The 72089-nt window shown below is 39.9% G+C and overlaps 2 protein-coding genes across 3 annotated transcripts; one reads left to right on the forward strand and one right to left on the reverse strand.

The window, feature by feature from the left end:
• Nucleotides 1-1792: 1792 nt before the first annotated feature.
• On the forward strand, nucleotides 1793-56228 carry CD47 (CD47 molecule). Of its 2 annotated transcripts, XM_082655552.1 has the most exons (10): nucleotides 1793-1958; nucleotides 14582-14929; nucleotides 25255-25344; nucleotides 42506-42613; nucleotides 43804-43896; nucleotides 44935-45027; nucleotides 46378-46470; nucleotides 52025-52056; nucleotides 53430-53454; nucleotides 55998-56228. In XM_082655552.1, exons 1-10 carry the CDS (start codon nucleotides 1913-1915, stop codon nucleotides 56000-56002), a joined length of 933 nt encoding a protein of 310 aa, XP_082511678.1. In that variant the 5' UTR covers nucleotides 1793-1912; the 3' UTR covers nucleotides 56003-56228. The 2 variants fall into 2 exon arrangements, with proteins under 2 accessions (XP_082511678.1, XP_082511679.1); XM_082655553.1 differs by lacking the exon at nucleotides 53430-53454.
• Nucleotides 21582-21980, reverse strand: LOC309823344 (mitochondrial intermembrane space import and assembly protein 40-like; the record flags this gene model as incomplete). The annotated part of the gene is made up of 1 exon (XM_082655554.1): nucleotides 21582-21980. The coding sequence occupies one exon, from the start codon at nucleotides 21978-21980 to the stop codon at nucleotides 21582-21584; it is 399 nt and encodes a 132-aa protein (XP_082511680.1).
• Nucleotides 56229-72089: the final 15861 nt, after the last annotated feature.

The raw sequence follows: 72089 nt of genomic DNA on the forward strand, positions 1-72089 counted from the left end.
ATGGGAGGAGAATCCATCAGTCTCTTTGGTAGCCTCAGGGTGTCAAGGCTGCCATTTAAATCATTACTACCATAATTATTAACCATTGTTCTAATAAGATATCTGCCAGGCAATTCTTTTTCTTTCTTTCTTTCTTTCTTTCTTTCTTTCTTTCTTTCTTTCTTTCTTTCTTTCTTTCTTTCTTTCTTTCTTTCTTTCTTCTTTCTCTCTCTCTCTCTCTCTTCCTTTTTTTTCTTTAATCATTAAAAAACTATCAAATTTCACTGGAGCAACACTTGCCTCAAGTCACATCAACAAGTTGTTTAAAACCCCTTCTGTCTTCCCAGTTCAACAGAAAGTCATGGAGAAGGGAATACTTAAAATACTCTCTCTGATTTTAAAGAATTGATAACGCTGCGGGGAAAAGGTCTACACAAAAAATAATCATAGGGAAGAGTTACACAGTATATTATACAGTACACTGCTACAGAGGGTCAGAGTGGTAATTTTATTTCCTGGATGTTATTACTATGGGGATGCAATGGAGGAAGTGCCATGGGTAGAGGATTTGGAGGAGTGGAATATTGCGGTGGGGAATTGCTTTGCTTTGCACGGCGTAAGAGAAAAACAACCAAGGGAGCGGACAGGATATGCACGCCATCAGAGTAGTCACCAGAGCATGACTTTTTGACAAGAGTTTTCATCGTTTAGGGTAAATGTTAAAGGTAGTTCTAAAAGGGCTTTTGCTTTAGCATGAATGATGTGGCCTGTGTGATTCGGTGAGCTATTCAAAGGGCTTGTCCATACTGTGGCTTGGAGCCACACTTCGAACCCATTTTTCAAGCAAGCTAAACCCAAACTGAGCAGAGGAGTGCACAGGGCGAGATCACTAACCAGGCCCAGTGACTGTGCAGGAAGGGACATCTTGGATACTTCTGCTAACGTTTGTGACCATGCCTGATCGCCCCTAGGGTTCCAGAATTAACCACATCTCAAAGTGTTTACCACCGCGAGCGGAACTTGTTTGAGTAATCCCGTTCAAAGGTTGAACACACTATAGAACAAGGCGAGAAAAAGAGCTGAGAACCCGAGAGCCGCTAGGAAAACAAAAGCAGTTGGGGGCAGGTGAACCGAGGAGCGCCCACGACGGGCGAGGGGAAGTTCCCTGCAGACAGGCGCCCGCCACCTGTCTGCCCTCGGAGCGGTGCCCCCCGGCTCGCTGCCCGCTGGGGGAAGCGTAGGGACGCCCCCACGCGGTGTGAGCTCCTGCGGCAGGCGGCGGAGCTTCGGGGGAAACGGGCAGAAGTGAGAGGCGTGGAGGCGTCAAGGTCCAAGCGCGCAGGAGAACGTCGGACCCCGGGAGAGGCGAGTGATCCTGGGCTCGAGAGGGGCCGGGACTCCGCGGTCCGGCTGAGCAGCGCCTGGGGCGGTAGTTCCTGAAGCGTGAGGATGGGAGTGAAAGCAGGAGAGGACGAGTGGAGGGAGGACAGTGGGGCCCACGGCGGTGCGGGAGGCAAAAAGGGAACAGCAGACAGGGACAGGGGTAATGAGGCCCCGGTGACCGTGGGAATACGCGCTCAGTCTCGGGGACACTGACAGGAGGGCGGGGGACTGGGGCGGCAGGGCGTGACCGGGAAGCCCGCCGCGCGCCACCGCTGGGGAGCTGGCGGGAGTGGGAACTCGAGGCCGCGAGTCGTGAGGGCGACGCGTCAACAGCAGTCGCGGCGGGGCGGGGGCGAGGCCGAGCGCGCGTGCGCGGCCCGCGCGGGAGGGGGAGCGGGTGTGGGGCGGCGGGAGCGCGCCTGCGCGCGGCCAAGCCGCCTGGGCGCCCGGTCCTGACTGTGACGGGAGGCGGCGGTTGGTCCTCTCTGTGACGGCGGCGGCGCCTGCTCCAGACACCTGCGGCGGCGGCGACCCCGCGGCGGGGGCGGAGATGTGGCCCCTGGTGGTGTTGCTGCTGCTGGGCTCGGCGCGCTGCGGTGAGTGGTCACTCGCTCTTGGCTCTGCGGCTAGTGTCTCGCCGCCCCCGCGGGTGTGTGGGCTGCGCCCCCTCTGGCCCGGCGGCTCCCTGGAGAGGGTGGCCAGGGCGCGGGGCACGCGGGCCCTGCACGCCCGGGGTGCGGACGTGGGAGGGCCCCGCGGGTAATCTGCTCCCCCTTCTTTGCTTCCTTTGCCTCCTCTTCCTCTTCCCCTGGGTGAGAGCGGGGCTTATCTTCCCCTGTTCTCCACCTCCAGATGCACACACTGAGGAAGACTCCAAACCGTGCACCTCGCGCAAAAATTAGCTGTAGAGAGAAAGGGCGCGATCAGAGGAGAGGGGTTGGCAGCTGTTAGGGTCCCCCCTCTTTCGCACCCTCCTCAGTGCTTTAAACGCATTTGGGGTTGAAGGAGGGAGAGTGGGAGGGCCCGAGCCTCATGCGATGCAAGTGCGCATTTTGGCGAAGTCTGAAAGAAGGGATTTCTCCTGTTTGTCCTCCCACCTGAACATAGGAGTTAAGGGGACGTAAAGGACACAGTTAAGTTTCATTTCCAGCCCAGCGTTTAATCAGAAGATTCTTCTGGCTGCCTTTTTTTTTTTTTTTAATACCCTAGATATAAGCTTCCTGGATGGAAACTCTTTCTCGCTACTCCCACGCCCCATCAACCACTTTAATACAGTCCGAATTGCACGTTCAAGTTTTCCTACTTTTTTTAGGGGAACCATTTTAAAAGTAATCCAGATTTCGCTTGAAGTATGAAGACAGTAACCTCTAGTCAAAGCATATTTGCGGCAGAGTGAGATTTAGTGTCTTTCGACGCCAAAGGCGTTTTGGCCCCCCAAGCTTTTGGAATCCATTTCTCTTTTTTAAAACGTGTGCTTCGTCTATAACAACTGAGGAAGGAATGGGAATTTTCGTGGCTGTACAGTGCCTGTCACACTTCACATTATAGAGCCTCCTGTGAACTTTTTGTAAAATTCAGAATTGAGTTGGAGTAACAGTAACAAGCAGTTGTTACATTTTATTCTAGAATGCTAAGTTAATTACATTTTAAACGGGTTATTCGCCTCACTGTGCCATTCATAAAGGCTTGTGACTTCAAGCTATTTCCAAAATGCCCTTAAGTCCCGGCTTAGCTCTCTTTCCTCACTCTGAAGCCGCCTGGAATGTTGGAGCTGCTAATAATCAATCTCTGTTACCTGAAGGGTTGATATTAGGTAAGGTAGTGTTTTCTGTTATCATTCTTAACGGCTTACTGCCCATTACTATCATTATAGCTCAAATAATACTGCTATCAGAAACCTGTTGTATGATCAGAAAGCCTTATATTGAACCCGATTATGAATTTGTAATAAAATATTACTAATTCAGACCGTTGGTCTCAAAGCTAGTTTGAAGCGTAAAAAGTGTAAATCATGTACTGTTTTAAAAACGGGGTCCTATTTTCAAGTAGATTAGAAAGAAGCGCTAGATTGGTACTTTTGGGGATAGAAATGGTTAGGCCTCTTTTAGTAATAGGTATGATCACATATAATTAGCACTCATTTACATACAATAGTAGTGTGCTCAAGTCCCTACAGAGTCTTAGAATTCAGAATTTATGGTATTTCATTGTACTTAGTTAATAATAACCTGAAAAAAAAACAAAACAGAGGCATTATGCATTTGATGAATATAAAACAGGAAGGGATAGTGTTTGTCATAGGATACAATGGATTTTTATGCATGTGTGTTTAATATGTAGTTTTAAAAGAACATGTATGAAGAGATGTTAACAGTCTCAGAACACAAGTAGTTATAAACCAAAGTATTTGGGAGACTGAAATTAGATTCTAAAATGAGTAAGGAAGTCATGGATTTGTATGTTTATTTGTACTCAGGTTTGATTTGCTTTCCTTTTCATTTATAAATGATTGTTAATCAAATGCTACTTCCTGGTAACCACTACAGTTTCCACTGATCTTTGTAGTAAAGGAAATTGTCTAAAATGCCCATTCCTTCTAATTACAGGAAAAATACAACCTCCTTTATTGGTTTACAAGATGTAGAATGAGTTACTATTCTCCTTTCCTCCCCCCTCCCCCATATGTCCAATTATACATTGTTTAAAAGCACATCAGCAGTTTCAGTGGTATTCACTAACTGGTAAATAAAACGCTACTCACATAAGGACAGTGATGTGAACTGTCTTATCAGTGGTTGAATGATTTTTCTTTGTTCAAAGTGAGTTTTTAAAATCAAAGGTACACATGATTAAAAAAACATTTTTATTGCATAAGTCTAGTAGTCATTTGGCTTGCTTAAACAAAAATGTTTTCTTCTCTCCTCAAGAATATATTACTTTTAACCACAATTTGCCATTTTGAGGAAGTAAATGCCTATTTAAAAGTACTTATTTCCGGGTCCGCCCAGCAGTCTAGAGGCAGTATGCTAAAGCATTACACTAAATGCCTACCATTAGGACATTTGCTCATGCTGTCATCTGTATTTTGGCAGATGTTTTATCTTTGCCACTGAATTGTTAATGGAAATTTGAAAGGCCAGGTTCTAAAGAGGAAAAATAGGTGGTTTTCCCAAAATTGATAAACATTCTAAATCCAAAATGCATTATTAAAACTAAGTTTGCATTCCTTGATGTTAATTCAACTCTAGCTACTATACATTTATGTTCTTTTCGTGATGTAATTTTCATATAACCATTTTACCCATCTTTTAGGTTTTTGCTGTCATACCTTTTTATACAAGAGAAAATTTTTTTCTCTTTTTATACAGGAGAAAAATTTCTATATTTTTATATCTTGTGCCTCAGCATAATATAATGCACTCTTGGGTTGTGATAAAGCAACTTTCACTTTATGTACTAGTGCCGATATTTCTTCTATGATAAAAGAACAAGAATGATAGTGTAGGATCAATTTTGCTAAACTCATTGTAGTAATAAAGTAAAAAAAATATAGAGCACCCAGGAAATTTGATTCTGATATACCTAGACTAAGACAGTAGAACCTGAATTTTCCCTCTTTGTGGTTACATGGAGTTGCAACAGGAATTAGAAGTTACACCCTGCTCTGAATATTTTATTCCATCTCCATGGAGCAGTTGTATAAGACTCAGAATCTGGTCAATCCCAGGGTTTAAGATTTAGATTAGGAGAATAAGTGCATATTTGAATGCATGTCACACTCATAGGTTAAAAAGCAAGGCAAGGGATTTGGCAAGTGCAGGGTCTATCAAAATTGCTTTTCCTGTTTCAAGCAAGTGTGAGCCCACGTTATGCTCTAAGCATTTTGCAAGGCCCTCTTGGACATACAGACAAATTTCGGACTGTATGCCTCTTAATAACTCAAAGTGTAGTTTATGAAGAGAAGGGATTTTTTGTTTTTATACCGCAGTAATACTTAATATATTTTAAGTGCTTGATAAGGCTGTAATTCTGGATGTTACTGACTTTAAACTGCCCCGGGCCTTATAATTCTAGGTTGACCATTTCCGTTCCTATGAGGCCACTTTGAAATCGAGTGGGAGATTAGTTTGAGTTAGAACTAAACAGGTGTGGACACCTCCATTTTACCCCAGACTTTATTTAGTTTCTGTTGAGGAGAGATCTGACTAAATCCTCCTTTTGACTCTAATTCTAACCCAGTTCAGTTTGAGACTCCAGTTCTTCCTACCAGAGACCAAGCCTGATGACAAATATTAGTAGGATTCATTTCTTGCAGGCGTCTTTACTCAACAAGCGTTGCTTCATTCACCTTAGTGACTGCTGGGGCTTCTTACCCCAATCCTGAACATCCATTCCAAGCAAATAATTAACTTCCTACTCTACTGCAAAAAATAGTGATGTGTGGTGTGGACTCTCTCAACTTCCCGCCCACCATTACTAAACTTGTCCATAATATCTTAGGCAACGTTCGTCTCATTCTCCTCCTTCACCCAGTGTCAGAAGTGTTCCTATTCACTTTCCAAGGAAAGGATCCCCTGTCTACAGCTCTTTCACTTCCACCATCTCGGAGACCTGCCTAATCACCTTAATCCTTAAGCTTTGAACCTTAGATCTTTCCTTCTTCATTGATTCCTTCGTCTTAGCTAGCAGACATGCTCAAGTTTCACCCCATATTAAAAACAAACAAGAAGAACAACCAAAAAAACCTTGGCCTTGTCCCAGGCTCCACGCTCTTTCCATTACTGCCTTCTTTCTCTGCTTTCTTATACTGCCGAGTCCCTAGTCTGCTGACATTGCTGCAGGTAAAGAAGCTAATGGTGAATTTTTAACTCTCTAGAGGCTGTTTTTACTCATCCTGCTTGACATCTGTTTTGTCCATATTAAGACCCTTGGTGTCTGCAGTGGCATTCTTTGCTGCCTCACCTACTTCTATCACTTCTTTTTCCCACATCGTTGGTTTGCTCCTCTTTAACTATTTGCTCCATAAATATTGGTATTCGCCAACACTTTATTCTCTGGTACCTGCTCTGTTTGCTTTGCAAGGACTCTCTGGGTGATCCTGTTTATGCTCACAGTTTCAATTACCACCTATATTCTTGGTATTTCCCAAGTCTTTGTAGCTCAGACTTTTCTTCTTAAATCCAAATTGATATATCCTGGGATCTACTGGACATCTCCATTTCATTGCACCACAGGTACCTTTAATACTCAGCCTATTAAATATTGAAAGAACATTCACCCCTAAATCTCTTTTCTCTATAGTTAATCCACAATCTAACTAGTTATGCATACTATTGATATTTTAGCTAGCAACTTTATTTTTATTTTATTTTACTTTTTAATTTTTTTAACAACTATATTGGAGTATAATTGCTTTACAATGGTGTGTTAGTTTCTGCTGTATAACAAAGTGAATCAGCTGTACATATACATAATCCCCATATCCCCTCCCTCTTGTGTCTCCCTCCCACCCTCCCTATCACACCCCTCTAGGTGGTCACAAAGCACGGAGCTGATCTCCCTGTGCTATGTGGCTGCTTCCCACCCACTATCTATTTTACGTTTGGTAGTGTATATATGTGCATGCCACTCTCTCACTTCGTCCCAGCTTACCCGTCCCCCTTCCTGTGTCCTCAAGTCCATTCTCTACGTCTGCGTCTTTATTCCTGTCCTGCCCCTAGGTTCTTCAGAACCATTTTTTTTTTTTTTAGATTCCATATATATGTGTTAGCATACAGTATTTGTTTTTTCCTCTCTGACTTACTTCACTCTGTATGACAGACTGTAGGTCCATCCATCTCACTACAAATAACTCAGTTTCGTTTCTTTTTATGGCTGAGTAATATTCCATTGTATATATGTGCCACATCTTCTGTATCCATTCATCTGTCAGTGGACACTTAGGTTGCTTCCATGTCCTGGCTATTGTAAATAGAGCTGCAATGAACATTGTGGTACATGACTCTTTTTGAATTATGGTTTTCTCAGGATATATGCCCAGTAGTGGGATTGCTGGGTCATATGGTATTTTTTTTAGTTTTTTAAGGAACCTCCATACAGTTCTCCATAGTGGCTGTATCAATTTACGTTCCCACCAACAGTGCAAGAGGGTTCCCTTTTCTCCACACCCTCTCCAGCATTTATTGTTTGTAGATTTTTTGATGATGGCCATTCTGACTGGTGTGAGGTGATACCTCATTGTAGTATTGGTTTGCATTTCTGTAATGATTAGTGATGTTGAGCATCCTTTCATGTGTTTGTTGGCAGTCTGTATATCTTCTTTGGAGAAATGTCTATTTAGGTCTTCTGCCCATTTTTGTATTGGGTTGTTTGTTTTTTAGTTAACAACTTTACAATTCTTCTTTCTTCTTCTCCTTTACCTCCCACATCTGACTTATGTCGATTTTCCTTTTTTGTTTTTTTACTGTAATTTTTTGCCTTCTTTTCAGTTGTCATTTGCCTGGATTCCTGCAGTGATCTCTTAATGTATCTTCTTTCCCATCTCCTTTCCTGCCGCAATTCACCCTTCATACTGCTGTATTATTTTTTTTTAATGTAAATAAGTCTGAGTGGTTTGCTACTGCTTGTGTTTTCAACTCCACACTCCTCAGCATGACATTCAAGGAAGCCTTTACAATACTTCCTAACCATCTTTTCCAGCCCCCTTTCCTAGAGCTCACCTGAATAATCACCAGCCTGCGGTTATTCTCTTTCTTCATTCCTCTGTACTCATTGTGTACTCTGCCTAGAAAGCTCTTACTTTTCTATAACATTCCTACTTCTCCTTCCAGACCCAGTTTAAAGACCACCTGGTAGGAAGAGCATTCTTAGACACTACAAGTAATTTTAAAGGAACTGTTCCATCCAATCTGCAACTGACTTGATTTAGATTTTTCATTAAAATATGTAGCTTCACGATACTGTAATCAGGTCTATAGAAGTAAGAAACAGTGGAGGATTCTTCTGAAATATGGAACAAGAGTGAATCTTCCCTGATATGATGTTTAGATTTTCCTTTCTCGGGATTCATACTTTAAATTTTTACATTCAGAAGAAATGTATTAAGTCCTACTTGCTGGACCCTGGGTTAGATCCATAGGATACCAAATGAAGACATGGTTCTTGCATTACTATCTTTTGATCCTAAAGGAGGGATCAGTAAAATAAAACAGTAGTTACAAGATTTGATAGTAAATGCAGTGACAGCACTTGAAGAGGGGGCAGTGGGAGCAATAAGAAGGGATGAATACAGTTGAGTAGTAGCAACGAAGGGGACAGGATTGAACATCTCAACCGTGCTTTCAGGAAGAGCCAAAGTTAGTGAACTGTAGCTGCCATTTATTGAACATTTGCTGTGTACGTGAAAGGCACTGAAATGAGAACTCCATGTTCTTTATCTGATTAAATCTTAACAAAATCTCTATGAGGTGTACACTATCAATATTCACGTTTTATAGATGAGGAAACTGAGATACAGAAATTAAGTAACTTGCCTAAGGTTATACACTTAGAAAGTGCTAAGTCACCATCCAAGGTCTGACTCCAAAGTTTGTGCTCTTACCTGAACACCCAGTGAAAGGTACAGGCCTCCTTAGGCTGGGGAACAGCTTGTGTGTGGGGGGAAAGGCATGGAGAAGAGAGTGCATTTGCATATCCATGGAATTGCAAGGTCATTATGATTGGAGCTTAGTTTGGAAATGAGGGAGTACAGGAAGTGGAGCTGGACAGGATCTTGAAGGACCTAGTTTGTATTCCATGCTAATACCCTTAGAATTTAGCCTGAAAGTCGGGGGGCGGCGGGTGCTTTAAAGTATATTAGGCAAAAGAGTGTATATTTGCATTTGGAACAGTTATTTCGGGAACTGTGGAAAATACATGGCTGGGATGGGGAAACATTGAGGCTGAAGGCAGGGAGCTAGTTAGGAGGGTATGGCAATAGTTCAAGGCAGAAATGATGAATGTCTAATTAATTCATACAACAGACATTGGATTTAGGAACTGTTAAATAGGCTGAGCCTAACAAGAACTCTCCATGGCTAAGGAGAGGCCAGAATCCAGCGTGATTCGTAGGTCCAGGTCTGGTTGACTGGTGGATAATAGAAAATACTTTAGGGAAGTGAGGATTTGGAATGAAGATAGGCAGAGGGTAAATAGATTTTTGGACATGTTGACTCTGAAGTAACTGTAGTGCATCCAAGTGGAAACACATAGCAGCCCGTTGGCTTTCCAAGGTCTACAGTTAAGGAGAAAGGTGAGGCCTAGTTAAATAAAATGAGTGGGTAGTTAAAACCTGGAGTGAGGGAGAATACTGGGGCGGGGAGGGGTGGGGGGCAGCGTTGGACAGGAAGTCCTTAGGAACCTAATATTTATTATGAGTCAAGGAATAGATTTCAATAAAGAAAAAATGCTGCCACGAGGTGGTGAAGGCTCTAGGAGGAAATCCAGAGACGTAGAAGCCAAGAGACAAGAGCAAGAAAGGAGCTGCCCACTGGCTCAAGAACTGTAGAGAAGTCAAGATAGAGAGTGAACCATGTGCATTCCGTTTTCACAGGGGATGATTGGTGACTTTGGCAAGAGCTGTTGTAGTGAAAAAGGCCAGGGTGGAGGCCAGGTGGCAGAGATTTAAGAAGTGAATAAGAGGTGAAGAAATGCATGTAGGTTATCTTTCTAGGATGCTAGGAAACAGAGACAAGTACAAGGGATTTTGTTTTTCAGTTGGCTAATATTCAAGCATTTACAAAAGTTTTTTTAAACCTACTGTAAATGAACTTGAGGGATGTCGGAGGATGATAGTCAACGAGGGAAAGTTCTCGAGGAGATTGATGAGCGTGGGGCAGAAATGTAAACTAGCTCTCAGGTGACAGGGTTCATTTCTGAAGAGGAGGAAATGAGGGGAAGAGAGGTGTGGATAGTTGGGGTAGCAGGAAAATTTATAGGTGGAAGTATTGGAAGCTTCTGGTTTCTTATCTGGAGGACTCAACTTGAAATAGGAAGAGAGGGCTCCTTCAGAGAGTATAAGATAACCTATTCCAAAAGGAGAGTGATTTCAGGGTTGTTACACAGGAGAGAACTTTTATGTGGAACATGTGAAACGATAAAAGATTGAAGGCCTAAATGGTCAGGGTCTATGGCAATCTTCTGTTGTTCCCCTAGTAGCAGCAAACATTTTCTTTTATTTTTTTAATAAATTTATTTATTTTATTTTATTTTTGGCTGTGTTGGGTCTTCGCTGCTGTGCGTGGGCTTTCTCTAGTTGTGGTGAGCGGGGGCTACTTTTTGTTGCAATGAGCGGGCTTCTCATTGTGGTGGCTTCTCTTGTTGTGGAGCACGGGCTCTAGGCACATGGGCTTCAGTAGCTGTGGCACACGGGCTCAGTAGTTGTGGCTCAAGGGCCCTAGAGCACAGGTTCTGTAGTTGTGGCACATGGGCTTAGTTGCTCCGCGGCATGTAGGATCCTCCCCGACCAGGGCTCAAACCCGTGTCCCCTGCATTGTCAGGCAGATTGTTAACCACTGTGCCACCAGGGAAGACCCAACAAATATTTTCCTTGAAATCCGTAAGACTGATTACTTTCCTGCCCATCCATAGCACTTCATTCAGGAAGGACAGCCCTTATGACCTTGGGTTATAAAAAGTATGTGTCAGTCCCCCAAGTGAGAATTCTAAGCTTCTTAAAGATAATTCATACATTTTTTTCCATTAATGTATCCCCACATCCTGTCACAGTGTTTCAGATCAGGTGATTCTCAATAAACATTTGCTGCATGTTAGCATTTCTGACCTAGACCTGTGTACTGTGAGTATCATGTATTAAGCCTTTTCTGAAAGTGTATAGCAGCTGTTTTGAGGACTGTGTTATGAGATGGTTTGAGTTGGTGGTCTGTATTCACAGAGGTTGTAAGGTCCAATATTTTTGGCATTTGATATAAGTTAATTTTCTCATTTCATTTGTTAATTTATCTGTAACTCTAGCATGGCTGATGGTTATACTTATCAATTTCTATCTGATTTAGACTGCTGTAGGCATTTCTTGATTATTCAGAACTTACTTATTCATGATAATTATCTATATGATCCTTTATTTGCTCTATTTTAGATCATTTCTTCACTCTGCTGTTTCATCAAAAGGCAGTAGGCAAAGTAGAGAAAAACCAAATCAGATAATTTTACTGCTTAATAGCTTTTTAACAAATGTTTATAGAGGATGAAGTTGTAGTTAACAGCTGATGGAGCAACATTTTTGGACTATATTTATTAATTATTAGTGCAAGGATTATTCAAATTATAGTTTATCCAGGTCAATTTCACTTTGAAGTTTATTGACAGCATTTATTCTACTTAAATTGCTTCAGCTATAAAAATGTTTGCATTAATATGACAACAAATAACAGTGTAATCAGTGCTTTCTGTATTCTTTCGAAAATTCGTTTTCTAAACATAAGTTATGAAATCGTGGAGTGCTTGCTGACTGCTTCTTACTTACTTAGAAGCGGTCTTACCACTTCTAAAAAAGATCGCTGGGATAACTTAGCTCTTCACTTGTATCTCTTTAATTAAAGGATAATTTTTAGAAGGTAAAATCTTGACTCAAACAAATATAAAATGAACATGTGTCAAAGTTTTTATTTCACATTAATAAGCAAACCAGCAAAACGGTACAACCATCTTGGTTTTAAAAGAGAATTCGAAGAATAGACACATGTACATATGGGAAATCAGGAATGGTGAAATGAATTTGTGAGCAAATGCAAAATTGGTCAGTGTCCTCAGCACAGTAAAATGTAATTTAAAAAAAAAATTTTTTTTTAAATTTTTGGCCGCGCTGCAAGGCATGCAGCATCTTAGTTCTCCAACCAGGGATCAAACCCGTGCCCCCTGAAGTGGAAGCACTGAGTCTTAAGCACTAGACTTCCAGGGAAGCCCCTAAAATGTAATTGTTTAAATTCCTCTCTTCCACCAGGTGGAAATCAATGGCAGAACAAAGTTTATTTGTATCTCTATGGATCTGAATCATTCGCATTACCATCAGTTTTCTACAACTTACAAAGTTGTAAAAGCAGCCCAGTCTTAGCAAAATGCACAGGCCCCTATAGAATCAGATATTCCAAAAGCATCTCTCAGACAGTGCCCAGCACTCGCATCTCTCAGACAGTGCCCAGCACTCCGCTGAAAGGACTCCCGGTAATCTTTTTGTCCATTTCAAAATCGTTGACCATATTTTCTGACACTTTCTTTCCTTTCTAATTCCAACATCATAGCCACTTTTCTTCTCTCCTTGTACACTGTAGTCTCCCACTAATGCTTATTTCTCAGGGGAAATAATTTACAACTCCAAGGTTTTGAAGAATGCAGTTGGAAGTCCAGGTTTTGCCTGGGGCTTCCTGATATTTGGGTGGCTAGAAATATAAAGAACTAGGGAGAGGTGAGCTATGGAGGCCCACGGGATTGATTCAGACTGCAGATTCCCAGAAATGTAACAGTTTAGACCTGCCAGTCAGAGAAGGTCTGGAACATTACATTAAAATGCTGTATAGTGCTTAGTTTTTATAGTATCATCCTACATATTTATAGCACAGTATTGTTTAGAGAGCACTTGCCAATATATTTTCTCCTGTGTTGCTGACCACAATTCTGTGAAGCAGCCCAGTGTTCGTTTTTGTTTGTTTGTTTTTGCGGTACGCGGGCCTCTCACTGTTGTGGAGCACAGGCTCCGGACGCGCAGGCTCAGCGGCCATGGCCCACGGGCCCACGGGCCCAGCCGCTCCGCTCCGTGGCATGTGGGATCCTCCCGGACCAGGGCACGAACCCGCGTCCCCTGCATCGGCAGGCGGACTCTCAACCACTGCGCCACCAGGGAAGCCCTTTTTGATCCTCTTACTTACAGAGAGTAAACCAAGGCATAGAGAAGTTAAGTGAATTGCTTAAGGTCGCATACTGAAAATTGACAGAGATGGCATTTGTTCTCAGACTTCTTGAACATTGTTCAGTTCATATTCCACTTTGCATCCTAGCATTCAATTCAGTGGGCATTTATTGAATAGTAATTATGTTCCTAGAGTAATACCATCCTATGCCCCGATGAAGGAAAAAATCTTAAAGATGAATGATTAAACTTGAGGTTTTATTTATATTTGTTAGTGCTTTTTTTGAGAGAAACACCAAGGAACTACTTAGATGAAAGAGTTGATAAATGGCTGAAGAATATGGAAGACAACTACAATTTCTCCACAGTTTTACACATTCTAGATGAAAGGTGATGCATTTCTCAATCCCTCTTTTATAAGGCAACAACCAATAGTTTATCCTATTGAAAAGAGTTGATGGAATATATGCTACTTATTAGCAGTATCTGCTCTTGGTTTCAACTTGCATCTTAGCTTTATTTTGGGTGGTTTTTGGTTTCTAGAAGGAAGGGATACCTGTAATATACATTTGGAAGTTGTTCCTTAGTTTCAATGAAATGTGGGAGTGGGAAAATACCATTCAATTGTGTATAATCTTTTATAATACTTGCATACAAAATGTCTGTTGCTGTCTGTATTTTGCAATGGGAAAATAGCCATAGAGAATGTTTTTTTTCTCCTTAGCATTCTAAGACTTTCCATCCTAGTGGAAAGATGTGATGTGACTCATGTGATTTACTTTTTATATTTAAGTACAGTAGAGCCTGACACCATTTTCGGAAGTGCAACATAGGGATAGAGATAAACTTCATATCAGTTTAGCAAGTTCTATTTGGAGGAGTGTATAGAAGTTAAGACTGAATATAATATTTGGTTTTATTTTCTGTTTAAAATTTTCTCATAGTAAGGATAGTATTTTTCTACATATATCAGAAGACAGTAATGATTACTTCAAAGCTTCCAAAGCCAGATACTACACCTGCATGTTCTAACACAGTTGCTGAATTTATTCCCAAGATGTGTGAGAATGTATATTTTGTTTTACTGGGAATGAATAAGCAAGAAGTGTACAGTATTGTCTATCAGCTGTGCATGTTAATATTAAAATAATTTGTTTCTTTTTTTAACCTTGCCCATCTTCTCTTCTCTATAGCTGCTTGCTTGCTTAAGTGAACAATAGAAGTATTTCTCTTTATCTTAAGGATTTGTAACATACGTAAAATCTCATAGTATAGAATTCTGTAATGAAATGAAACCATTTTATTTCTCTTTTCCAGGTTCAGCTCAGCTAATATTCAATACAACCAAATCTGTAGAATACACCGTTTGCAATCAAACTGTTGTCATCCCATGTTTTGTTAATAACATAGAGGCGAAGAGCATCGCTGAATTGTATGTCAGGTGGAAATTTAAAGGAAAAGACATTTTCATCTTTGATGGAGTTCAGCAAAGGTCCAATTCCAGCGATATCTTTACTAGTGCAAAAATCTCACCATCAGAATTACTAAATGGCATTGCCTCTTTGACGATGGATAAACGTGAAGCCGTCTTAGGAAACTACACTTGTGAAGTAACAGAATTAAGCAGAGAAGGCGAAACCATCGTAGAACTAAAATATCGTGTTGGTAAGACTTCTATAAAGTTTCCCTTTTATTTCTCCTGAAGCAACATGATCCTGTTAGAAAGCGGGGGGGGGGGGGGGTAACATGGGGCCACCAACTCATTTGAATCAAAAAGCAGACTATTAATAATAAATGTTGATGGAATGTTTAGCAGCTTTAAGATCACGAGTTTTATCTTATATGCTCTTCTGCTTTTCACAGTAAATCTCCTTTGTTGTTGGTTAATTTGTACATTGTGTGGTTCTCAAACTTTTTGTCTGAGGACTGTTATATTGCGGTGAGCAGTCCGGGGGGTCATCTCCTCTGCATTTCTGTTTGCTGCCATCAAAAGTACTTTCTTTCATGTGATTAATTTTCAAGGCTTTTTCCAATTATTTTGCCTTTTTTTTAACCTTACACTTTGATCAATGGTTGACAAGTCCCAGCCATGCTTCCTCTGGAAAGAACAGATTAGGAGGAGAATCAGAATATTAAAAATCAGGTTATCATAGATGATTCCTTGAGGTTTCCTGTGCTTAGCCTTGCTTTGTTATTTTTTCCCTTGGCCAAGATGTGGGAGAGCTAGGGATCCAATTTAATTTATTTATTTATAATTATTTAAATTATAGCACCGTTATTCTGCCCTTTCTTCACAAACTTGAGTTGGTGAGTTGCATAAAGCAGTAGTTACCTGGAGTAAATTTAAAGTCTCCTTTGTTTCTATTCTTTGCTGTGCCAGCTGAGTTCTTCAACCACATAGAAGTACATTTCAACCTCCTATTTTGAAAGCTGTATTTAGAATCACTAGACATATTACCGATCTCAGGATTAGATCATACTTTAAGAACCTCTGCTTTCAATGGGATCAGATCAGTTCAATTGGATCCGCTGTTTGCCTCTGTTCTTCTCGCATTTACTGTTACTAAATATCTGTTACCACGTTGGGAATGGGGTGCTTAGGTTGATAGAATATTTTGACATTGCTTAGGATTAGGAATCAACAGATCTGAGTTATATCCCCTATTCTGCAACTTAACTGTTCACCTTTATGGTATGGAGAAGTTACTTTGCCAAGTCAAGTTACCTCATCTCTAAAATGGGAATGAAAATAGATACTTGCTTTTATGTATTCTACAGTCTAATGAGCACCAGATGAGATCCCTTGTGTACAAGTGCTTTGTGAACCAAAGTGCTTTGCAGATGTAAATTGTGTTTTGGGGGTGTTTGTTTTATGAAGGAAGGCATCAGGTTGCTGAAGCTGGCCTGGGGTGTTGTGAGAGGGAGGGCAGGAGATGGCTTAGAGCAGGCTAGCAGAATCTGGAAAGCTTTTCTGCTCAGAAATCTCTCTTACACTGTAACTTTTATTTATTTGATATTAATTTGGACTGAAGAGCTTTTTTTCTTTATTTTAGAGTATACCTTTCATCAGGAGTCTAATCTGGAGTTGGATAACCTAATATCTAGTTGAAATTTCTGAAGGAATGTACAGCTTCATTGGAATGAAAAAACAAGGCATAGGGACCAGTAATTTTTTAGTGTAGTGTAGGTCACTGAGTGGTAAACTCAAGATATGAGACTTGAAAGGCCAGAAGATGGAATGAAGATGGATGAGAAAGTAATACCAACATCTGAGATGAAGAGAAAGTTTATAATTTTGTGTGTGATTGTTTCATCTTTCTTTGTTTTCAAAGTACCCTATAAAAATATGAACTGTGTTTACTCTGGGACCATTCAAATGAGGAAGTACTGTTTCACTGTAGAGAACGTAGAAAATTCTACCAGAGGTCTCAGACATTGGGCTTTGCATTCATTTTTATTTTTTGAAATACTTACAGATTCACAGGAAGTTGCAAAGATAGAACAGAGTGGTGCTTAGGGGTGCTGGGTACTCTTCACTCAGTTACCCCAGTGGTTGGTTACCTCTTATATAATGATACTAAAATATCAAAACCTGGGGCTTCCCTGGTGGCGCAGTGGTTAAGAGTCCGCCTGCCGATGGAGGGGACACGGGTTCGTGCCCGGGTCCGGGAAGATTCCACATGCCGCGGAGCAGCTAGGCCCATGAGCCATGGCTGCTGAGCCTGTGCGTCCAGAGCCTGTGCTCCGCAACGGGAGAGGCCAAAACAGTGAGAGGCCCACGTATTGCACAAAAAAAAAAAAAAAAAAAATCAAAACTTGGAAGTTGACAATGGTACAATGTACGTATATTCTTTGTCATTTTATGATATGTATATTTATGTAACTACCACCATAATCATATAAAACTATTTCATTTGCACAAAGCTCTCCCTCATGCTAACCTGACAAGCACTAATTTGTTCTCCATGTCTATACTTTGGTCATTTCAACAGTGTAATGTAAATGGAATCATATAGTATGTAATCTTTTGAGATTGGCTTTTTACACTCAGCACAGTACCCTTGAGATCTATCCAGGTTGTGCCTGTATCAATAGTTTGTTCTCTTTCTCTCTCTTTTTTGGCTGAGTAGTATCCCATGGTATGGGTATATCACAGCTTGTTTAACTGTTCACCTATCGTAGGACATTTTGGGTGTTTCCAGTTTTTGGCTGTTACAAATGGAGTTGCTGTGAACTACCATATAGTGGTTTTTAGGTGCACATAATCTTCATTCCTCTGAACAAATGCCCAGAAGTACAATTACTCAGCTGTATGCAAGTGTATGCTTAGTTGTTTGTTTGTTTGTTTTAACATCTCCATTGGAGTATAATTGCTTTACAATGGTGTGTTAGTGTCTGCTGTATAACAAAGTGAAGGAAACTGCCAAACTGTTTTGCAGAGTGGTTGTACCATTTTACATTCCCATCAGCAACATATGAGTGATCTAGTTTCTTCACATCCTTGCCAGCATCTCCTGTTGTCATGTCATTATTTTGTACCCAGTTTTTACTGGAAAAAAAAAAAAAAACCTTCTCTCTGCACAAAAAGTTAATTGGAGCAGGACTCCTGTAGTGGAATACAAATGTATTGTGATAATGAGACTTACCCATCATGGGGACTTTGGGGATTTAGGCAATAGAAACCATTTTTACAATGTGGTACTTTTTCACAAATATAGGCATAAGTGAGGAGTAGAAATTGTGTAATAGAGAATTCCACTTAGTAGAATGTGAATTAAGAGTGGCCATTCTTTGTGCCCTTTTTTTGGAGCACAGTATTTTAGAAATACTACCTATGAGATAAGTATACCTCTCTATGAGATTTTATATACCTCTGGTGCCTACATATAGTATAGTACCATGGACAGAGCACAGGACTTGAATTTAGAAAGCTTTTTCAATACATTACCATTTTCTAGTTTAAGAAAATTTGGATAAAAAAACTCAACCTGTCTGGTCCTCTGTTTTTTATCTGTAAGATGGGAATACCATTTCCATCACAGGCTTGTTCAAAATATCTTGCTTACTTAACAAAGATTTATTGAGCACCTACTATGTGTCAGGTGCTATGTTAGGCACTATGGATTCATTGATGATGAAGACATAATCCCTACTTTCAAGGAAGTGATAGTACAAAAGAACAGTAAAATAATCTTACATTTATTAGGGTACAGATAGTTTATGTATATGTGCCAGACAGTTTATGTATATTGTGTCCTGAACTCAAGAACTCTAGGAGGTAGATATAGGTCTTACCATTTAACAGATGAGGAAGCATGAGAGATTTAGGGTAGTTGTTCAAGACCAGAGTCATAGCCAGGATTTTAACCTAGATCTGTCTGTCTTTAAAACCAGTATGTTTACCACCCCTGTATATAGTTTCTGTGGAAACACCTTGTAAACAACAAGATTACTAAATGTAAATAATAATAGTTATAAAATGTGTTATTAACATTTATACTTATAGTATTAATGATACAAAAACTTGGAGGCTTAAAATTTTACTTTTTTCTGAGTAAGCTATTAGGGTTTTGTTTTAAAAGGTCTGTTCAAGTTTAGCAAAGTTGCCATTTCCATTACCATCATCATGAGATACGTTATGTTCATAATGTTGACATGAAGGCATTTTGAGATCCTCGTGTTAGTTTTCAAGTGCATGTACAAACAACCACAAATGTAGCAGCTTTAAACAGCACCCATTTATTAGCTCACCACTTTGTAGATCACAGTTCTGGTCATGGTATGACTGGGTTCTCCAATCCTACGAGGCTAAAATCAAGATATTAGCAGGCTGTGTTCTCATCAGGAGCTCTGGGTCTTGTTCCAAGCACACATGGTTTTGGCAGAATTCAATTCCATGTGATTGTAGGACTGAGGTCCCTGTTTCTCTGCTGGATGTCTGATGGGGGCTTCTCTTAGCTCCTAGAGGTTGCTCCCATTCCTTGCCACACAGCCTCTTCCATATTTAAAGCCAGCTAAGGAGAATCCTCCTCTTGTTGAATCCCTCTCGAACATGTTGAATTTCTTTTGCTAGAACAATCCCAAACCCTTTTAAGTTCTTATTTGGTCTGCCCCCTCTCCCTCAAGAATAATCACTCTTTCAAAGTCAACTGATTGGGGGCCTTAATTACATTTAGCAAAATCTCTTTGCCATATGAAACAATATAATCACGGGAATGAAATCCATCATATTCACAGTTCCATCCCTCCCTCCAGGGGAGGGAATTTAAAAAGGCTGCTTTCAGGGGGCAGGGTGTTTGGGGGCTACCTTAGAATTCTGGCTTTGATTAAATAACTGGGGACTATACCCTAGCCAAGTCAATACATCAAAAAAAAAAAAAAAAAAAAAAAAAAAAACCCATCACAGTCCTGAAGCATCAAGTAAAAATTTGGCTTGAATTTTAGTGTCAGAAATTTTATCGTGATCATTCTCTGTGGAAACGTGTTCTCTGTGCATGGAGGTATAGCTTGTATATATTTGAAGGAGAGGCACGCTTAATGGATGAGAGTGATTCCTTGGCTCTTTCAGGTCATTCCATTTTGTATACAATGATAAGAGAAATGAGGTCCTAGGTTTTTATAATGTTTAAACTTGGAAGCAAAATGTAAGCACTTATCCACAGACCACATCCTCTTAGTATCATTTCATTGCCTTTCCACTAGTAAGTTTATTTTCCTGCGAGCCACTCTACCTGACCAGGAATTGGAGAATAATGGGCATAGTTGTCAGACGTAGCTTGGGTGGAGTAAGAGTTTGGCTGACTTTGGATCGTCTTTCTTAATCCTGGACTGGAAAAATATCTAATATTGTTCTTAGTCCATTTTAAGCTTAATTTATTTTCTTAGTGCCATAGAAACTCAAAACTGAAAGGGACCTTAGAGAAGTATCTTGTCTCCCTCTCCCCTCGGGAGACAAAGAGTTAGTCGTCTGACAGTACTAATTACTCTAGCAAATCAGTAGCTTAATGGGCATATACATAGTTTTATATAAAACATTGGGTTTTTCCCTAGCATCTCATTTGCTACTCAAACATCCAATTCAGTGATCCTCAAACTTTTCCCACCGTAACAAATTAGAGAGAGGTAACATGTTCATGTCAGTGAGAGAAGACAAATTACAGCAGGGAGATGGAGCAGTGATTTTAAATTGAGAGACTCGTGGGTCACCCCACGCCTGCCCCCCCCACACACACACACAGTTATTGGGGTAGAAGCTGAAAGGGCAGAGTATGTGGCATTTGGATAAACTCCAGGTAATTCTGATAAGCTCCAGTTAAGAATCACTTAGACAATAATATTTTTTGTTCTATAATCCCACCCTCTGTCTTTGAAATAGCTATTATTATTATTTCTGCATAGGGGTATAGAGTCAGCTATTAGTCATCTAGTCTATCTGCCCATGTAATTTCTGAATTACTTCTATCACAGCCCAGGTAGTTGGTCATTCAAAAAAATTTTTCTTTCAGGTAAAAATCATGCTTTCCTTTTAATTGACACCGTTTCGTCTCTCGGGTGCTACTTTGGCAATGATTAGGTTCCCACCTCTCAAGAACATTGTATCTGAACAGGCCGAGACAGAGCCAATGTGAACACAGACCCCAAACCAGGGCTTTGGGAATAACAAGAACAGAAATAAACAGCCTTTCTCTTCACTTACAAAGGGAGTCACTCAGAGGGTACAAAGCTCTGTTTTCCAAATGTAGAAAACCTGGAGCTCAATGCAAACTGGAAACCAAAATATATCAGAAATGAAGCATAGCGCTTGGTCAAATACTCAAGGGCTGATCATCCTGCCTCTTCTACAAGGAATGGCCCCGCTCCAGCATCTTTAAAGGAAGATGTTTCTCTTTCGCTTTCCAACTAGGTATAAAGTCTACTAAAAGGGATACGAGGAATCACAATAAATCTGCTCACTCACAAGAGACACTCCCAGATAATGAGTTTGGGTTGCTGAGATTATTCAGCACGTTATTTCAAAGAGGCAAAATTCAGGACAATATGAGAAGAGAATTCAAAAGTGGCAGCTACATTCGCTGATAGGTTATGTGAGACACACATACTCACAACCCATTTTTCAGTGTATATGTCAAGGGGCCAAGACCCCTGATCAGCACAGTACGTTATTTTGTAGAGTACAGTGCACAGAACAACAGAGGGAGAGACACTTTCTTGGAGAGGTTCATCCTCTCTGAAGGAGTCTGGAGCCCAGCACGCCCCGGGGCCTTCATCAGCTGGACCCCTCCTCTTTTTTGGTTGTGATGGCCTCAGAGGCAGCCATTTACTCTAATCGATCCGCTGGCTTCTCCTTCTCCTCCTCCTGGGGATAGAGGTCCGGGTACTTCTGCATGCACTCCTGCATGGCCCGGAACTGGACTACACAGTCCGACCCCTTGACATCCTCTGTGCTGCAGTGGAAGCAGGAAAAGGCCTCCTTGAACTGTTCCCCACACGCCCCGCTGGCCATGCCCCCAAGGCACGGGCAGTTCCAGCTGAGGTCTCCGTGGGGCAGGATCAGTCCGTGCTCCTCGTACGGATCATTGGGGTCCTCGGACGCCAGCTCCACGTTGCTTGGAGTTTCATGGTCTTCTTTGGTCACAAATATGATTCGATCCTTCCCTTCCTGCCAGCAGTAGGCCACGGTGCAGCCCGGCGCTCCGACCTCCGGCGATTGAAGCATTGGGGGGCGGCCTCTCGCTGCGACCTCTCGCTGTGACCTCTCTGCTGCGGCCTCTCTGCTGAGGGGCGGGCGGCTTGGAGGCCCGCGCGGACCCGCCCCCTCCCAGTCAAATATTTACCTAAGCGCATGACAGGAAGAGACTTTTACTGCCCAGAGGATTTTAGTCTATTATCAGGCAGTTCCAGTTCTTCCTGAAGTCAAGCTAAAACTTGCAACCTTGCAATTTCTCACTCACTAGGAGGTATGGTATTTCTCTTCCAAGTTTATTCTTCTCTAAGGTAAAAATCCCCAGTTCCTTCAGCCATTGCTCATGGTTTCAGCATCCCTATTCTAGTCATTTTCCTTTGGGACGATTCCCTACTATGTCTTTAAATTTGATGAGTAAAACTGAGCTCAGGACTGCATTTGTGGGCCGTGTCCTACCTTCCTGCTACTACCTGATGGCTGCATTAACTTTCTGGTAGGTCCTGCTTCTCTATAATCCATTCCCTTCAAGGCTGCCAAAGAAGATTTTAAATAAATCAGGTCACATTTCTTCCCTACTTGAAGGTTTCCGATCACTTTTCATTGCTTATAGAATAAAATCCAAACTTTCTTAACAAGCTGAGAAGACTTTCCCCACCTTAACAAATTAGAGAGAGGTAACAGGTAATTAGAGAGTTCTTAATCCCAGCAATCTCGTTCCATCTTATCTTGTATCATTAAATTCTAGTTACACTGGCCATCATTCAGTTGCTCCAACTTGCTGTTCCTTTGGCATATCTTCTCCCCTGTCCTCACATGGCAGGCTCTTTCCAGTCCAAGGCTCAGAGCCAGTTCCTCTCCCCATGAGGCCTTACTACCCACAAGAGTCTTTTCTTCAGCCCCTCCCCCTCCTCAAGCCGGTAGCCCCACCTGGCTTATTCACTGCTAGATCTCAGGTACCTAGAAGAGTACCCTACCCATGGTGGGCTTTTAATAAATGTTTGTGTAGTAAGTGAAAAATGAGTGGTCAGACCAGGTCAAACACACTTCTTATTTTCACTGGTAGATTTCTATTAATATATGCTAAGACTGTTGAAGATTGTTCTGTTGTGTAAGGAGGGAGGCCAGTGAAGAAAGAACATTTCATTGTCAGCCCATGTTGAACATGAGATCAGATTCTGGCTGTATCTTGAAGGTAGCAACCACAGGATTTAGTGTCAGGCCAGAAGTGAGATGTGAGAGAAGTCAAGGAGTCAAGGATGACCCCAAGGTTTTTAGCTTGAGCAACTGGAGAAATGGGGTCACCACTACTGAAATGGGGAAAACTGAGAGGGTAGGTTTGCTGAAGGAGTAGGGGGAGGAGTTTCAGGAGTCAGTTTGGGACATGAAGATTTAAGATACTTAAGACCCTTAATTCTCTAGGCCTCAGTTTCCTCAATGATAGGAGGCATGTAATAGTTGTGAGGATTTGAGGAGTTAATGTACACAACTCAAAAAAAATAATAAAGCACGTAGAGAAAAATAGGTTAAGAATAGTCGTTATATCATTGAGCTTTTACCAAATCCTCTGGGCATTAGATACGAAAAACTAAAGATGATTCATGAAGGTTTTTCCTGGTAGGATTTTAGACTGAATTGAAATGGGTTTTCTTTGGTATGGGAAGATGCTCAGTAATTCAGTTGGAAATTAAGATATGAATTCAGAGTATCTGAAGACATCTGTCTCTTGGTAGAGATCTGCAACCATGAGAGCATCCACCCCCCAACCCCAAAAAACTCTCTTTCATTCACTCACTATTTTTTGACTATCGGAACCTTCAGCAACAAACCAATTGAGTCTGTACTATGTGAAGTGCAAAATGCTAGATTATGGAAAGTCAATATCTGTGAGATAGAATTCATAATATTATATTCTGTGGATTGTTGTGAACATTTACCAGAGCTTAACATTATAAGCTAACACAAGAAATGCATGGCTAGTATTACTGTATGAAATCCCACAAGTCTTCTTGCATGCTGATACAGAGGCAGAGCAGTGGAAGATTTGAAAATGTGCACAGCGCATTCCCTCTTCACAGGCAAACTTTGAAATGCTTTCAGTGCATTTACTTGGCTTTATTGTTAGAGAAGAAATTTCACAGGTAAAATTATCGTCTTAAGAGTTGATAAGATGCAATTAAACTTAATTTTTCAAAAGTTCTCAACAAATCTTTCTGAAGACTTAAAATCACAATTTCCTTTATATAGAACATATCATTTCATATTATCATTCTCTAGGTAACTTGTAAACCACTTAATACCTAAAGCCCCTCATGTTACTTTATATCTAAACAATCATTTGAAGCCTGATTATTCATAAATACGTCTTCTATTCCAGAGTAAGTTTGAGAAAAGCCAGCGCTCACATCTGTCTTGGTTTTAGTCAGAGTAAGGTGAAGGTACCCAGTTGTACAACTTCCACACTTTGATACCCTGAGTAAGTCTTTACAGAAAGACTTCATTGTTGGTTTAAGGTAAATTCTTGGCATGTTACACATACAGGTGTTCACTGTAGGAGCACATAATAATAATTGAAGTTAATGTTTACTGAGTACTTCGTAAGTGCCAAGATTTGTTTTAGGCCCTTTTCATGTATTAACTTCGTTAACAATCACAACAGTCCAGTTATCCCAGTGTAACAATGAGGACACTGAAGAACAGAGAGGTGTTAAGACTTTGTCCAAGATCACATAGATTGTAAGTTAGGGTTGGGTTTCAAAGCCAGGCGCTATAGCTACAGAACCTTGTTCTAAGCTCCTGTACCATATTACCTCCTTCCAGAAGTCATAGGTTAGGGAAAATGTGGTGAAAAGCACTTAAAGAACTAGTTTCTTGTTTCATAAGTAAAATTTGCTGTATAAGTTAAATTATATATATAATTTGTTACTTAATTATTTTAAGACCAAGGTTTTTTTTTTGGTTTTTCTTTTTTGGTTTTTTTTTTTTGGTGTTACGCGGGCCTCTCACTGTTGTGGCCTCTCCCGTTGCGGAGCACAGGCTCCGGACATGCAGGCTCAGCGGCCATGGCTCACGGGCCCAGCCGCTCCGCGGCATGTGGGATCCTCCCGGACCGGGGCACAAACCCCTGTCTCCTGCATCGGCAGGCAGACTCTGAACCACTGCGCCACCAGGGAAGCCCTAAGACCAAAGTTTCAATTAATTGTTTTTATTTTCCATCTCCACAATAAAATATATTGTTCACTATTCATGGGCAGGAGCTACAGTGATTTTAGTAAATGTTAATTGTGATTTTTGTTTTCTCTTTTCCCAGTTTCATGGTTTTCTCCAAATGAAAATATCCTCACTGTTATTTTCCCAATTTTGGCTATACTTCTATTCTGGGGACAGTTTGGTGTTGTGAGTAAGTACTTACTTCTATTTTTCATTTATGTTATACTGGTTAAATTGTTATTTCTGGCAGACAATGCTGGTGAAATATTTTATTTAACCAAATTGTATTAGCAAGCATGATAACATGGTAAATAAGAATATACAGTCAATATTAATATTCTCCTTGAAGTCTATATTGTTCCTCATACTTTGCTTCAGTTCACTTTTAATTCCTAAGAAGGTTTTTTTTTCCTTAGCTTCTTAAGAATGAACATCGGGAATCCTGATAATAACAATACCTTTGACTCAACTGGTTTTAATATTTATAGAGCATTTACACATACATTATTTTCTTTGGTAAAGAGATGGTTACAGCCTACATTGGTGTTGACAAGATAGGATGACGTAGAAGGAGCGATCAAGATGGCGGAGTAGGAAGCCCCTGAGCTTACCTGCTCCCACGGCACACCAAAGTTACAACTATTTACAGAGTAACTGTCTCTGAGAACGACCTAAAGACTAACAGAGAAGGTACTCTACAATTAAAGATATAAAGAAGAAACCACAACAAGATGAGTAGGAGGGGCAGAGGTGTGGTCTTGTCAGGACCCACACTTAAGGGTCCTTAAGTAGGAGGAAAATCACAACAATGGAAATCCTCCCCGAGGACTGAGGGGTCAAGCCCCACATCCACCTCCCCATCCTGGGGGTCCTAAACCATGAATACAAGTGCCCAAAATGTCTGACTGAATACCCGTGGAACTTATGTTTGGGAGAGCCAGAGAGCTGTAGGATACCAAGACTTTGCTCTTAAAGGTGTGCACAGAAACTTACTTGCTCCAAGTCCCAGCACAGAGACAGCAGTTTGACAGGTGTCTGAGTCAGACCCACTTGCTTATCTTGGAGAGCCTCACTGAGAGACAGGAGGCAGCTGGAATTCCCCCCGGAAGTGAGATGCTGGCGGCAGCCATTTTTGTGATCTCGTTCTACCACTCCAACACCTTCACTGGAGGGCACCATATTGGAATCCTCCCTCTAGCATATTAGCTCTGGGGACCGGCACAGCCCACCAGCAATCATGCAACTTGTAGCATTTGCATGCTGACAGGTTGCACAGCCAACAGTGCTGGGGAGCCTATCATGCCCACCAGTGTGCCCACAGGAGTTGGCCTCACACACAATAAAAGGGCACAAAGAGTCCACATAGGGGACACCCCTGGAGCATCTGGCTCTGGTAGCCATAGGGAAGCTTGCTGCTGGGCCCCATAGGACATCTACATAAGGCCACTTTTCTAAGATTGGGAGATGTAATGGACCTACCTAATACATAGAAATAAACAGAGAATTAGGCAGTATGAGAGACAGAGGAATATGTTTCAAATGAAAGAACAAGAAAAACTCTCAGAAAAAGAGCTAAATGAAACAGAGATAAGCAATCTACCTGATAAAGAGTTTAAGGTAATGATCATAAAGATGCTTACTGAACTCTGGAGAAGAGTGGATGAACACAGTGAGAACTTCAACAAAGAGTTAGAAAATAGAAAAAAGAATCCATCAGAACTGAAGAATACAATAACTGAAGTGAAAAATACATTAGAGGGGATCAACAGTAGATTAGATGATACAGAAGGACAGATCAGTGATCTAGAATACAGAGTACTATAAATCACTCAAACTGAACAGAAAAAAAGAAAAAAAGAATTTTTAAAATGAGGATAGTTTGAGGGACTTTTGAGACAACATCAAGTATACTAACATTCACATTATAGGGGTCCCAGAAGGAGGAGAGAGAGAGAAAGGGGCAGAAAATATATTTGAAGAAATAATGGCTAAAACTTCCCTAATCTGGGGGATGAAAGAGATATTCAGTTCCAGGAAGCATAGAGAGTCCCAAGAAAGATGAACTCAAAGAGATCCACACCAAGACATATCACGATTAAAATGACATAACTTAAAGATAAGAGAGTTTTAAAGGCAGCAAAAGAAAAGCAACACTAGTCACAATCGTGGGAATTCCCATAACGTTATCAGCCAATTTTTCAGCAGGAATTTTACAGGCCAGAAGAGAATGACATGCTGTATTTAAAATGCTGAAAGGAAAAATCTTACTACCAAAAATATTCTACCTGGCAACATTGTCATTCATAAATGAAGGAGAGAGAAAGAATTTCCCAGACAAGCAAAAACTAAGAGTTCATCACCACCTTACAAGCTGGTTCATAAACCAGCCTTACAATAAATGTTAAAGGGTCTTCTTTAAGTGGAGAAGACAAGGTCATATCTGGAGATAAGAAAGTATATGAAAGGAAAACTCTCACTGCTAAGGCAAATATATAGTAAAGGCAGTGGATTGTCACTTAAAAAGTGAATGTTAAATGACAAAAGTTGTAAAATCAAGTATAACTACAGTAAGTGTTATTTGTGTATACAAAATAGAAAGATGTAAGTATGACATCAAAAACATAAAACAGGGTTGGGGGGAGTAAAAACATAGTTTTCAGAATGTGTTTGAACTTAAGTGACTATCAGGTTAAAGCAATCTGCTGTGTATATAGGTTCATGTATATAAACCTCATGGTAACCACAAACCAAAAACCTATAATAGCTACACAAAAAGTAAAGGGGAAGGAACTGAAACACAAAGCTAAAGAAAATCATCAAACCATGAGGGAAGAGACTAAAAGACGAAAGGAACAGACAAGAACTACAAAAGCAACCAGAAAACAATTAACAAAATGACAATAAAAGTGCATACCTATCAATAACCACTTTCAATGTAAATGGACTAAATGCTCCAATCAAAAGACACGGGATGGCTGAATGGACACAAGAACAAGACCCTTCTATATATGCTGCCTACAAAAGATTCACTTCAAACCTAAAGACATACATGCACTGAAAGTGAAAGGATGGAAAAATATGTTCCTTACAAATGGAAACAAAAAGAAAGCTGAGGTAGCAGTTCTCATATCAAGGAAAATAGACTTTAAAACAAAGACTTTAAGAGAAGACAAAAAAAAAAAAAAAAGGTGTTACATAAGGATAAAGGGATCAATCCAAGAAGAGGATATAACATTCATAAGTATTTATGCACTCAACAAAGGAGCACCTAAATATATAAAGCAAGTAGTATAGGAAAATTGACAATAATACAATAGCTGGGGACTTTGATACTCCACTTACGTCAGTGGATAGATCATCTACACAGAAAATTAATAAGAAAATATTGGCCTTAAATGACACATCAGACTTGATAGAATTAATAGACATTTATAGAACATTCCATTCAAAACCAACAGAATACACACTCTTTTCAAGTGCACGTGAAATACTCTCCAAGATAGATCACATGCTAAGCCACAAAACCAGTCTCAGTAAATTTAAAAAGATTGAAATCATATCAAGCATCTTTTCCTATCACAACAGTATGAAACTAGAAATCAGTTACAAGAAGAAAAATGGAAAAAACACAAACAAGTGGAGGCTAAACAACATGCTACTAAACAACCATTGGGTCACTGAAGAAATCAAAGAGGAAATTAAAAAATACCTGGGACAAATGAAAATGGAAACACAATGATCCAAAATCTTTGCATTGCAGCAAAAACAGTTCTAAGAGGGGAGTTTATGGTGATACAGGCCTACATCAAGAAATAAGAAAAATCTCAAATAAACAATAGAACCTTATACCTAAAGGAACTAGAAAAGAGGAACCAACAAAGCCCGAAAGTAGTAGAAAGAAGGAAATAGTAAGGATCAGAGCAAAAATAAATGAAAAAAAAGACTTTAAAAAAAAACAGTAAAAAAAGATCAGTGAAACTAAGAGCTGGCTTTTTGAAAAGATAAAATTTTATGAACCTTTAAGCCATACTCATCAAGAAAAAAAGAGAAAGGGCCCAAGTAAATGGAATAAGAAATGAAAGAGAAGTTACAATTGACACCTCAAAAATACAAAGGATCATAAGAGATTATTACTAACAGTTATACACCAGCAAATTAGACAACCTAGAAGAGATACATAAATTCTTAAAAACACACAATCTTCCAAGACTGAATCAGGAAGAGATAGAAAATCTGAGCAGTCCAATTACTGGAAGTGAAATTGAATTAGTAATCAAAAAACTCTGAACAGACAAAAGTCTGGGAGCAGATAGTTTCACAGGTGAATCTACTAAACATTTAAAGAAGAGTTATTACCTATCCTTCTCAAGCTATTCCAAAAAAATAGAAGAAGGAATACCCTCAAATTTGTTCTGTGAGGCCAGATTTACCCTGATACTAAAACCCGTCAAAGACACTAGAAAAAAAAAAAAAATACAGGACAATATCCCTGATGAACATAGATGCAAAAATCCTTGACAAAATACTAGCAAAATGAATTCAGCAGTACATTAAAAGGATCATAGGCCACAATCACATGGGATTTATCCCAGGAACGCAAGGATGTTTCAATATCCACAAATTAATTTAACATGATACGTCACATTAGCAAGACAAAAGAAAAATATCATTTGATTACCTCAATTGATGCAGAAAGAGCAGTTGACAAAATCCAACATCCATTTATGATAAACACTCAACAAAGTAGGTGTACCCAAGATAATAAAACCACGTATAACAAACCCACAGCTAACATCATATTCAATGGAGAAAAACTGAAGGCTTTTCCTCTAAGGTTAGAAACAAGACAGGATGCCCACTCTCACCACTTTTATTCAACATTGTATAGGAAGTCCTAGCCACAGCAATCAGACAAGAAAAGAGGTAAAAGGCATCCAAATTGGAAAGGCAAAAGTAAAACTGTCATATTTATGTATAACATGATGCTACATATAGAAAAGCCTAAAGACTCCATGGAAAAAATGTTAGAACTGGTAAATGAATTCAGTAAGTGGTAGCATACAAAATCAATATACAGAAATCTGTTGTATATCTATATATTAAGAATGAACTATCAGAAAGAGAAATTAAGAAAGCAATCCCATTTACAATTGCATCAAAAAAAATAAATTTAACCAAGGAGGTGAAAGACCTATAATCTGAAAACTATAAGACACTGATGAAAGAAATTGAAGACAACACAGACAAATGGAAATATATTCTGTGCTCATAGATTGAAAGAATTAATATCGTTAAATTGTCCATACTACCCAAAGCAATCTACAGATTTAATGAATCCCTATCAAAATACCAATGGCATTTTTTAAAGAACTGGAACACATAATCTTAAAATTTTCATGGAAACACAAAAGACCCTGTATAAACAATCTTAAGAAAGAAGAACACAAAAAAAAAAAAAAGAAAGAAAGAAAAACAAAGCTGCAGGTTATCACTCTCTTTGATTTCAAACTATACCACAAAGCTTTAGTAATCAAAACTGTATGTTACTGGCACAAAAACAGACACAAAGATCAATGGAACAGAATAGAGAGCCCAGAAAGAAACCCACACACTTATGGTCAACTAATTTACAATAAAGGAGCCAAGACTATACAGTGGGGGAAAGACAGTCTCTCTTCAATAAATGGTTTTGGTAAAACTGGACAGGTATGTGGAAAAGCATGAAACTGGACTACTTTTAGTAGTCTAAACTTTTAAACTTCATTTATTTATTTATTTGTTTGTTTGTTTATTGGCTGTGTTGGGTCTTCGTTGCTGCGTGCGGGCTTTCTCTAGTTGCAGTGAGTGGGGGCTACTCTTCGTTGTGGTGCGCAGGCTTCTCATTGCGGTGGCTTCTCTTGTTGTGGAGCATGGGCTCTAGGTGCACAGGCTTCAGTAGTTGTGGCACATGGGCTCAGTAGTTGTGGCTCACGGGCTCTAAAGCGCAGGCTCAGTAGTTGTGGCGCATGGGTTAGTTGCTCCACGGCATGTGGGATCTTCCCAGACCAGGGCTTAAACCCGTGTCCCATGCATTGGCAGGCAGATTCTTAACCATGGTACCAGGGAAGTCCCAAAACTTTTAAAATGTAAGATTTATTTCTCATCTCCCTATAGCACACTGAAATAGTCATTGAAGGCTGGTAAACATTTATATAAGGCAAGGAGTAATTAATGGCTGATTTCATTTATTTATTTTATTCACTAGTGCAACCCTTATAAAATGAAAGCTAGTAAAATATTGTAGTGGATTGACCTATTATATATTTCATGAATTTTACTCAGAAGTTTAAGTCATGTGTATCTAAAGTGATACATAAAAATGGAAGGGAAATGACTGATTATGTATTCTAAGGATTCTTTTCAATGTATGGCACTCTGGAAATGCTTTGTGATTTCAAATCTGTTCTCAACTTTTGTATAAAAGGGCAAAAAAGAGGGAGAAAGGGCTAAGGGAGAAAACTGTCAAGATATTTCACAACTCTTACTTTCAAAACAGTGTCTAAAATTCTTATGGAAATTTTCTTAGAATTTCAGTAAGTCTTTTATATCAAGAAAAAGACCGGTATAGCACGAAGACCTTGTCCACTGATGTTAGGGAAAGCCTTTATCCCTATTGGCAGACTCAGGCCTTAAGGCCTATGTCATATGATTTAAACAGGCAATAGCTTTTTTCTAAGATCATGAAATCATTTCGCTGAAGTGTGATTTGTTGCATTTGGATTGATTGAACTGTGCTGATCGTGACATTACCATTAGTAACATATTATTTTTAGTGGACTGAACCGGGAGTGTATTCACTATCAGCCGTATTCTTACAAAATAAGCTTTACCATTGTTTTTCTGACTTAAAAAAAAGTAATACATATCACTTTAGGATACCTTATACAACATAGGAAGTCTAGAGAAAAAACAAAAATCATCTAGAGTCTCACAGCCTGGAAATAAACTATTGAGGTATTCTAGTGAATTTCTCCTTCCCTTTCTGTCTTCTTTCTTGAAAAAGGAAAAACCATAAATGGACTCATATAGCTTACATACTTGTAAATGCTGATTTGCCTCCCGTGTTTTCAGAAATCTTTTTGTAGTTGCCTGTGCTCTACTTTTATGGATGTACTATAATTTACTTAACTCTCATCTTGATGGATATTAAGGGTATTTCCAAATTTTCTTGATACTATGAAAGTATCTAGTGTTACATACCTTTAGTACATACTAAAGGTATGTAACACTAGAAATGGCAGAGATAGTATTTTAAGCCTCATGATACATGTTGCCAACATGTTTTCCAGCACCATTGTATCAATTACTACTGCAGGTGAGAATACCTGTCTTTTACCTCACAAGCTTGACATCATTATAATTCTAAAATCTTTGGTAATTCGATGGTTAAAAAACATCATCTTAATTTTCATTTTTGTGTTAGGGTAAATGTTCTTTTTTATATGTATTCTATTGGTCATATTTTTTGGGGGGCCATGCCTTGTGGGATCTTGGTTCCCTGACCTGGGATCAAACCCGTGCCCCCTGCAGTGGAAGCACGGAGTCCTAAACACTGGACCAGCAGGGAACTCCCTTCTATTGATCATATTTTAAGGAATGTGATCATAAACCTAAAAAAATATTTTAGTGGCAATTTTTTTTTGTAAATAATTTTTTAACATCTTTATTGGAGTATAATTGCTTTACAATGGTGTGATAGTTTCTGCTGTATAACAAACTGAATCAGCTATACCTAAACATATATCCCTTTATCCCCTCCCTCTTGCGTCTCCCTCCCACCCTCCCTATCCCACCCCTCTAGGTGGTCACAAAGCACCGAGCTAATCTCCCTGTGCTGTGCCGCTGCTTCCCACTAGCTATCTATTTTACATTTGGTAGTGTATATATGTCCACATAGTGGCAATTTTTTAATTAGGCTCATCTTAGAACAAGTAAATGTAGTGTGTGTGTGTGTGTGTGTGTGTGTGTGTGTGTGTGTAGGAGGTACCTATATACTTGATTCACCCAGCCTGCGCTCACATTTAAAGGTGTTTTTGATAATAGTACCTAAATATTTGTAGAGCTCTTGCTTTGTGTGATAAGCACTGTGCAAAGTACTCTACATCTGAAATCACATTTACTTCTTTCAGGAACTCTATGGGGATAGATACTGTTGTTATCATTCCCATTTTATAGACAAGAGACAGAGGCACAGATTGGTTAGGCAATTTGCCCACCATCACCCAACTGTTTCTTGGTAGTACTGGGATTTGAAACAGTGCTATTTACCACTACATTATAGTGCCTCCCTGTCTTGAAATTATTTGGAATGTGTTTTTGTTTTCTTTTCCCAAGAAGGGTGAACCTATATCTGGATATACACACTGAGTAAAAGAAACTGTTATTTATAGAGTAGAATGTGGACCCACTTTATTTATTCAATAAATGTCTTTTGACAGGGTACCCTCTGATTACTAGGCACTGGGCGGTATGCTAGAGATGTAGAAGTGAAATGTAAATTGCCCCTGGCTTTGTAGCACTGCTCTGTGCCTTCTGTCACATCTTCAGGATAGATATGAATCTAAATCTACTTCTCCCTTGGTACGCTTTGTAGGAGGCCTCCTGTTTATGGCCTGGGGATTCCACCAACAGGAAAGCCCCCTTTTTCCCCACTTGCTGCTTGGTTTTGCATTTTTTATATCAAGAAAAAGACTTGGGGCTTCCCTGGTGGCGCAGTGGTTGAGAGTCCGCCTGCCGATGCAGGGGACACGGGTTCGTGACCCGGTCGGATCCCACATGCCGCGGAGCGGCTGGGCCCATGAGCCATGGCCGCTGAGCCTGCGCATCCAGAGCCTGTGCTCCGCAACGGGAGAGGCCACAACAGTGAGAGGCCCGCATACCGCAAAAAGAAAAAAAAAAGACTTGAATCAAGTCTTTACATGCTCTAAAGTATTAATAGTAACTCAGACCCATGACTTTCTAAGTTTCTAGTTCCTTTTAACTTTTTCTGTACTTGACCTCAGGGGGTTTCTCTCTGGTTTTTCTAGCTCAGAGTGTCATTCTTTTTGGTGATCCAAGATAAAACCTAAACCCTGTGTCAGCTAAACATCCAGTTATGACAGCAGATTATGCTTTCACTTTGAGGAGAAAGAGTTTCTTTATACCAGAACTGTATCTTGAACTGTATCTCAGGATGCCATTGATCCTACTGAGAAAGAAGCCTTGAGAAGACTTCTAAACTCTGGAAGCCAAGCCAAGGGGTCCCAAACGTGGTGAGCCTTAGACCACATTTTGAAGACAAAGGTCTCTCACGGGAAAATGTTCCTAAATACCTTTGCCTTTAGCTTTAACTTACAAGCTTTTAAGCAGAATCTTACGCTTAGCACACAGCTCAGAGAATCCTCGAATCAAACACTGAGCCTTAACCAAAGTAACAATTTTCTTAATAGTATTGCATTTCAGGTATTTTGTTTTTGTTCTGAAAACTGTACCAACTCAGTTTTCCACTGCACTGACAATTATGTTTCTGGCTGATTTTCAGGGTTGTCCTTCCTTACTCTTTGACAATATAACAGGTATTTTCTACCATTTAGATGTTTGATGAATGATTTCAATTGCTGCCCATCGAGACCTGTAGTTTTTATAGGATTAAGGTTCAACTTCATATCAAGAACTGGATAACATCGGGGAAGGGGAAGGGGAAGCTGGGACGAAGTGAGAGAGTGGCATGGACATATATACACTACCAAATATAAGACAGATAGCTAGTGGGAAGCAGCTGTATAGCACAGGGAGATCAGCTCGGTGCTTTGAGACCACCTAGAGGGGTGGGATAGGGAGGGTGGGAGGGAGACGCAAGAGGGAGGGGATATGGGGATATATGTATATATATAGCTGATTCACTTCATTATAAAGCAGAAACTAACACAACATTGTAAAGCAATTATACTCCAATAAAGATGTTAAAAAAAATAACTGGATAACATGTTGAAATTCTTTGAGATAGGAGTATCTATTCTTATTTTTTCTTCTTTAGAACTGTTGTATTATTCAGTGAATCCCTGCTTTACACAGAACTGCGGGACTATAAATATGACCATATAAGCTGAAACTCTGCAGAACAATCTAATAATAAATGCCAAAGTTTACTATAGTTCCGTGACCTTTAAACTTTTTGTCAAAACATTAAAACCTCTCTTACTGTCAGTAATAAATGTATTAGGAAATGAAGAAAATAGTAAAACTAATATTTAGTACATGATAAAACATAAAAAACATTGAGAATTGAAGAATTTTATCAAGGGTAGTTTGAAAAATGCTTGCCTCCTCTTCTCATATAACTGAATACAGAGCAAGCATCTTGTCTATGCCTTGGTGAATTGTCATACTCCTTTCTAAGATCGGATCAGCTTCCATCACTTTCAATGTCATGAACTATCCATCGCAAAGAATTCCTTTCATGTGAAGTTTTTCTGCCAGAGTCACGTCCTCTGGGACATCTTCATTCTTTGTCACAGCTGCCTCATTGTCCTCATGTATGCCAATAAGTTCACTTTTACTAAGTTCTTCTGGCTGCGTATCTAGACTCTCTTGAACGGCAGTAGTGTTGACATTCCACAGTCAGCTATTCTGTAACCGCAGTTACTTTCTATTCGAATTTCGCTTCCAGCATTATCACATCTCGTTTCTTTGCTCCCTCACCTTTATTGCCCTGTTTCCTCTTTTGATTATCCATTGTAAAATGTTGCAGTGGCTTATGACTGGGAGACAGGAGGTAACACAACATATGCTTTGCTGTCTGTGCGTGAATTGAATAACAGATGTGCAGTGACCAGTCACCAGCAGTCTTTGAAAAGGGTAACATGAGTGGTCACTGATCATGATGCATATCTGTTATTTATGCAGTGATTTGTGAATTGAAGAGATATCAGAGAAGTTTACAATTTATGCAATTACTCAGTTAATATATTGTGAACTCTGTTTTGGGGGAACTTGTGTTATTTAACTAAATGATGGTAACTGAAATTCATGCATGTCAGAACCGGGCAAAGAGAGAACAGCTGTAATTTATTTCAAATTTGTGCATTCTAGGCATCTTTCATTTCGTTTTCTAACTTTCTAGTCCCTGCTCAAGATTATTCCTTCCACAAGGATTTTGGTTACTGCTCAAGGGTCTCTACAGAAATTGGTTAGGGGTATCTATAGAAATCATTGTTGGAAAATTCAAGGAAAAAAATTCTCCATCACAACAGCCTTGAGATCCTATTAAGTCCTTGAGTGCAATCTTGAGGAGTAGCTTAATATTGAACGTGATTAGGCCATGAAAACACATTTAAAAGAAGTAATGGAACAGAATTTCTTTGTAGATTAGAAAAATCATTCCGACCGAAGTAAAGACGTATACTAACTGCACCAGGAAATTTCTGTCCACAAAGGTAAAGTATCATCATGATAGATATTATTACAAAGAATTCTATTAAATAATCTTGGACTCCCATTGCTTTCCCTTGGTCCTGTCCACATAATTATCAAATTCTGTTATTAAATCGTGTTTTTATACACTGATTTTATTGTGGAAGGAACTGAACAAAACTATAGTTTAGCAGTATACTCTTTTGTAGAAATACAGTTGCTATTCCTTTGACCCTTTCCCAATTCAAACGTCCCAACTTCCTGCATATATTCTGAAGGTGTGGCACCATCCACAAGACCAGGAATGTTTGGAACCAAGGAAAGGAAGTTAGTGTGTTAGACATCATCTTCTTTTATCTTTTATATTCAAAGTGCTTCAAAGCCCAGGCTTCATAAAGATTGGGCTCTTTTATTGCCGGGCCCTGTAGACTGGGAATGTGATTTCTAGTCAGTCTTCATTTTGACAAAATTATTTCATCGAAACAAGTTGGATAGTGTATGGAGTCCATTATAAAATTATTTTACTCTCCTTCTGGCAAGTAATCAGTTTATTATTGGCATTAATATTCATTTTTATCCAGCACCAGTTTCACAAAGCCTTCACTGTTTTTTTAATGTGTGTTAAATATTTTTAAAATAGTAGTTTTAATTTAATTTAATAAAAAATTTGAAATTGTAATTTTATTTTAAAACTTATGAGATGTGCTTTATCCTGCATTGGAGACAATATTGATGTGCAGCTCAACAGAAACCAAAAACATTCTAAAATTACTTTCCGAGAGTTATCAGAAGATAGCACTGTAATAATAAAATCAAACGTGTCTCCCTTTATGATTTTTTCCTTTTTTTTTTTTTTTTTTTTTTGTGGTAGGCGGGCCTCTCACTGTTGTGGCCTCTCCCGTTGCGGAGCACAGGCTCCAGACGTGCAGGCTCAGCGGCCATGGCTCACCGGCCCAGCCGCTCTGCGGCATGTGGGATTCTCCCGGACCGGGGCACGAACCCGTGTCCCCTGCATCGGCAGGCGGACTCTCAACCACTGCGCCACCAGGGAAGCCCCGATTTTTTCCTTATTTGATGTGCATTTTACCTCACTGTTTAACCTTCCTGTTTGCCACTAACTCACTAATCACTTAGTAAGGGATCATTTAAATGTCATGCATTATAACAGGCATTGAGTTCATGGATTTTAGGGTTTTGTTAGGTGGACTTCAGCCTGTGTGGGTCTATGTGGGCTTATTGAATACCATCTTTGGGGTGTCATTAAAACTAAGATGATAGTTTTATTTGATCTCCAAGTTGAGCCTGGTAATTTCACTAGACTTCTTCTGCCACAGCCTGCATTCTGTCTCGTATGTGCTTTATGTCAGTGACAAGGAGACAAGAAAACCTTAATGGAGTAGCTATTCATAGTATTAGCCACGTTTCTTCAGGTGGCTAGAGGGACATGTCATTTCTCTGTTCACATGAATCTGACAGATTAAATACATAATAGGGCTTTCTTAGGCTAGGGTAGACCCACACCTTTTATTTAACTGGAGAAGAAGATCTGGGAGTAACACTTCCCATGACACATTCCCCACCAACACACACACTCATTCCATATTAGAATGTCAGGAGCACTGAGGCAGAAGTACTTGTCTTTGTTCACTGTCAGCACTTAGAATAGTGATTGTCACATAGTAGGTGCTCGATCAACTGTTACTGAATAAAGTAACCTCTACTCCTACCTCAATTTGGTTGGTATGACTTGGGCTAATAAAAGGGCCCAGTACATGGTGGGCACACAGTAAGTTTTTATAGAGCAAGCAAATGAACAACCTATCTCATCTCTGAGAAGAAGCTGGCTAGATTTAATTACTTTATAGACGGTATAAAAGGGAAACTTTTAGAATTCCTAATTTGTTGAAAAAACTTGACATTGTCTCCCCATATATTTGGTATTCCCGTGTCAGGCAGCACTAAGTTTATAAGTATCTGTTAAAAATGTAAGTACCAACCATACCCAGTGTTGGTCAGAATGTGGAGCAACAGGAACTCTCATACATTGCTGGCGGGAGTGCAAAACGGTACAGCCTCTTTGTAAGACAGTTTGGTGGTTTCATGTAAAACTAAATGTGCTCTTTCCATATGACCCAGTAATTGTGCTCCTTTGGGTATTTACCCAAATGGAGTTGAAAACTTAAGTCCACACAGAAACCTACACATGGATGTTTATAGCTGCTTTCTTCATCATTGCCAAAACTTGGAAGCAACCAAGATATTCTTCAAGAGGATAATGGATACACTGGGTGGTACATCCCGACAATAGAATATTATTCATCACTGAAAACAAATGAGCTGTCAATCATGAAAAGACATGGAGGAACCTTAAATACATATTCCTAAGTAAAAGAAGCCAATCTGAAAAGGCTACATACTATATGATTCCATCTATAAAGCATTATGGAAAAGGCAAAACTATGCAGGCAATTAAAGACACAGACCTACTAGAGAATGGACTTGAGGATATGGGGAGCGGGAAGAGTAGGCTGTGACAAAGTGAGAGAGTGGCATGGACATATATACACTACCAAATGTAAAATAGATAGCTAGTGGGAAGCAGCCGCATAGCCCAGGGAGATCAGCTCGGTGCTTTGTGACCATCTAGAGGGGTGGGATAGGGAGGGTGGGAGGGAGACGCGAGAGGGAAGAGATATAGGAACATATGTATATGTATAACTGATTCACTTTGTTATAAAGCAGAAACTAACACACCATCGTAAAGCAATTATACTTCAATAAAGACGTTAAAAAAAAAAAAATGTCAGTGGTTGCTAGGAGTGGGTGGTGGGGAGGAGAGATGCACAGGCAGAGCACAAAGGATTTTTAGGCAGTGAAGATACTCTGTATAATATACAATATTGGATATATGGCATTATAAATTTGTCCAAACCCATAGAATGTACAGCACCAAGAGTGAACCCTAATGTAAACTATGGACTTTGGGTGATTATGATGGGTCAATGCAGGTTCATCCTTAGTAAAAAAAAAAAAAAAAAAAAAAGTATCATTCTTGTGAGTGAAGTTGATAATTAGGAAGGCTATGCATATGTGGGGGAAGGGAGTATATGGTAATTCTCTGTACCTCCCTCTCAATTTTGTTGTAAACCTGAAACTGCGCTTAAAAAAAAGTCTTTAAAAAATGTAAATACTGTATTTCCCCTATTTTATTTTGTGCATTTATTTCAGTACTTTTAGCTAAGGTCTATCGTTGAAAGCATGGGGATTTTTGCCAGAAAATCATACCAGGAAGTTTGATAAGAGCCTGCAGTTAAGAACACATTAAATTATCTTAATGCTAAATGTTCGGGGAATTACTTGAATTTATTTTCATTGTTACATTTAAAGTTTTGATAGGTTTGATAAATAAGAACAAATCCACTTATTAAAGGACAAGAACAGATCACACACACAAAAAAAAATCCTTAAGATTAGTGGGTTCTGTGGCATCTATATCAGATTCCTGACCATTTAGCTAGCTGGAAACATGACATCTGAACCTAGCAACAAGATACTTTCTCCAAACTTGCTATGGGACCTGCTAAAATGTGGCCATTGTAAGCAAAGAAAATGAGTGAAAAGAAACCCTTTTTAAAGGTTTACAAAAGAAAACATGAAGATAACCTTTCATTGCCTGTGGTTACTTAAGTAGACCCCACTAGTATATTTGTTAGAAATTGCTGCTTAATTTTGAGGAAGAGGTTAGGTAGCCTTGAAAATTAGTAGTTGAACCAATCAACAGGAATGAAAGCTACCTCCAAAAGGTTTTGAAAAGACCATTCTATGATAGCAACCCTGTCAATAATAGCATTTTGTGGCATTTTATTTTTGTTTGTATTGTTGATATTATTTTTCTCCTACGGCTCTTGTAAGCCTGAAGAGATTGAATTTTATATGAGGTTCAAACTCTTATTTTTCTTAAGCATGGTGTAAGTCACTTTTTGTGTGAATTTATACTGGACTCTAAGGTGAATTGTTGTTGCTTGATCTTTGTAGCTCTTTTATGTACTGAATTAAACCTAGAAGAGTCTCTTATGAATGTTTGATTGTGAAGTACATTTGAAACAGTTTCTATTTCATAACCCTTTTGCAGAACTTTCAGACTCTCTTTAAATAATAGTATACATGGGATTAAAATGGAAACATGGGATTAGAATGGACACACGTCTAGAGAAAGTTTCTTTTTCTGTGTCTGTGCCTTTTGTGACCTCTACACTGAATTTCATCCTAGCCAGTGTTTGACCCTAGAAAGTAGGGAAGCCCCAAATCTTTGCCCTGTATGAAGGCAGGGACATGACTGAGTCATAGTCACATAAATTTCGAGGCTGGATGGATCAAATGAAAGTTTGGGGAGCTTGCTGTATTGTTTCTCACTCTTTTCTGATTAATGTGGATTTCACTTACCTTCAGGACTGATTACTGATTGGCCCTCCATCTCCCTCTAAAGAGGAAGAAGTTGAGGTTACAATCTAAAGTATGAGTAGAGATTTTAAATTCAAATGCCTGTATTATACTTTAAATACCTTAACCACAGGTTATAATCTAACCCTAGGTTATAATACCTTAAACATAGATTTTGTCATGGTCATTTAGGAGTTTATTTGTTGTTTTTACTATAATTGATCTGTTTGTCATTTTAGTGGATGCAAATTAAATGCTAAACATAAAATTATTTAAAATTTCCCCCTCAGGACCATCGCCCATTGATGAATGGCATGGAGAGTACCGTGTGTAGAGGAAACAGCAGAATTTCATCATGCACTCTATTTCTCTCTGCTACTCAGTCTGCTTTTAGGTTGCTTTTAACAACTTTCTTGGTGAAAAATTAGTGTTAATATTAACCAAAACAAAACCCAAAAGGTGACTATAGGATAAAAATGTAACACTTTTAGGCTTATGCATTACATTATTCTTTTAGGGAAGCTGGATACTTGACAAAAGCGTAACACATACGTTAAGGCCTATTTGTAGTTTATTTTTATGAAATTGTTTTACTTGAACAATTAAAGCATTTCCCCCCACCTCAGGATTTCAAGAAGGTGTGATTTGTCCAATGTTTACTCTACTTTTTCAAAACAAAATGTCTAGATTTCCAGATGCTTTACTAATTTTATGTAAGGTGGAAGAAAGTTCTGTTTTTGCTGCTATTACTAATTAGCCAGTTATTTCTCATCAGCAATGTGTATATTAGTTGTAAACCTGAGGCAGTCTGCTTCTCAGGGGACATTTGACAATGTTGGGAGATATTTTTGATTGACGCAGCTTGGAGGCTGTTACTGGCATGTAGTGTGCAGAGGCCAGGGATGGTACTAAACATTCTGTAATGCACAGAGCAGTCCCTAACAACAACAACTTATCTGACCCAAAATATTAATAATGCCACGATTAAGAAAGGCTGATAGGGCTTCCCTGGTGACGCAGTGGTTGAGAGACCGCCTGCCGATGCAGGGGACACGGGTTCGTGCCCCGGTCTGGGAAGATCCCACATGCCGCGGAGCGGCTGGGCCTGTGAGCCATGGCCGCTAAGCCTGTGGGTCCGGAGCCTGTGCTCCGCAATGGGAGAGGCCACAGCACTGAGAGGCCCACGTGCCGCAAAAAAAAAAAAAAAAAAAAAAAAAGCCTGATATATATAACTTCATTCTAGGGCAATAAAGTGTCACCTATAAATTCAGCATCCATATTTATACTGCCATGACACCATTTAGCCACTGACATATTGTGAAAAAGATTTGACATGGCTTGACATGATGTGAAGGACTTGTTCCTCAAAGGTTATTCGATTGTAGTAAGTTATCAGTTTAATCTTTGCACCTTGTAAGTTACAGAAATGGCTTTACTTCTTGTGATTGAGTTCATGTAATTCTTTGTGTTTTTTTTTTAAGCGCTTAAATATAAATCCAGTTATACGAAGGAGAAAACCATTTTTCTATTAGTTACTGGACTAGTGCTCACTATCGTTGTCATTGTTGGAGCCATTCTTTTCATCCCAGGTAAGATGTAAAGTTATTATGAGGGAAAGCAAGATTGATAAGTTTGAGGGCATTTCTGGGGAGGTGCATATTAGTTTCCTAGGGCTGCTGTAACAAATTATCACAAACTGGGTATTCTAAAACAATAGAAATTCTCTCACAGTTCTGGAGGCCATAAATCTGAAAATAAAGATGTTATCGGGGCCATACACCCTCGGACACTCTAGGGGAGAATCCATTCCTTGCCTCTTCTACCTTCTGGTGTATCTGGCAATCTGTGCAGCTCCTTGGCTTGTGGCAGCATAACTCTGATTTCCTCCGTGGTCACATTGTCTCCTCCTCCGCTCCATGTCTCCACTTAATTTCCCTCTGTCTCTCTGTTACAAAAATACCTGTCATTGGATTCAGGACCCACCTGGATAATCCGGGGTAAGCTCCTTCTTTCAGATCCTTAGCTTAATCATATCTTTTACTATATAAGTTAATAGTCACAGATTCGGGGGATTTGGAGGTGGACATATCTTTAGGGCCACCATTCAACGCACTCCAGAGGCACACTTCATTGGCCAATACCTGGAAGTGGGAACAAATGTGGGAAGCAGATCTATCTGAAATTGCAGTTGCCTGTGAAGGATGGCAGTGTGAGTGGGAAATAAGGGTCTGCAGCACATGGAAAGAACAGCAGAGACAGGCTGGGACTCACAAGTGTAAACTGTAGAAAGCCTTTGTTGTTTTTTGAGCAGAATACAGTATAGGTGTAATGTTTAGGAACATAAATTTGGCACCTCTGTTTGCAACTGGAGTTAGTAAAGACATGGGGAGGAAGGATATGAATCAAAAGACAACTTGAAAGAACAACTGCTTTGACTTTGGGACAGGTTGAATATAGCAAATGAAGGGAATGGTAAGAGATTCCAGAGTTTCTCACTGGAATTATGTAAGGTAGGTAAGAAGCGGGTAGAGCCAATTCAAGGTTTGACGTGTTGAGACTTATATGCTGACATTTAAATGTCTTAAGTTTGGTCTTGAATAATCAAAAAAAAGTCATTTATTTTATGTGAAGTTTTTGGGGAAATATATATTTTTAAACCTTTTGTAGTTTATAAGAGTAGTATTGAAATTAATACATTTAATAAATTAAATACTTTAACATCCCATAAGAATAGGAAGTACGTAGGAAAATATTAATTAGTATTTTTAATTTTTAACAGGTGAATATTCAACAAAGAATGCTTGTGGACTTGGTTTAATTGTAATTCCTACAGCAATATTAATATTACTTCAGTACTGTGTGTTTATGATAGGTGAGTATTTGTTATAGCATGATTTTGCCCACCTTTTTCATTTTATAAAGCAGCAGTTTTGGTTAAAATATTCTTGTATGATTTTTTTTAACAACTCAATAGAAGTTGGTTTATTAAAAGATTTCCCAGGCTATTCTTAGCGATATTTTCCCCATATGGATTAATTTTAAGGTTAACTTCGGTTTTCAAGGCATTCAGTTATCTTGTAAAAAATGATTTTCATATACATTTGATATCAGTGGTTTTTAAAATTATGCTACATAATTTCTTAATGATTATCTTCATATATTTATTTCAGTTTTTTGAAGCTATAAGTAGATATTAAACATGCCCTTTCTCTTCTTTTGCTAAGCCTCTCTGTTTAAAATTCTACAAAACAGGATTATAAATAACAAATAATAGATTTATTTATTTTTTTTGTTACTGGCAAATCTTTACATTGTAGTTTTAAAAAATGATGTAGATATCCAACTATAATTGATGTCATTTTCACTGTATTTTGGGAGTAAATCATTAATGTATTTTTTATATCATTAGAGTCTATTTTTTTCTGTTTACATGTTTAACTCTCAGCCTTAGAGCCTATCTCTGGCTTGCTGTACACTGGAGGGGTATTGATTTGCTATAAAATCACAGATCTAGGCACACGGATAGAGGTTCGGATGCTTACAGTGGCGTGTTTGTGTAACGGTTCTCTCCACCAGAGCAATTCTGTGTGCATGTGGCAAAGGCAGGCATAATAGCCATTCACGTGGTAAAATGCACAAGGGTGGTAAAAGCAGCACTGTTTTAAGATTCGGGGTAAAAACTGCCAGTCCACCTCAGCTCACTGTGAAAATGAAAGATTGCTGAATGTGTGTATCTGGAGCTGACCGCTTGTATGGAAAGGCAAGGTTTAGATCACTGGAAAAGAATCTACCATCTGACAAGGAACTCCAGAGGCAGTCTTTGGTCATAGGATATTATTCTTGATTGCACAGAATACAAGTAGGAGTGATTGCTTTTTAAACACTCTCAACCCACTTTTCCTCTCTCCAGCTGTGGGGATGTCCTTCTTCACCATTGCCATATTGATCCTTCAAGTACTGGGCCACGTGCTCTCTGTGGTTGGATTCAGCCTCTGTGTCTCAGGTAAAAGTCTCATCCTTCTCTAGTCTCACTTTGTCTTGCCAGGGATTTCTCTTAGAGTTCTTCTTTCTGTTTCTTTTTCTTTCTTCTTCTTTTTTTTTTAATATATAGACTTTATTTTTTAGAGCAGTTTTAGGCTCACAGCAAAATTGAGTAGAAAGTACAGAGAGTTCCCATATACCCCACATAACGGCCTCCTCCGCTATCCCCCAGCAGAGTGGTAAATGTGTTACAGTTGTTGAACCAGCATTGACATATTACCACCCAGAATCCATAGTTTACATTAGGGTTCATTCTTAGTGTTGTACATGCCACGATTTTGATAAATGTATAATGGCGTGGATCATAGTCATAGATATAATATCATACAATAAAGTTTCACTGCCCTAAAAATCCTCTGTGCTCTGCCTATTCATCCTCCCTCCCCCTAAACCCCTAGCAACCACTGTTCTTTTTACTGTCTTCATAGTTTTGCGTTTTCCAGAATGTCTTATAGTTGGAATCATATGATATTTTGCCTTTTCAGATTGGCTTCTTTTACTTAGTAACCGTGTCTTTTTGTGTCTTGATAGCTCTTTTCTTTTTAGCACTGAATAACATTCCATTGTATGTATGTACCACAGTTTGTTTATCCATTCACCTATTGAGGGACAGCTTGGTTGCTTCTGGTTTGGGGCAATTAAGAATAAGTTGCTCTAGACATCCATGTGCATTTTTTTGTGTGGACATAAGTTTCAACTCCATTTGGGTCAATACCAAGGAGCGCATTTGCTGGGTTGTACGTTAAGAATATATTTAGTTTTTTAACAAATTGCCAAAGTGTCTTCCAAGGTGGCTGTACCATTTTGCATTACCACCAGCAGTGGATGAAAATTCCTGTCGCTCCACATCCTTGCCAGCCATTTGGTGCTGTGAGCTTTCTTTTAGAACTCTCATTTTCGCCCCACTGAGAATAGTGCTTTCCACATTGCCATAAGAATATTGGCTGTATATGGCTTGTGGGCTGATTGTTCCAGCAGTCAAACTGCTATGCCTGTATTTGTGGGAGAGCTTTTAAAATAACCAGGCTCCATCCAGTTGGTTGGAGCCTTAGCTTTACACACTATTTTCCATTAGTCTTGGTGTGATAAGGTACATATTATACAGACAAAGGCTTTTTTCTTTTAGTAATTGGGAGTCATTTCACTGACTGACTTAATAGTGATGAACATATGTAGATAATTTTTGTTTCTTGATAATTAGAAAAAGAATCTCCTTAAAACTGAATATTATTACTGTTATTGCTAGTTCTTTTTTGAAAGTTCAATTATTTCATGTGAATTTCTAATATAGAATTTCATTTGTTTTTTTCAGAGTGTACCCCAGTACATGGTCCTCTTCTGATTTCAGGTTTGGGTATTTTAGCTCTAGCAGAATTACTTGGATTAGTTTATATGAAATGTGTTGGTAAGTCAACCTTATTGTTATTAGCCTATGCCAGGAAAATGCTTTTGGTTAATTCTTACTGTTTAGGACCAAAGAAATGCATTGGTAACTCCAAAAATGAGAAAATACAGTGAATGCTGCTGTATTTTTAAAATAAATTTGGAATTATTTGGGGGGCAATAAAAGAGGGTAGAAATCATATGAACTAATGAAAAGTTTAGATTATTAACTAGTTAAAAAGAAAACAGCTGTATGTTTTAGAATGTATAAACTTTTTTATACTAAATAAAAGGAGAGATTGTTGAGGATTCTTTTTTTTAAATTAATTTATTTATTTGTTAGTTTTGTTTTGGTTTTTATTTTGGCTGTGTTGGGTCTTCGTTGCTGTGTGCGGGCTTTCTCTAGGTGCAGTGAGCAGGGCCTACGATTTTTTTTTTTTTTTTTTTTTTTGCGGTACGTGGGCCTCTCACTGTTGTGGCCTCTCCCGTTGCGGAGCACAGGCTCTGGACACGCAGGCTCAGCAGCCATGGCTCACGGGCCCAGCCGCTCCACGGCATGTGGGATCTTCCCGGACCGGGGCACGAACCCGTGTCCCCTGCATCGGCAGGCGGACTCTCAACCACTGTGTCACCAGGGAAGCCCCAGAGCCTACTCTCCATTGCGGTGCTTGGGCTTCTCATTGTCGTGGCTTCTCTTGTTGCCGAACACTGGCTTTAGGTGCGCGGGCTTCAGTAGTTGTGGCACGCAGGCTCAGTAGTTGTGGCTTGCGGGGTCTAGAGTGCAGGCTCTGTAGTTGTAGCGCATGGGCTTAGTTGCTACATGTGGGATCTTCCCGGGCCAGGGCTTGAGCCCGTGTCCCCTGCATTGGCAGGCAGATTCTTAACCACTGCGCCACCAGGGAAGCCCCGAGGGTTCATTTTAATTAATAAAAAAGATTTTTAATTCGCCCGTTGTTTCTATGTAGAGTCCTTTCACAGAGACCTATTTGTCTTGTTGCTCTTCTTGCAGACTATTTACAGACCTTGACTCCCCTAGTAGACAGAATTGAAATTCAAAATCTGTCACTTTTGTTAATTAAAGAGCAGTATCCTCTGACATTTGACTTTAAAATATTTTTAGTTAAAACCAGTATAATCAGAACATTGAGTTTTAAATTTTAGGCTTTTACTACTCTTAAAATCAGTTGTAAGTGTGGACTTAGCTTATTGTTTCTAAACTTTGTATTTAGTCTTCCAATTTTCAAATAACAGATCTCTGTGTAAATTCTTATTTTTAATATGTTTATGGAGATAGATGCCTTTAATATTAAGTACCTAAAACTAGTGTGATGTCTTACTTAAGCTAAAGATATTTCCTACAATCTGGTTATATTAATCTCCCTTAAATAAAAGATTTCTGGTTTTTATTTATGAAGTAAAGCAAACTCTTAAACATTTGTCAAAATAATCAAAAGTTACAAATTAATGGAGTAAAAAAGTCAGTCTTTCTGCTTTGCTTTAGGTAAACCTTATATGTTTCTAAAAATTAACATAGACTTTGAATTGTTACAGTCAAAGAATCCCCCACATGACTTGTATAGTACTTTCAAAGAAATTTTACCTTTATTTATGAACCTCAGCTTTTGCTGACTAATCATTGAGTTCAATTATTTTGTATATTTTTGCCCCCCTTTAATTAATGCTTATTAGATAAACAAGTAAAATACTTAACTAAAATTTACTTACCTTTAGTTTATGTGTTCATAAATCAGAGTTGTTTCCTCAATGAAATTTTCTTAGTTCAAGCCATAAAGCACAATTAAGACTTCTAAAGCAGAATGGCATTCATTTGTAGGCACTGTGAGTATCACATTATGAATGCTGATACAGATTCTATTTTCGTTGAGTCTTCTAATCACCATTTGTCTGGTTCTTGAAGATGACACTGCTGCTGATGTTGCTCCCTATGAATACTTGAGCACAGTATGTGACCTGCAGTGTCCATATAGCGTGATGTAGTATTAGGTGTCTTTGACTGATGGTCGGCTCTTTGTTCTTTTTCTTCCCTCCTTATCTGGATCACGCTCCCTTTTATTCCCATGCTCCCACATGCCTTCCATGTCTCACGAAGACCAGCAGGTCTGGAGATGCTGACTCAGTGGAAATAGGCATTGTCTAGCTGTTACCCCCTTGACCTTGCTCTCCCCCCTTCTCCACCGCTACATCCCTAAGAAGCCTGTGAAACCAGTATAATATAATTACAACCGTATTATTCTCACATCAAATTCAAAGTGAAACTGAAATCCTGGAAAGTTCCCCAGATTATTTTTTCTTTATGATAGTTTGACATATAAATATACCATATGTAAGTTAAGAATTTAGTCCAGTTTTATTTACATTTTGAGACTATTGTAAATTAACTATTCCAATCAACTTGTCTGATACCAGAGTTCAGAGGAATACCTTCGGTCAGTTAAAGGGCAAGAAGAGAAAAGGTACAGGAAAGTAGCTCTTTAGATACCGTGGTAGACTAGAAAAGTTGATGTGTTTTTCATATATAATCTGAATGTGTAAATCTGAGTATATATAACATTAAGGTTGCAAATTTGAGCATTTGTATCAGGAAGTAAAAATTGTAAATACTTCCAATGTAACTTTTACTTGTTGCAGAGGCTCTATTTTGGAAAAGTCTAAAGAGTGTGTCTTGATTTAAATGTAATAAAATCCTCAGATAGTTTTTTTTTTTTAAAAATCCAAGCTATCTTGGAGTAAGTTTATGTCCCTATGAGAGATTTAACTTTTATCATTTTCATTATTTCCCAGTTTAAATTTGTAGCCTTAATTATTACTTTAAACAGTAGGATTTTAAGTTTAATTTTCTCTGTTGTTCTTTTTAAACTGTGTTAGGATTTTTTGTTTGTTTGTTTACTGAAACATTTAAATTTCATAAAATGAAATCAAGGGCTGAGAACAATAAGAATGTGAGAAAATATAGAAGATTACAAAGAAGTAACTAAACTCATTGAAGTTGGGTGTGTTACCTACGTAGGATGCCTATGTCCATTCTTCATAAGGGTCAATACTTTTTAATTTTCCTAAGCCATTGCTATCTAGTTAAGTATAAGGGAATATAGTCATGTTTTGATATGAATCAACATACTAGCAGTCAGAAACCATATTTACCACATCTCAGATATTTTAGAATGACATGAAATAGATATATACAACTCAGTGATATTTTCTTCCCCCTTGTTGAGGAGAGGTGAATCTGGAATCAATAGAAAAAGTTGTCCCTGAAAATTCAAAACCTGGAAATATATTTATAGCATGGGTCAAGTGTTTCTGGGAGAGAAGAACAAATCCAGACGAAGCATTGCAAGTGAGCTCATATGGAATGCTTAAGGCTTGCGATTTAAAAAAATATATATACATGGCTGTCAATGCCTTAGGCCCATGGTAGCAGCAGATAAATCACAATCATTCTTTAGTCACATAGGTCATATGCCTATTGGAGAGGATTAACTCAAGCAAAATTCACTTCTACACTGTTTGGTTTTATAATATTTGAGGGATCACAGCTGACTGGTGCCCTTTGAATCCCTGTTCTTTATAGATACCTTTGTTTCAGAATGGGCTAGCCAAATGTGATGTTCCTTGGACCTGAGAATCAGAACTCAGAAACTCTTCTTTACACATTATTAGGGTTATTAAAGGAGTTGCTTGGCGGTTCTTAATACTAATTCTGATAAATAATTTATGAGCTCGAAAATATAGCTCTAAAATCTTACCTCTGACCCTTCACATTGCCAATCAGAAATTTACGTAGCTGTTCAGAGCTCTTTTCCTTGATGGAACATAGACACAGGACGTGGTTTAGTTAAAGTAAGTTGTGTATACATGTAACTATCATGATTGTCCCTAATAAAGTTGTGTAATTCTGCTTGGTTTATTTGGGAGGTTGCTAAATGTGATTTACCCATATTCCCAACACATTTCACTCCATAGTACTTTGAAAAGAGGTTCCCTTCTTGTTTGGTTGCAAGGACCAAACCACTCCCCAGGTGCCTCCAGTAAAGGAGATTTACTTTCAAGCCACACATGACACTAACAGAGATGGGAATCTCATGAGAGCAGATCTATAACTGGGCCTCACAGAGTACAGTAAGTAGTTTAGGAATTGGAAGAATCCAGTACATCTCTAAAGACTGAGTCATCATTTGCCCTCTCAGTAACAAGAGTTAGCGGATGCCCTCCTGCCAGTGTAGTTACTTAGTTCCTCTCTCTTTGGTTCTTTACCTGCTAGCCAGCTAGCTCATCCTCTCCTTAATGTTTTTATTTTTTTGATCCTATTCATGTCTTCTCACTGGTGTATTTTCTTACCTTTGTCTCTAAGCTTTGTGCTTCTCTTTGCTTACTTTCTGTCTCCTTTTCACCTTTCTTTCCCTTTACCACCTTTCTAGTCTTCTTTCTGTGTCTCCTCTCCAGGTTCCAATGGGAGAGAGAAACTTTTCAGGCCAGTCCGTTGCCATTCCCCCCGTTGGAGGGAGCCTTACCTGCTTCTGACTCCTCTATAAATTGGCTTGGGTCAGGTGTCACCCGCATTTCCCATCAGTTTTAGAAGCTTGGTAGAGCGGACATGGAGGAGTGGTAGGACATAATTAGCACAGAAAACCAGAGCAGTTCTGGGGGCCTGCCTCAGTCTGCTCATAAGTAAATCCAGTGCCATCATCCAATCCAGAGACCGGTGGAACTGACTATCCAGTAGCATCACCTTCCTGCAGAGTCACTCGCAGGATGTTGCCCCTTGATGCTTATATCTGTAGGACTCTGATTCTGTATTTAGGACTGGTTTTAGCTGCTCCGGGACCTTCTCACTTGGTTTTTGTAAGGAAGTTCTCTTTTCTTCCCTATGCAACTAGAGCGGTTCTTTTCCCTTTTGTCACTTTCTTCATGCCCTGTATTCCTTCATCTTCATTAACCAATCCATTGAGCAGCAGCGAAGGGTAACTTGAACATCTAAGAAGGGATCCAGAGAAGGGCTTGATTGTAACTAAAACTGGCTGCCTAGAATAATTCTCTACACTCAGAGGGATCTGATATTTTCTTTAGTTTGTTAGCTAGGTGGAGCTTTGAAAACTGGAAAGATGGAAGAAGAAAAAAAGAAGACTGGGCTACAGGGAACGAGAGCAGTGAGCTAAGGGTGGGCGATGGAGTGGTCATTGCCCTATTCTTTCCACATTCCAGCTGGGTCAAGTAGGCAGGGGTGTAGAGCCTACAGAGGGGCTGAGTCAATGCCAAAGTTTTTCCACCACAAAGTGTAACAAGTGGCTGATTTGGGGGGAGATATGGCATGCAAAATGAGAGAGTGTGTGTGTTTATTATTTGATCGGGGTGGACTATTTGCATCATTTTATTCTGTCGTATATAATTAAGAGTGTTCTGTATTTTTTCATAGTCTGTCAAAGCCAGAAATCTTTCAGTGGAGTTTCTGGCACCTTTAGTTTTAGCCGTAAACATTTTATCTTAAAATTAAACATAATGTAGCCTCAATTTCTTTCATTTATTAAATTCATTTTCTTATTTTTTAATTTCATCAGCTTCCAATCACAAGACTATACAACCTCCTAGGGTAAGTTAAAATTTCTTCAATGAATTGGGTATGGTCACTTGATGGTTTAGTCTGAGGAATGGTGATTGAGATGTTGAACCCCATTGCTCTCTGTTTGGTGTGACATAAAATTAAGAGAACACTGAAGTCATTTCATGACCTTTGCATGGATAGATCCAATCTATTTTAAAACTTCTGTTTGGTCATTTACTGGCAATGGGATAGAATAAATGATTCCTTAAGATTGTGCTGTCTTCTCACACCCAGAACTGAAAAGTTTATGTGTAAGAATAATGGTCGTTATCTGCGGAAGGAAGCCGATTCCAATATATTGCCTCACCTGTTGGATCCATTTGATGTGCATATACAGAATGATATTTCAGGCTTAAAAATGAGGGAGAGAAGTTTATATTAAGTTGATTTCATTAAAAATGATAATCTATAAAGTAAATGGAAATATGGCCGAAAAATAGCTGTTCTGAATTGATTCATTTCCCTCCTTCCCCCATTTTATAAGCATTTTTCTTCCTGCAAACTGTACTGTAGTTTTTACTCTATCTTGGCTACCTTAATAAGCTACCTGAGAAAATTCCAAGAAAAGGAGCAAATTTAGGAGATACACTGAGAGGGATTAATGAGGGGGGGGTGAAAAAAACCTTTGTAGATAGAGACTCATCCTGGTGACAAGCACAAGAGCTACTTTATGGAAATAAGATCTTGAAAGGACTGTATTGTACTCCTCTTCCTATAAAGGATTAATAATAGCTCTGTCTGGAACGCCAAAAGCAAGACTCCTGTCTGTGGCAGGAAGTGGAGATTACATATACCCCTAAAGCTGATAAGCCTCAACAGACGTGCTCGAGAGGCGAGGGAAGTGGGGTTGCACCTTACCCCAGGTGTTCACTCTAAAAACATTGGTGCCGTAGCTACACTGGTCACAAACAGCCCGAAGTTTTAAAAGTGCCTCTGTTAGACGTAATCCAGCCATTAGACCCTTAAATCATAACACTTTTGCTTTCCCTGTTACTGAGTTCAATTTGCGCGACTTGAAAATGATTGTTTTGTTCTCATCTCTGGCTTAATTGTATTATTTATTATGTTGCTATCTGTGTCTGTGCTTCTCAGTTAGGATTTCTTGAACTGAGAGAGGCAGGGTGGGGTGGGAAATTCTGCATAAAAAAAGAATATTAAGAGAAGAATTCAGTAATTATAAAACTAATAGCTAGACTTGGCAAGCTTTGCTTTTCTAACTAACTTTTATTGCTTTACTTTGGTTTTTGACTATATATATTCACTGTTTATCTATAGTTTAAATGTTAGCATATATAAATTTTAGTAGAAAAGGACATGAAATAAATTCTATTTTATGTAAATATATTTTAAATATTTTCCAGAAAGCTGTAGAGGAACCCCTTAATGGTATGTGGTTATTACAAATTTATAAATTCTTCTTGATCCATTACCAGTTCATAATAATTTGAATTGGTCCCCAAAGTAGTTAGAATGCTGTCTATGCCTTGGGAAGAATCTAGGTTTTTTTATTGCCTTAACCTCTCTTTTCTTGATTATTCATCAAGAATTAAGAGTATTGCTTTTGTAACATTTTCACCTCTGAGAAAAATGCACTGTTCTGTGTCTCTCCAGTAGTTGCTTGTGCTAGCCAGGTGATATCTGGGTGAGGGGACTGTTGCCTTTTTAATTGGCCAAGGTGAAATGTAACACCCCCGGTAGAGAAGAATCTCAGTTAATTTCAATTTCTAATTATAAATTTCAGGAAGACACAGGTTGTCATCTTGGAGTGAGACCAAAACATCTCACTTTCTTTCTCCCTAAATCTAGATCTGTATTCCCAACTTTGTGTCCCTTTGTGGAGCCTGTGGGTATGATCCACAGAAAGTCTTTTGTAACCAAATAATAACCTTAAAATTAATTTGGCTTTATAGCTGTGGAATAGTTGGCATGATATTACTGCATATTTGTTTGTCTAGAAATGATTTCTAATTGAGGAATCTTACTAACTGCTTGGCTTGTTACTAATTCTTAGCATTTAAAGAATCAAAAGGAATGATGAATGATGGTAAGTATAAAATGCACCTACAATTATAGGTCGGTTAAAATATGGACATTGAAAACAAAAAAAATTGATTCTTGAAAGTATGGCTTTTTTTAAATAAAAGGGACACTGTCAAATCATAAAGGCCTACATTTCTTGGTTTCTAAAACTTCAATCTACTCTGTTAAAAGTTGCAAAACTAGTAATATAAAAGCTGTAGGGTGTCACTAATCAGACTCACCAGTCTCACTGCTCACAACAAAGAGTAATTACTTCTTTTTTTAAAAAGGTACTTTTCAGATGCAATGTCTGGTGACTGTAACTTTAAAATGCTTTTTATACGACACTTAGATAATTTGGCACAAATCTTTATCATCTTGACAGGGTTTCTTTTGTGCTTGTGTGATTTTGTCGCATTTAACCCATGGAGACTTAATATCTCTGCTTTTCCAAACAGGAAGTGGGTTCTAACCTTCTGGGAAAGGATTTAAAAAGAGAGAGAGAAATGTTTAGTCACTTCAGCTCTTGGGAGGGGAGACTCTGGGCTAATAACTTCTAATTTTTATTGACTTTCAAAGACTATATTTATTAGTTGTTAAAGATAAGTAAGTCTGAGATATTGAGTGCTGTAAGCATTCATTTTGATTTTACCTTAACATGTTCTGATACTTTAGTTCTGTTAACATTTTAAAAACTATGTTTTCATTTTATCAAAACTTTCTTCATACCTTTGCTATTTACAGTCATTCCTTGATCATGTGAATAGTCTGCTTCGTATTTCACTGTTTAAAGTCTGTGACCTGCCTGCTCACCTCTACAGCAAAATGCAGCATTTATCTCAAGAGGCTATATTCCCCTGAGTGTAATTAATTTTTGCGTAAGATTAAAAACACGCTGACTGTGTCTAGTGGACTAAGTTTAAAACAATGGTTAGACTGTGTTCAGTAAGCAGTCACAGAATGATCCCACTTTTGTAACTTTGTGTCACAGCCTTTATTACAAAAAATGCATGCTCTGCTAACCACTGCCCTCCTAAAAAAAACATGATTAGCAGGAATACATTAAATGGCATTTAAGAAAGAACTGGTACCTGAAAGTGTGGCATGGTTTGTCCGTGTTTGCATTCTGGTGTTTTATTTTTTAATTTCGTTGTTTTTTTTTCCTTTTCTACTGTGGTGTTATTCCTCTGTGGTTGTATGAAAAAACTAAACACGTCTTCATTTTCAGAAAACCAGTAGGAGAACCTTGAGTGCCTCTTCCTTTGTTAATTTCCTTTAAGATGTGACTTTTTTTGCACCATTGTATCAGAAGTTAGACTGCAGTTTTTGTGTGTTCATAGCGCATGAAATCTATAATGACCTTTGAAATTCCCTTAATTTTGTTAATTTTTAGCTGTTCAGAATTTGTGGGTTTTTTCCAAATGTCTGTGGTGGGCTCTTCCTACTGACAGTGCACAATGCCCATAGTGTAACTGCCTTGTTGGTGAGTGAGGTTCCAGGTACCCTCTTGGGACCACAGTTCCATTTCCTGTCTCACTTATACCTAATCACATTTTTAATTCTCTTACCTTAAGTGAATGGTGTCGATCTAAAGTGAAAGTGATAGAATATTGTTCTAGGATAAATATCTTTTGCTTTGGAAGAATCAATGTCTCTTGGCTTCTCCACCAACCCAGCAAACGGAGATTATCAGATTTTGTTGGTTTTTATTTCCATTTGACATTGGCCTTTTACTTACTGCAACTAAAAAGGCTAATGATTTGCCTGGTTTATGTCTGTGACCTTTGCAAAGCTAAGATTTTTAGATACCATATATCTGAAACGATTTTCAAATTTTAAAATACAGCAACTTGTTAAGGCATAGAAAATAGACATCATAGCAATTATATGTTCATTTTTCAATTTTCCAGAGTAATTGAAGTAAAGTGATGGACTCTGATTTGGAGAGTAGTACGACATGAAAGAAGTACACTTGTGTTTAAGCACCGTGGCCTTGATTCATTGTTTTGGAGAAGAAAACAAGAAAAGTAACTGGTTTCCATCTATGGGAAAAAGTAAATAATTGACCTTTCAATGATTGTTACAGTTAAGTTTTTATTCAAAGCATTTTTAATTTAGTTAATAAAAGAATTATGATCTGTGTTGTGTGCCCAATTGATATCCAGTTTTCTGTTGTTATTTTTATTCAATTAGGGGCAAAGTAGAGTGGGCAACTTACAAGAATGATGCCTTTCAGATCCTGGGGCCTCTTGACTGCAGGTCACCAGTTTAAATTGGTTCAAGGTGAAAATTTCCTGACACTAACCTGGTTACCCAGAGCTATCTATGAAAACTGTGGCTTCCGTCAAGCCTTAGAAAACTCAGGTTCACAGCCACTGTGGCAATTATGGTGTTAGCTGAATAATGTGTCTGCCACTTCCAGGTCAAGGGAATAACATTAAGCACAGACAGGAATTCAGTTGGGAACATCCGTGGGATGTGATACTGATGGGGATCATGGTCTTCATTCTTGGGGGTTGCCACTCACACATTGTTCCTTCAACATACAGTGTACCAGACCCTTTCCAGATTGAGGGTAATTTTACTGATGGATGTTTTCTTCTTTTCTTCACACAACCCTTTACATCCTGTCTTGTCCTTCTGTTATTTGCTTCTGCTGCTGTATGAGATGTAGCACTTTTTCTCCTCTTTGAACATGGTCCAGTGACACGGTAGCATCACTGCAGAAAGGAGCCAGACTTATTCTCAGAGAACTATGTTCACACTTTTCAGCAGAAATAGCGATGGTTGTAACATACGTATTCCCTTCCTCGGATTTGAAGGCACAATCTACAGTGTTTCTTCGCTTCTTTTCTGATCTGGGGCATGAAAAACCAAGATTGAGATTTGAACTATGAGTCTTCTGCATGGCAACATAATGTGTGTCACCGTCAGGCCAACAGGCCAACCCTGAACGGGTGATTTTATTACTGTTGTATCTGTGTTGCATGATAAACACCCCTCATCTTCCTCCTGTAGTCCTGCCTCATATTCACCTTACTCTAAGATTGAAAAGTAAAACAAAACCCACGTTTCCTACCCCCATTAGAAGAAAATTAACATTCTGACAGTTGTGATCGCCTGGAGTACTTTTAGATTATTAGATTTTCTTCCCTTGTGGGTGTGTGTGTGTATGCGCTCATGTATAAGATAGGCACATGTATCTTCTGTATGGACAACAGTGGGGTACCTACAGGAGAGCAAATGTTAATTTCATGCTTTTAGTGAAAACATTTAAAAACAAAGATCTTTATTGGGTGGACTTATATTTGATGTGAATATTTGATCACTTAAAACTTTTAAAAATTCTAGGTAATTTGCCAAGCTTTTTGACTGCTCACCAATGCCCTCTAAAAATACTAGTTATTCTTCCTGTTTGTGTAATAAGACATTCATATGTGTAGTTGCATTATCAATAGTTATTTCTTAGTCCACTGAATGTTCCCATGTGCCTCTTTTATGCCAAATTCCTTGTCATATTTTACGTTGGGACCAAGTGGTTTGCCCGTGGCAAACCAAAATTTATAACCTGCTGATGCCTCAGAAAAGTGAACACACTATGAAGACAGCTCTTCTTAAAGAAAAAAAAAAAGTTCTTCCCTAATTGTGTTCCTGTCCAAAATATTCTCATACGTAGAGGGAGCTGTATTCCTTTATACAAATTTGGTGGCTCCCTCTGCTCTTTCTCCTTCTGAAAATATTTATATTTCACTAATATTGTTTGTTCCTTTAGAAATCAATTTTGATGAAAGGAGGGCAAAAGCAGTTGGACTTGAAAAAGATCCAAATTCCTATTCTCTATTAAGAAAAAGTCAGGTCTGAAATCTTTATAGTAAACTTTTTTATGAACCAAAGTTGAACCTTTAATATGTAGTCAGCTCTCATTGATTTGGGGTTCAGTCTTGGAACTTATCCATCCTTCGTGTTCTCTTTAACACTGCCTGTCTTTTGAGGCATTCACTGCCCTAGACAACACACAGAGGTAGCAGGAGAAACGCCAGATGAAGTCCACCCTTGCTGTTCCTCGTCAGCTTCTCTGGAAAAGGGACCCACAGCAGCAGGAACCCTCTTACTTGGGCATCGTTGGGCCAGTTCATTCTCTTTAAATTAGACTTATAATGGCAGGAAGTTTTCTGTCACACCAATTAAAGTTGCTAACAATGTTTTGAACATCATACATCTGTTCCCCCCATAATCTGCTTTTTCACTTAGTGATCCCAATTTTTCCATCGACTCTTCCATCCAGTTTCATTTACTGTATGTTCTCAGCGTGACACCATTTGTCATTTTGGCAACAAACCTTTCCAACCTTTTCGGCCAAATCAAATTTCTTTCTCCTTCAAAACATCCTCCCTCCCTTCCTCCCTGACTGGCTCTCCTTTGCGATCTGTGCCTATCTGTCCAGCTGCCTCTTTCATCTGTTACTTACCTTTCCTAGTACTTCACGTGTCTCTGCCTAACTTTGTTGGGGTTTTGTCTTGCCTCTTGTTCAATTAAAAAATTCCTCCGTACATAACAAGAGGCTTTTTTTTTTTCCTTCCTTTCTCTTCCTGCAGTGTTTTACATATATTAGACGCTCATTCCATAAGTTTGATGACTGAGAGCAGGCTGTGTTTAGACTTCCCCGTGTTTGTAAGAGGGTGAGCTAGCGAGTTTTCTTTTCAGACAAATTTCACGTGCTCTGAAAACCTTCAAAGGTGATGATTTTTTTCACCTGGAAACCCCAGGTTCAATCTGTTAAAATTTCTGAGAATGTCAGAATGAAAATAATGGAGCTATCCCATAGTTGGGAGTATTGCTCTTTTCAAGATGCTGTAGTCAGTTTAGTAAGTGACCAACCAAATTGTGGTTTGAGTTATAATAAAGCTTAAAAAGTGGTGAGTTTATTCCTCCTTCTCATTAATACGAATTAAGCTCTATATCACCTAGATTTCTCTTGTCCTAACATGGGTATTCAAAAATGACATCTGTGGTGTATGCGTGGAATGGCATACCCCTTTATTTACCCGTTGGTGGAAACTAGAGAAATGATTGTTGGGCAACCCTTTATCTTTTTATTGTGTGTCGTTTGATGGAGCGTTTGTTTAAAAACATTAGTTTTACATGTGTCATATTTTCAAAATCACTGACTGCCATCACCCACTGGGGTCCTTTGTTAAGTCATTTTCTGTGGCTAATAAGGAGAATCCAGGTAACTTTTAAGAGATGCGCAGCGAACAGGAAGTTTTCCTGTCTTTGGCTTTCGACAGCTCTTAACATTTAAGACCAGCTTTTCCATAAATTTAGCCTTTTGGAAAAAAAGAGAGCATTCGTAATAAACTTCTCTGTAAGGCAACATCAGTGGAATCTTAAAAGTGTTGTTGTCAGCGTTGGTGAGAGAGGGAAGCATTTTTGTTTCTATTAAATGGAGCATTATTTACAAAAAGCCATTGCTGAGAATTAGATCCCACACCATAGAAATATCCATTAACCATTCTAAAGAAAACTCCAGCGTTGCTATGTGCAAAATCCTCTCTTGGGGGCTTTCTCCCATAGCAATGAAAGGTGTGCTATTTGTCAGCCATTTTTTGCAGTGATTTAAAGACCAAAGTTGTTTTACAGCTGTGTTACCGTTAAAGGTTTTTTTTATATGTATTAAATCAATTTATCACTGTTTGAAGCTTTGAATATCTGCAATCTTTGCCAAGATACTTTTTTATTTAAAAAACATAACTTTGTAAATATTACCCTGTAATATTATATATACTTAATAAAACATTTTAAGCTATTTTCGTTGGGCTTCTTTCTATCGCTGCTTCAGCAGACCACAGGCGCATTACCGAGAAATTTAGTTTATCAATGTATTTTCGAGTTCATATCCTAGGTAACAATGCAAAGGATGACTTAAAATATTAATTTATAAATTCTTTTTGAAAGTATAACAATATCCAATAAGTAAACTTTTGATCAGAGCAAAGTTTTAATTAAAACTTCTAAGCAAGTCCAATGCATTAATTTTCCCCCTGGTAGAGTGAAAACATCACTTTTCTAGTCCCGGCTGTACTACTGACTAGCAGAGGACCTCAGCAAGGCACTTACCTGCCTCTCAGTGTGCCTCCTTATCTGTAGAACGAGATAAGCCTCTTCAAGACTGAAATGTACATTGAAATGGTTCTCCACTTTAATTGGTTACCAGTTAGGACTATGTTGATTGCAAATGAAAGTAAACCTAAATCGAAGAAAAGTGGGATTTATTGGCTAATACAGCTGAAAATTTAGACGTACAGCTGGCTAGTGGGTCTCCAAGCAGCGTCCTCAGGATCAGCGTCTGTCCAGCTTTCAGCTTTAGTCTCTCTCCTCCCTGTTGCCTTCCTTCAGAGATTGCGTGTGATGGCAGAATGACTGACCTCAATCCCAGACCCACCTTCTCCTGAGTTCAGGGAGGGTAGAGGGGAGAATAAAAGAGTGCCTCCCCCTTTCTGAATAGTCCCATCCACCCCAGATTGCAGCTCGCTTCTCTGCCTGGGCCATGCACCTCTCGCTCAGCCACTGAGGCTGAGCATCTCTGACACCCCGACTGGGCCAGCCTGAGCCACATGTCTGTCTGGCCTGGAATGGAGTTGTGGGTTCCATCTGGGGCGGGGTTGGGGGACAGAGTGGGAGTTAACTGAAGCAAACTCGGGATTGTAGCCGGATTGAGATGGCATTAGGTTTTAGGCACCTTCCTTGCAGGTATGTACTCGGATTCTGCATTGTATGTGTGATCGTAAACCATTTGAACGGAAAATAATATTTGGCGGCAAAGGACCGCCTCATTCCTTACCTCGTAGGCAATTCAATTTTTATGCATTTATGCGGACTTTTTTTCACTCTCAGCAGGAGTAACTAATGAAGTTCAGAAAGCATTTACTATCCTGCCTCCTGCACGGAAAGCTGTTCTGTGTAGCACAGAACTGCACTCAACCTGATTCGAACTCCCACGGAGGTGTAGGCTTCCAGATGCAAATGGATTTCATTTTTGCGCAGCAACCTTTCCAGCTCAAGGGCTCAAGTTTGACAGCTTTAGAAAATAATGGGTTATGGTAACACCATCCACGCAGGACACGATTTCACCAGTAGCTCAGAGATTTCAGCACAATTTACAGTGTTTGGGGTTAGAAGTGAGACTGTGCCGGAACTATACCCCCAGTGTTTAGTTTGAGTATTTAAGCTTCATGCTCAAGTACCCATCCATCAGATCAGAGGGAAATGAAGTGTATTTAACCCTAAGTTATGGATAATTGGATTGATTATTTAATGCCGAAGATAGCACTGCAGACTGCATAGAAGTGATCATGGATTTAATCACTAGAACTCCACTTATTCAGCAGTCATTTATTGATTTAGTCATTTGGCTGTAAGACGGCAGCTTTTCAGCTCTGTTAATAGTCACTTGTGGAAGACCAGGTATCTTTTCCCAATTTGGATGATGAGGAATGCTTGGTAAAGAGTCCAATTTGAAAAGAAAATGATTTATAGTTCTGAACCCGCCATCTGATGTCAATCTGGAGGTCAGATAGCAGGTGAGTTTGGCAGATTTACAAGCCTGCAGCTGCTGTTCTCTTACCGATGTTGTAACACCATGGCATAGTACCAGGCGCTGGGAGCCTCCTCTTAAAATACTCTTATTGGGACTTCCCTGGTGATGCAGTGGTTAAGAATCTTCCTGGGCTTCCCTGGTGGCGCAGTGGTTGAGAGTCCGCCTGACGATGCAGGGGACACGGGTTCGTGCCCCGGTCCGGGAGGATCCCACATGCCGCGGAGCGGCTGGGCCCGTGAGCCATGGCCGCTGAGCCTGCGCGTCCGGAGCCTGTGCTCCGCAACGGGAGAGGCCGCAAGAGTGAGAGGCCCGCCTACCGCAAAAAAAAAAAGAAAAAAGAATCTTCCTGCCAGTGCAGGGGACAAGTGTTCGAGCCCTGGTCCAAGAAGATCCCACATGCCGCGGAGCAACTAAGCCCGTGCGCCACAACTCCTGAGCCTGCACTCTACAGCCCGCGAGCCACAACTACGGAGCCTGTGCGCCACCACTACTGAAGCCCACACCCCCTAGAGCCCGTGCTCCGCAACAAGAGAAACCACCGGAATGAGAAGCCCACGCACTGCAACAAAGCGTAGCCCCCCTCACCGCAACTAAAGAAAGCCCGCACGCAGCAACAAAGACCCAACACAGCCAAAAATAAATAAATTTATTTAAAAAAAATACTCTTATTTAATCATAGACCTGCCTTCCAAAAAAGACAACTATCATATGCTTCCTGATTTTCTTTGCATTGCCTGAAAAATTCCTCAAGGTTAAACTGACAACATAATATCTGGTGGACTTCCATTCTAAACAAATGGATTGTTTGCAAAGTTTAAGCACATTTGTTTAAAACATGGATTTTATCTTCCATGGAAGCGCTCTACTTATTCATTTTAAAAATAAATGGTAATTAATTCTTCAGGTCAGTCCATAAAGACTTTCTGAGTCATTTTTATTAAAAGCATTGTTTGTTGGGGGGGGCGGGGTACTGCGGTTAGGCTGCATTATGGGTGAAGTGAACTTTTGTGTACATACCAATCATTGTGTAGATTCTGTGGGGAAATTTTTCTCTCGTGCTCTCATGTTGAGGGCAAGTGGAAAGTACTGGAACCTTTGCCTTCCCCACTGCTACGCCTCTTTCCCAGCAGTTGTAGGAATAGCTGCCGCACCGCCTCAGGCGCGAGCCCTGGGCTGGAACACCTCCAACTGCACCTCCCAGGTAGCTTATTCTAGGGATGCTGCTCGCCTTCTGGGGAGTTTACACCCCCAGCTCAACCAGATATTTTTTTAATGTAATGTTTGTAAGTCTCCTTGTAAGTCAGAGGATGCATATATTTGGTTACCCCAAGAAACCTTTCTTTATTGCAATGTTACCAGTTGTTCAATTCTCAGAGTTGAATTGGTAGGCATATATGTTGGATTTTTAAAACTTTAGCCTGAATTCAATAGAACCCATGTCTCCTCATATCTTTAGCTATATGCCTAGCTATAAACGGGGAGTGATTCTGGTGACAACTATTACTAAGTGGAACAGAAAATATTTCCCTGGGTCCTATGCAGGAATATATTTGAAAGCATCAACAAGTATCAGTTCTCACTCCCATTCAAAGAAAGTTGTTAGAAAATTATAGAATCTTTCTTTAAGCTTTAAGCTGATGGACGGATTGTGGGGCATTTAGTAATTGCCTTAAAATAATTGTGCTCGAAATTATACAAAACAACTTTTTCAGAAGCTCAAGTTTAGTAAAATTAAATGCTCCCGTATTAATTTTATATCTCTGAAAAAGTATTCGATACAGTCTCCCGGAAAATATTTGGCTAAAATATTTGGCTGGAATAGTCACCAAATATCATTTTGGGGCCTTCTGGCTAGAATCATTTTCTTTACTGTGTGAATAGACTAGGCTTAGTAGAGACCAGTCAGCTCTTTGCCTCCCTCCTCAAAGGAACTGGGATTCTCCAAAGAGTCATAATATAAAGTGATAGGAAGGTCTCGGAACAGATTTTTCCTGAGCGACTGGGTCCCCTGAGAGGCCACTCAATTTCTTTAACAGACGTTAATGAGACCAGCGATCCCCACCTGAGCCAGTTACTTATTTATGTGACTCCTCTAGCTCCTCAAAGGATTTGAAGTGCCCCATTTGGGTCAGGTATGCTTACACAGAGAAAAGCTGCTTTGCATGATCACAACCACTTGAGCGCCTGTCACAGATAGGCGTGGGAGTGGAGGAGAGCAGGGCAACCGCTGGGTATAGACAGCAGCACCTTGCCTCTAAACCTCTTGCTCAAAGCGACTTCACGCAGAGGCCAAGAGATAAATTTATTTACATAAAGCCCAGTTTTATATTTTTCCCCGAGAAGCAAAGCCACCATCATAATTTTCACTATATGTAGAAAACAAATTTATATTAAAAACAAAAACAAAAATACCCAAGTCAATAACATTCTAAGAGCCTGGATGCTGTCCAAGTGAACCTGGCAATGACACAGGTGCCGATGGGAACAACATTTTACGAGGCTACCTTCTCTGGTCCTCCTGGGGATCTTTAGTCTTCAAATTGGCGATAAAAATAAGGTTTGATCTCTCGAGATGAGGAGAGAGACAGCAGCATGTATTCTTCAAAAGACTCAAATAGATAATAGATTTTTTTTTTAAAGCTGTGGCTGAGTGTAACTTATAGTTTCAAAGGGCTTTTTTTTTTTAATGATATCTTTGCAAGCAATAGTAAAGAAATCTAGAACCCCCTGGGGTGACGGTCAGAGTCCTGTCAGGGATTTAGATCTAATTATTAGCCTGAAAGTAAAGAAGAGAAAGAACCGGCCAAGTGTCAGCCTGGAAAATAATAATAGCTGGTGGTGTTCAGCGGCCTAGTCATTAGTGCCTTAAAGGATAGTTCAGCAAATTTATTCTTACCCTGGAAAGAAGGCCACAGAGGTTTCAGTGTTTTCTGACAATAGTTCCTTTTTCTGTGGAGTAGAGATGCTGCCTATGCGTCTAGATTTCATCTCTTCTGAGGACCTGGTAAAACTTGCAGCCGGCTCCCCAAGCAGGAACTTAGAGGAGCGGCAACATGCACAGAGGCAGAGTGCCCACGCCCTGCGCTTCACCAGCTGTGTGACCCTGTGCAAGTAACTTAACTTCTCTGGGCCTCTGTGTCTTTGTTTTACAAATGAAGCTGACGAAAGATAATGCGTGTGAAGTATTTAGCACAGTACCTGGCCCAAGATAAGCACTCAGGAACTGTCAACTATTTCTCTTTTTCCTCTTCTTATTAAACTTTTGCCCAGAAGGAAAAAACTTAGCATGATAGTCTAGAGATGAACATAACATATGCTGGAATTTGGATTTACCTATGTTGGGCTATTACCAAAAAAGCAAATCAAACATAAACTGAATTGGTGTAGAAACTAATGCAATTGCTGCTACACTGCAGACCTGATTCCTCCAAGCACAGCGTTCTGTTAGGACACCTTCTGGTTCCCTCAGTGAAACAAGAGGGCAGGAGGTGACATTAGAGAAAGGCAACGGATGAGTGGATTTGCCCTTTCCTGGAATGGAAGACGGGAGCTTGTCCTCATAGCACATGGAGTCTTTGGAACCCGCTTCTCCTGCCAGCAATACTCAAGTCACCCATTTACTCATTCATGTCAGGGGCTGATGCTCAAGGCTCTAAAAACGTGTTAAGAGCAGGCCCTCTAATCACTGTAGATAGAATCTGATGGAGAATGTAGAGCCTTTAGGCTAATAACTAGCAGACACTAAATCCAAGTACACAGGAGTGAAAGTTGATGTTGAAAATACTGAGTCCTGGTAAATATTCTTTCACCAATGCACGTATTTCAGTCGGAAGTTTTGATCAGGCTTAGGTTATATGTAATCAGCTCACTCTCTTCTCTAAAATGATTAGAGCCTCTGCTCCACCAGTGCTCCTGGGTGTCTATAGAAAGCAAAACAGGCAGCTGGAGATGTGCTGTGAATTGGAAGTGGCTTCTATTTATTCCTTCTCCACCTACTCATACGGCCACGGGTGATGCCCAGTTCAAGGGGGAATCAGAAGCCAAGTGGGGCTGCTTGGCTGAAGTCCTCTGAGTGGAGTGCAGAACCTGCTTCAGAGAGCGCTTGATTAAAGGCCCCCGATTCATTTGAAGGATTAGTTTTCTATTAAGCCTTGGACGCTGAGACTATTATATACTTTCCACAGAGAGGGAATCTGAACTATCCTCATATGTCATGTTTCAACTCCTGACTCTTGGCCAGAGGTGTGTAGTGAATCAATATGTCACAGTCCATTAAGGTATGTTGCTGTTTATGTTTGTTGGGGGTTTAGAGATGCAATAACTATGCAGGAGTCTTTTCTTAGTCTGTCATCTGTCTCTGAGGGAACAAAAAGGAATGCAGAAAGCCAATCACAGAACCATAATTATATCAGAAAGGGGGCACTTGTGTCCTTCATTAGGAACATTTTCATTCCGTGCTTCCCAATGAAGAATCTTTTATAGACACCTTCCTCTCATTTCTTCTTCCAAACCAATTCCTCAATTCCTTCCACCCAGAATTACAGTATACTGTGAGTCATGACATTATTGATGAGTGTTCAGTAGGAAGGATGTTCTGAGCAGTGAAAAATATAAAAATAATTGGTTCTACACTGGAATTAATGGTGAAACCAGGAAGATAAACACAGAACAATTAACTGCATCCAAGCAAGATTATCAAGAGTATTGCTCTATGGAAAGAAAGAAAAAATCAACAGCATTAGTGAAAATTAAGCAATATCTTAGTGGAACTAGTAAATAAATAAATATATCTATATGTTTAATTAAAAGCAAGACTCAATTATGTCTCATTTCTTACTGAGCTGCTTAAATCAAGAAAGTCTAATGTTAAATGAGAAAATCAACTCAGGATACCTTTTCATCTGCATTTAATTAAGACTTCTGTGTCTCAGACAAGCTTTTGAGACAGGTAGTAACAAGCGTGTACTTAGGAGTCTCATGTGAACTCCCCTCAGCTTCCAGTTTACAGGTCTCTAGATTTCCAGTTTGGGTACAGAAATCTCCTAAGTATTGTGACTGTAAAGCTACTTCCTCTATAACCTTCGTTTTGTGATTCTGATGAAATGATACTATATCAAACTAATGTAAGCAAAGCCTGTACTATAGTTAAAATTATTGGTATGTTCTTTTTTCTAGTAATAAAAGCAACACAGAAATGGTCAGCAAAGTATTTACTTGAGGTTCTGCTTCAATTCAACTCAATTTCCTGGAATGTTCTAGGTATCACAGTAAGCATTAAAGATCAGATTTGGGGAAGAAGACAGATTTGGGAGGTTGTCCCCATCTGCGTTGTCTAAACACTTCTCCATATTCTTCTAAGTTTTTTCTCTCCACCTGCTAAGAACCCAAGGTGAATTTAAGTTACTCCTCTTTGCTGAGTTTAGTGACTGTCTGCTCCTAGGTGATGGGGTTGGGGTAGGGGCAGAAGGTCCTTTCCCCAGAGGTGCCTGAAGAGGGAGTGCCCTGAAGATTCCAGTGGGGCCTGTCGGCGTGCGCGCGGAGGAGGACGTAACCGAGTCTGGCCCTCGGGCTGCGTGTGTGACCCTTTCTAAATCATTCGGTGCTTCATGTCCCCTCACTTGACAGGAATATCGCCAGGACTGGTGAAAAGGCAAGTGAGATAACTGTCAAATACCTCAAAACCCTTGTAAGAAAGATGCTGTGGTATAAATCAAAGTCATTTCTTATTTCACTATTTATTATGCAAATCTCTTCCTTTTCTTCTTCATCTCACAAGGTCTTTTTTCATCTTTCATGAATGCCATCACTCACTGGCTTCCACCCTGGGAAATAACATTATCGGCAACTATTTATCAAGCCAGGCACTGTGCAAAAGCCTAAGAAAGTAGCCGGGATTACACAGACAGTCCCTCCAGGGTGGGGTATATATTTAGAAAGTTTCTCACTTTCTCTGACCCTTGATCCCCTCATTTGTAACATAGGAAAAAAAGTTTTTAAAATAGATATCACACCTTCAAGAAATATTTTGAGAACTACATGAGACGAGGTATGTAAGTGTCTAGTGTCATATAACTAGGAGTTTAATAATGTTACTTCCCCCACCCCCATCATAAGCAGGAAAAGAAAAAAAAAAACTAAATTCACACATTTCCCCATTTCGTAACAAATTTTTTAATAGGTTGTTGTTGGAAAGAAAGTTGAAGCTCTTGATTTTTTTAAAAGAATGCATCATTTAGGATGAAATAGCAGATCACAGGTTAGAAATCACAGGACCAGCAATCTTCAAGTCACTCTTTCCCCCCCAGGATACATTCCATCAGGGGAAGCAAATCCTTCAGCTGAGTGAGAAGTGTGTGGATTTGAATCGCAAGCAAGTGGAGCCCTCTGAGCGGAGGGGGGGGGGGGATGGAGCGAGAGGCCTTGGGAGGTGTGGAGCCCGAGTCTTCACAGAGCCCGAGCTCGCCTCCCTTGTGGGCCTGGGGGAGCAGCTCTGTGAGCTAGTGAGACCAGTGGGTGAAACATCTCTGCCAGGGCTGCCTGCAGGTCGAATTTGCCTTTCAGGACCTAACAGGCTCCACGGGCATGGGTGCCCACAGACCCTGGCGACAAAATAAGCAAGAATCCTTTTTTGGATGGATCTCAGGTGAATTCTGCTCACTTTCAGGAGAGAAATTTTCCCCCTTCTCCAAATTTTCCCCCTCCTCAGTTTCCCTCTGGCCTTCCCCACTTTTCCCAGCCTCAGCTCTGAAGTTCACTATTTATGCAGCGCCAATGCCCAGTAACCTCCAGAGAAGGTCTGGAGGGGTGAGTGTACCCAGTGCGGGCAGGGGCAGTGCGCGACAGTAAACAGTGCTCGGCATTGAGACAGGAGGCCTAGGATCTCATCCCTTGGCTGTCTGTCACGCATGAGATGTGGACCCCAGGGAGGTGGCGGGAGATTTCTGCATCTCTGCTTCTTTATGTGTAAAGTGAGGGGCTTGACCTCGATGCCCGAAGGGCTCACCCTAACGCTACTGGTCTGTCATCTCTCCAAGAAAGTCAGTGAGGACAGCTGGACAGTGTTTCTTCTTTAATATCACCCCAGGAGAGGTCAGGAGGTGGCCCACAGAAGAGGCCAGCACCTCGGGGTGATAGAAAGACCCCAGGAAAGAAATTCTGCTGAGTAAAGGAGATTGTACCACTATCCAGCCTGCACCAGCCTCCTGGCATCCCCTAAGGACACAAGGCCCAAGTCAAGGTCAAAGACATAGCTCCCCTGGTCACTGAGGATTCCAGAGCCTCCCAACGTCCCAGCTTCTTGGAAGGACACGTGGAATGTTAAATTTGGAATAATTTAGCAAGAACACTTCAAGATTCAAGTACTAGGCAGAAGGTGGGATACAAATGGGCCACAGGCAGGTAGGTTTTATTTGGTGTACACAAAGTTTTAAACCACATTTGCACTATTAAAAGAAAAGGAGAAAAAACAAAACAGCAAAACCAGGAGGTTCTACATTTTTTAAAAATCTGGATTTCCAGCATTTGTTAATAAACACAGTAGAAGATCTGGCCATACTGGTCCCCATGCCCACCCCCCAGTGAGGGGCTGTTGTTGCAGTTTCCCGAGTTTCCACAGCTCCTTCCGCAGGTGCAACTTGAGCCTGTAGTTTAGTATTGTGCTTGGAGTTGTGAAATAATTTTTCTGTGATCATGAATCCACGAAAAATGAGAAAACAAAACACATATCCGGAGGACCACTTGTTTTACCAGCAAGTAGAGAAAGCATCATTGTGGACGTGAGGGTTGTGGTTAATGTTTACTATGCAAACCCCCAGCATGCTCCATCCATTTACGATACCTGCCTGACTCTCAAAGCCATTTGACCTCCTGTCCTCTCCCTGGAAAACTTGGGGGATAGGAATCTGCAGATAGTCTGCAACTTTGGTGCAGCCCTTCCTCCTCCAGAGGTACGCAAGGTCAAGGTGGGGTGGGCTTGGCACCTAACCTTGGCAGGAGTCTCATTATCTTTAGCCCTTGATTCCTCATCTGCAGCAAACAACAGATCTCATCCATCAGGCTTTGGGCAGGTAGGAATTTGGGAAATTAACTTTTATTTTGTTTGCTTGGTATTGACAACATGGCTTTCTATTATGATTTTCTCTGTCTTTGACCCAGATGAGGAAATTCAGGCTCAGGTAGGTAAGTTACATACCCCAAGGACAGAATCCCAGTGTCAGCTGGTCTAGAAAGGGGGCTGGGAAGGGAACCTTTCCTTGCTCTTTCCCTGGGGACAGCGAGGTGCCCTTCCAGCACAACCCTTCCTTGTTCTCCCAGCTCAAATTCAACATGGGCGCACACATATTGTAAGGTTGTGAGCCGGCCAGCTTCTCCCAGCCTCTCCTGGTGCCACCCTCATCTAGCAGATGGGGCGGTGCCGGGAGAGGAGCCAGCTGGTGTCTGCACGCTGTGGACCTGCTGCCCGTGGGATGGTCCCTGCCAGCCACCGCCGCCTGATACTGATGGCGAAGAGCCAGGTGCTGGAGCCTTCTGCAGGCATGGACAAGGACGGGCCACAAGCTCTCTCAGTTTTCTACATAGGGCTGCTCAGTGCTGCCTGGATCCCAGCCAGGAGAGCATTGGGAAGTGGGTAAACGCTCTTCCCAGCTCTGAAATGGAACTGAGACCAGAAGCAAGATCAGTACTGTCATGACGCATGGAGGGTATATAAACACCCTAGCAAAAGAGCAACCCGGCAGCATTGGCGTTGACAGGGCAAAATTACAGCCCCAGCTGTGGATTCCCGGGTGGCCTCTCTTCAGTTACAATCACCCGCTCAATCCCCGTCGGGTGAGCGCCTACTCTGTGCTAGGTACCCAGACAATACACAGTTTCTCCAGCAACCCTGGGTAAGGCCACACGAGTCACAGAGGAGCTTGCCTGCTGACCACGGATCAGATCTGGAGAAAGTTCTGAAGCTTCTGTGTCTGAAGTGCCAAGTCAGGGTGGAAGGAGCCGATTCACCGCCTCTGTCCTGAACGCGTCTCCCCAAAATTTGTATGTTGAAACCTTGATCCCACTGTAATGGCATTTGGAGGTGGGCCTTTGGGAGGTGACTAGGGTTAGATTAGGTAATGAGGGTGGGACCCTTATGATGGGATTAATGACCTCATAAAAAGAGGAAGGTGAGGGCCTCGGCAAGCCAGGAAGCGGGCTGTGACTAGACATCAAATCTGGGGAATCTGGTGGCATCCTGACCTTGGACTTCCCAGGGTATCCAGAACTGTGAGAAATAGATGTTTGTTATGTAAGCCACCCAGTGTGTGGTGTTTTGTTATGGCAGCCCGAGCTGACTAAAATATCCCCCAAATTCAATTCTTTGGCAGTGAATCCACCAAAAGATTGCTTTGCAGAATGACCAGTTAACTGTGGATACGAGTCAGAAGGTTGGGCTAAAATCTTCCATCCAGAGTATGTAGGAGCCTGACCTGGGCTCCAGGACAATGTTAAGAACTTGAGTTTCTGTGTTCTAATACTGCAGTAGGTGCTTTTCTGTATGTTGTTATTCTGTGGAAATCTCAGGACACTCAGCAATAGTTTCTTCAGACATATTTTATTCCTGAGGCATGTGAGGCTCAGAGAGGGTAAGAAACACATCCAAGGTCACTCAGTTGGTAACTGATACAACCAGCATTCAACCCAGTTCCTTCTGGCTCAAAGCCCCGGTTCTGTTTTCTGCAGCTGTGCCCGGGAAGGCGGTGCTGCAGAAACATTTTAGGTCTCAGACTGCTGAATTCACCTTGAATCCTTGGAAGTGTTTTAAACCAGATGCAAACACACGTTTCTAAAGAGTATACCCATAGTTACTTCTTGTGTCAATATCTTCTTCCAGATGACTGAGACACGTCTGATAAGACCAGATTAACCTATTTCAACTTGCTGGCTGGATTCTGACACACTGGGGATAAAAAAGTATATAAAGGACCAAAACCACATTTACACCGAACACAATAATATTTTCTCCTGGGAAACCTTCAGGTTGTACAACCAAATATTGACTATAGAACCAAAAGAAAATAAGAATCCCCATCCTTCCTTGATTCTAAGATATGTCATTTGGATAGTCTGAAATCAGGGCATCTGAAAATCAATGTGCAATTTAATATGGCTGTCATTTCTCCTCCTCCACCCCAAGTAGGCTTTGACCTTAAGTCAGGAGACATCAAAGGTGCAATGAAAACAACTGTGTGTCTTAAAACCAACGTCATCTTAGAAACAGGAAATGTGAAGTGATGATAAGAAGTCTAGCCCGGAGAACATTAATGTGTTTCTATAATCCCAAAACGTAGTGAGCAGTATGATTTCAATATGTTTGTTAAAAGGACAAATACCTCAATAAAATAGGCACTGATTTTTTTTTTTTTGAAAA

The sequence above is a fragment of the Grampus griseus genome (assembly GCF_964374135.1).
Source record: "Grampus griseus genome assembly, chromosome: 5".
Lineage (NCBI taxonomy): Eukaryota > Metazoa > Chordata > Mammalia > Artiodactyla > Delphinidae > Grampus > Grampus griseus.

Bases quoted from the DNA above. Each gene is read 5' to 3' on its own strand.
- CD47 (XM_082655552.1), top strand. From the start codon at position 1,913: ATGTGGCCCCTGGTGGTGTTGCTGCTGCTGGGCTCGGCGCGCTGCG. The intron at 1,959-14,581 runs GTGAGTGGTCAC...TCTCTTTTCCAG, and splicing joins GCTGGGCTCGGCGCGCTGCG to GTTCAGCTCAGCTAATATTC. The intron at 52,057-53,429 runs GTAAGTTAAAAT...AATATTTTCCAG, and splicing joins AGACTATACAACCTCCTAGG to AAAGCTGTAGAGGAACCCCT.